Source organism: Mya arenaria, chromosome 3, assembly GCF_026914265.1.
Source record: "Mya arenaria isolate MELC-2E11 chromosome 3, ASM2691426v1".
NCBI classification, from domain to species: domain Eukaryota; kingdom Metazoa; phylum Mollusca; class Bivalvia; order Myida; family Myidae; genus Mya; species Mya arenaria.
The window spans coordinates 42,193,304-42,254,251 of NC_069124.1; the positions used below are offsets into that span (position 1 = coordinate 42,193,304).

The window sequence follows — 60,948 nt, forward strand, 5'->3', positions numbered from 1 at the left end:
CTATTTGGGTATTTCAGCGGCGGAAACCCGTAAACATTTCTGTTACTTTTAGTTACACTGTCAGGAAAGTAACCTTTTGTTCGTAGAAATAGTTCATCTGATGTCAGTTGTTTTTCGTTTTTCGATGAGGATGCGTTTTCATTCGCTCGTGCAGCACGCATGGCCGCCATCTTTCCTTTCAGGTACATCAAGTTGACACTCAGTCGTCTGCGTTCGAAATTGATCATACTCAAGTTAGAGTTGCACGTGTTTCTAAAGCCCTGCACGCGCTGATTTAGCGCATGCGCCTCCCGGATGTTGGCGGAGCGAGAAGCGCGCACGATGCTCGGCTTCTGGTTGTCGGCGGTGTATGATACCAAGCCTTTGATCACTGGCGTCTGAAATAGTTTTGCATAATAGTATATATAATGTCCTGGGCCGTTTTTACTTAAGTCATGTTTTTACTCAAGTCGATTTCTGAAGAGTTATAAAGCCATATTTAGATTAAGATAAGTATATATATATATTTGAGCTCAACAGTTTGTATATTCAAAAATATCAATGGAAATAGATATTCAGATATAATTAGGTTATTACAGAATATAATCAGTGAGATACTTAATTTAAGAACTTTACTGAATTTAGGTAATGCCTTGAGATGATTTATGAATACCGACACTGCTCAAAAACAGGAAAGTAAACAAACGTGTATGTACATACAATGTATGACCTGTCTAATCACAGTGACGATTGAACGTTCTCACTTAACATTTATTTTTCCAAATTTGTGCGAAATAAATATCTTCAGTAAACTTTTGCCTCTACCAGAAAATATGCAAGGATCTATTGAAGAGGGATTTATTTGAATGTTAGAGGTTGTGGCAAAAAGGCCCATATTTCAGACAAAAGGTCGAGGGTATGATCACAATTTGCATGTTCTCCCGAGGTGCCGTTTCAGAGATTTTTTTTTATTTAAGTCGTGAATTTAAATTATCTCAGTGCCATAGTTTCATTCATTATTTTGTTTCATATTTGTGTGCATTGATTTTTGGCTAGCATTGAAAACGAGCACGAGGTTCAGGAATGTGCTGTCAATTGTGACATCTATACAAAATAAATATAATTGAACTTATGACTGCTATCCTTTCTTGAATTGTCGACCCCTTGGCCTCATACAAAGATTTCCGTCATAACAGTTTTTATCACAGGAATTTGACCTGGGAGTGATTGGTGAAAGTCAGCTCATAGTTTTCCTTCTACTCTAGCTAATGTAAAGGGTAAAGTAGACTGTTGTTGTTGTTTCGGCCCTTTTAATAGCATACATCCGCTATGTGCCCAATACAATAAGGCATGTTTTTCCAAAATGTTGAATTCAATTCCCAATTCGAAATTCTAAAGAAAATAATGTTTGAAGAAAAGTGTTTGAAAAACTAGTCATTTAAATGGTTAAAAATGATACTAGGGTATATATTTAACTTACTTAAAGTATTCACTAAATATTCATAATGTTGTGGAAAACGTAGCAAAATTACTCCAGTTCATGGGTAAAGGTCATTTTCTCAAAATATCAAGAATAGAAAAAAACTCGTAAAGGCTAACTTAAGGTGTATTTGCTTGTATCTAAATAAATGTTCTGTTCTGTTCTATTCTGCTAACCTGAATGTTTAAAGTCGTATTTGTCCTCGATTGCTGACTGACTGGTCTGTTGAGTATTCTAGCAGTGCCCAGGTGATTTGGATTGCTCCTGACTTGTGGGCCGGTATAGCTCTCCGGCTGTGACTCGACTTCTTGAAAATATTGAAGTTTATAATTATGTATTGCAGATAAGCCCATTGAAAATCTGTTCCTAGGTCCATTTTTACGGACAGTCATAAGTCTAGACGCAGACGCAGAAAATGAAGTGTACAAATACTATATTTTTAAAAGAAATCTGTGTAAATAATAGAGAAATGATGAGTAGTGATATATATAAAGCAGTTTTGCATGGGAAGGAAAACTACAATACAATCAATATTTGCAGATTTCAAGCTTAAACTAAGACTTCGTAAACATTGACCCAGATCTGGTAGAAAAAGTGTGATAATGTTCTTACCAAATGGCAAAAATAAAGGACGAAAGTGTTCTTAATAGGACTTGATAAGTGAGAAACTCTCTCCACCCATTTTGCATCTGATTTTCATGCTTAAATACTGTTTGAAAAAACAGTTTTATATAAACAAAGATAAATAAAATTTAAACATCGGCGGTATGTATTTATATTATTATATGAGCAAGGTCGGAACTAGGATTTAACGTTAAATTGAAAAGAAGATACCATTGAAATTAGATTCCACCCCAGAATATAAATAAAGGTTTAACCGTGGGTACGGACGATAAATTTGTTTTGTCTGAACAGTTCCTTTAAATCCGTTAGTGACAAGAATAAAACCTATTGGAAAATGTGTTTTTGTGTTTATAAAATTATCATAATTACCTTCAGTTTTAGCACTAATGATATCGTTGTTGTTAACTTCAGCTTTTACATTGTTGACGTTCACCTCGTTCCCAACGTCCTGTGTGCCCTGTCTCCGCGGACTGTTTCGTTTAACAGCATCTTCAAGAAACTTCCTCATATTACGTGCCAGTTCTAGGTGACTTTTTTTCTTTGAGACACTGCATACACCGGAACCGGAACCGGAACCACTTTCCGCTTCCTTTGTGTTATTCTCTTTTACGGCATCCTGCAAAGCCTCTTTGAATGTCACGCGCTTAGCTTTGGATTTTGATGACTTCGAACTTTTAACGTGCCCTGTAGATGCTGGTCCAGCTTCCTTCAACGCAGATTTGTCGGGAAGATGGACGGTACAAGAACTTCCAGCCAACATGAGGCTCCTTCCGCCTCCACCGGAAGCAGCGTCGTGATCGCTACCCGTCTTATCATTACTTGATGTATCATTCATATTTAGCGTAACAAGAGATATACTGCTCACATCCGATCCGCCGTAAATCTCGTGTGATAATTTGTCGTCTGATTCAACAGTTTCATTTTCATCCGGAATACTTCGAAGCCAGTTTTCAACGACGCGAGATTTTGCACGTTTCTTACAAGAAACCCAATCGCTTTTGCTCATAATTATTTTTATTTCATACTTAGTTCAAACTTATCAAAGGGTATTAAACCTCTGAGTCCTTAAACTAGTAAATTACAAGATCTATGTGAAAGTGTATTTAATGTTTCTGACAACCTAATAAACGCGTTACAAACATTAGGTCTTATTACGGGCAACTCTCCTTTAAAAAGAGCTTGTTCGCGAATATTGTGGAAAGCAAATGTTTACGACACAATTTTGGCAAATTCTCTATAAACAAATGCTAACAAATCAAAACGAGTAAATGTTTTCAATACAGTTTCATTTTGCTGAAAGTTGTCTGAAAAGAAAATACCAAACATTGATTGGTAACGCGTTTACGAAAAAATCAAATCATGCACTCTTACTCCCAATCAAGATTTACCAGATTTAAAAAAAAATGTTTCAATTTCCCAAACAGGATGAATAAATGACAAAAACAATGGTTCTTATGAAAGATACCGACTTTAATTTGAAGGAAAAGTGCACAAAACACGATATTTCTACCTTATGAAACGAAAGTAGAGCAGAGTAAATCTTTTAGCATTCACCAATCATTTAATATTTTTGCGTTTTCAGCTAGTACAAATATGGTTACAATCTTGTTATCAGAAATTAATATTTTCCATAAATGCATCATTTAGTAAGTAGTTAAAGGTTTATCAGTCAAAATTTATGTTTGTAATACATGCCCATATATTGATTTTGAAAAAGAGCGTCACTTTAAATAATGTTTTTAAAATCGTTGGTTTAACTTGTATACTTTTCAATACAAATTACGGATGATTCTGTTTTCATTTTTAATATAAGATAAAATAGTTCTCTTTCTGATGTTTATTAATAGCTTAAATATGTGAAAAAGACTTGCCATGCGTTATGTTGAACTGGTTGTCCGGTTAGCTCACTCGCTATTCACAAAGGCGACCCGGGTTCAATTCCCGGCCTGGACGAAGCTGAATTTGGTTGGTGGTCACCAAGCCGTCCGGCGGGTTTTCTCCGCGTTCTCCGATTTCCCTCATAACACAAGACAATATTCGCGCAACGTCGTGCAAAAGATTGTGTCTTAGCATTTGTTAATATAACTTTTTTTTCACAATAATTGTAAGATAATCCAGTTTAAACTAATGCCTGATTCCAGTTCTTACAAGTATACCATGCAATACTATCTAGAACATTTCTTGAACAATTTAAGAATTGGGTTTTAGAACAGTTCAAGACTTTTAATGTTCAGTTCTAGCCCGTCAAGTACTAAAACCTGTGCAAAAACAACGAATTTGAACTTCGACCTCTAAATATGGTGTTAGAACCGGCCATTCTACGTTCTTACACAGTATTAATTGACGATTCAAAAAGAAGTTTTTGAACAGAATTGGGTTTGAGAACAGTTAATGAACGTGAACGTGACAGAATGGTCCCGTTCTCTGCGCCATAGCAGATGGCATTTGTTTCAGGTTTAATGATGCAATTAAACACTATTTATAACGATGTATTATGTAATAACCATTCGATTGCGTCAAATTGGGTTTCCCGCTTAGCTCAGTCGTTACTCCTAGGTCCGTCGGTCACAGAGGATTTAAGTGCAAGTGCCGGTTTGGACATGGCCTCATATGTAAAGAAATATATTAATTTCGGCACTGAAATACAATTTATTATGGTATACAGTCGAAACTCGCTATGTCAAATTCTGTTATCTCGATGTTCTGGTTATGTCGAACTTTTTTCGATTTTTGTTTCCGATTAAGTTATACATTTTAGTATTTCGACTATATCGAATGTTCGTTAGTTCGAAGTATTTTCCGAGGTCCTAATGACCTTGACATAACGAGTTTTGGCTGAAAGAGTATATGCTTATAACCTTCACGGATACGTGAACATACTTAGACATTACAAAAAATGTTGTCGAACTTTTGCCTTTTTAAGGCTTTGGAAGGATTTAAATTACACTTAGTCGGTAAATTTCGAGAATTTCACTCAAATTTTGAATAACTATTTCGTCCCGTACCAAGTTTTATCTATTAAAAGGAGCGTTCAGTAGACCTTGCAGTCAGAATCACGATTAATTTGTTCAGTCTTGAATATAACACAAGAGAAATGCCACAGCGGAGAATGCCCACTTTTTTAATTAACAAAGGATTAGTTTTGTTTGTGTTTTTTTTTACGGAGTGGCTTGATGTGAATGGCCCAATGGAGAGTATAACGTTTAAAAATGCGATCAATCCTTTATTTTATCTTACAGTTTGAGTGGTCTTAGAATGTGATAACACGTTTAGGGGCTAGGGGAGTTTCGCACTTTTGACGTATCCCAATACACCTATCCTTATAAAACATGTTTTAGGAAAAGGCAGCAATGGGAGCTCCTTTTTAGATGATTTATTGACGTATTAGCATAATGTCCGCAATGACCACCAACTTTATGCAAAAAAAATGGAAATGCCACTACCCATTACAATATGTTATGCAAGTACGTCTCTTTAGAATATCAATAATAATAATAATAATAATAATAATAATAATAATAATAATAATAATAATAATAATAATAATAATAATAATAATAAATACTTTAAAAACATTAGATGTCAACATATTTGTTTGACAAATAAGAAGGTGGTATACTTTAAAATGTACTAATAAAATATAGTTCAGTAAATCAGAAGTCAGCCGTTATTGATTTAAATCAGATGAACCGGTAGATATACTATTTGGCTGGTCTACTTTATGATTATTTCACACAGTGTTTTGTGGACCACTAAAAGGTAAAAGGTTGTTTGTTTGTTCTTATATAAAATAAATTGTTAAGCGACTTCGTCGCATTAAATCAAAAACTAAAAAGTTAAAGTTTGTTAGAATGAACTTTCACAGCCTATATATAAATGGTTATGCGACTGTGTACTCTTGTAAGTACATACTAACTACCTTTGAAGTGACACTCGTACATGTATTTGAAATCAATGCATACACATGTATAACAAACATAAATTTGGAGTGATAAACCTTTTACTACCTACAATGCCTTTATGGAAAATTTTAATTAGTGATAACAAGATTATAACCGTGTATCTGATGGCTGAAAATGAAAAAAATGACTGGTGGGTCCTAAACAAATATAGTGCTCAACTATCGTCTCATAAGGTAGAAATACCGTGTTTTCTGCACCTTTCTTTCAAATTTAACTTCGTAAGAACCATTGTTTTCGGTATTTATACATCATTTTCGGTAAATTAAAACAATGATATTAGTTGTGGTACGTCTAATTTGGGAATAAGAGCGCATCATTAACTATTACGAAATGTCGTATAGGATACAAAGAGCAATTATAACCCAGGTAGTATTGATTGTTTACCACGTGTTAATGTAGCTAATGCTATTGTCAATGCAATGTCAATTGTAACCACACACCCCCCCCCCCCCCCAGGTCCGGGGGTATACCGGGGATAGCCGGGGAAATGTGCCGTGTTTTTACCTTTCAGGTGGCCCCGCAGTGCCGGGTGAATGCGGTGGTCTTGTCTTCGCTTTAAATATAGCGGGGAATGGGCCTTACCTAGGGTCCCTGGGTTGCGGGGGCATTTGGCGGGGTTTTTACCATCTGTTCGTCCACGCAGGGCGGGGATTTTAGCCGGGATTGTATGGACCGAAAGTCAAAGTCCCCGCTATTCCCCGGACCTGGGTGGGGGGCAGTGGTTACATTTGACTGGTGCATTATCTTATTGGTTGTAATACCAGACAGTCTGTTAATGATGTCGGAATTATGATGTTGCAGTTCTTTTTGTTTTCAAAATTTTTACATTTCAGTAATGAACAATATCTATTTTCAGAAACATATATAAAATATATCGAAATATTTGACTCTCAACGTATTGAAACTCGTGTATGTACAGTAATACCATGTGCTTAATTGTAATAAATCTCGAGAAAACATTGTTATTTGAAATCAGAAAATAAAACAGGCAGAAAAACAAATATTTCAAAAGTCGAAAATGTAAATGTTGTTCTTCACATATGACTGAAGATGACTATCATTTAATGTTGTTTTGTACACTTTAAAAGATACTAAGATTAAGTTGGCTATTTAATACATCTTGTCTTTCTATTATTGCATCATAGACTTTTTTAATATCAACTTCAACGAGAGAACTGTTTAATGTAGCTAAATTATATATATATGCAATTGAATAAAGAAACTATACTTGGAAATTAACTGATTCTTTAAGGGACTCGCTCATATTATTTTTTTTGTATGACGAAAAAGTCTGGCAAATCTGTAGGAGTGTTGAAACTAAGATTCTGGCGGCTGGATCTTCATCAACTGTTGACATATGCTCAAAATATTGTCTTTGATGTCCACGATTGTGAATAAAGTTAGTAAAATAATTAATGTTTTGATGAAATAAAACAATTCAACTTAACGTTTAAATAAAAAAAATGTTAAAAAAAATCTTAACATGTTTCTGTAATACATACTCTGGATTAACAAAATTCTGTTCCAATGGGTATCTGTCAGTTGCTGTTAGGTGTTCAGAAACGTAAAAAACACGAACACCCAATTTCGAAAAAAGGTTTTATAAAATAAATCGTTTATACTATAATACAATTTGTTAACAGTCCCTTTAAAATTTCTAATAATTTATCTATTGACAATTCATTATTTTCAATACTGCAACTTCGACTTTAATAAATGTAAGTTTAATATCACAGTTTATAACACAAAATTAGAAATGTTTGTGAATAACCGAGGGACAGCCACAAATGTCATTAATATTGGCATATCGCTGTCTTAGCCCTGTGAAGCGGTTTTAGCAAGTTCTTGCCCCGATACACTATTCTCGGGCGAAAACAATTAAACCTGTTGAGACCAATTCGGTAAGTCTCGGTACAAAAAGCCAATATTATGTCAACAAATTTTAATCTACAATCATCTTTAATTGAAGCTCATTTGAAGAAGTGACTTTATTTTTGTGTGGAGACGTTTTGAAAAAAGGCAAGTTTGTATACTGTATAAATCATATGCACAGAATTTATATTGAGAGGTTTATGAAAAGTAATCATATAAAAACATACTTTTTAAGTTGTAGGATTTTAATTGTGTTTATATGCCTACATAGATACAGAAGCAAATCGGTTGTTTCTCTATTATTTTCCGTCCTTTAAGATGCTTGTGCAAACATATGCGCCGCTTAATTTTTTGCGATGAAATATTGTCATTATTTCACTAGGGCACTTAATAATAATAATAATGATAATAATAATAATAATAATAATAATAATAATAATAATAATAATAATAATAATAATAATAATGACGATGATGATGATGATGATGATGATGATGATGATGATCCTACTACTACTACTACTACTACTACTACTACTACTACTACTACAACTACAACTACTACTACTACTACTACTACTACTACTACTACTACTACTACTACAACTATGGCTATGCCACTCGTGAATTAAACCCTTTGGTACTCACTCGGAAAAATATAAAGGATAATTGGTTGTTATAATATGTTTGATGTTTGTATAATGATAATTATTTCCATTTATAGGAATCAATGGATGCTCAAGAACTTGCCTTCCCTGCGCTTACTTCCGCTATCACACCTGACGCAACGTTTATGCCAGACTTTCCAGACTTGACAGCTCGGCCCATATCGTGTAGGGATGAACAGTCCAAGGGGACAAAGCGCACCAAATCTTCCCCGAAGACAGACACTGCATTGTCGACTGATCTACTGGCTCCGATTAGCGTGATAGAGGGTGGAATATCTGGTGAGGATTTAAAACCGCCTGGTCTGTCGTATATTGCATTAATTTCAATGGCCATTCAGTCCTCGAAAAACAAGCGAATGCTTCTGTCGGATATCTATTCCTGGATTTCCGAGCGCTATCCATACTACAGGTTGAAGGACAAAAGCTGGAGAAACAGCATCCGGCATAATTTGAGCCTCAACGAGTGTTTTGTCAAGAGCGGGCGAAGCGAAAACGGGAAGGGTAACTACTGGTCAATCCACCCGGCAAATATGGAAGATTTTTCTCAAGGCGATTACCGCCGCCGACGAGCGAGGCGCCGGGTGCGAAAGTGCGACGAGGATCTCCAACGATTGTGTTCCGACGAACCAGAAACAGAAGAGATTGAGCCTCCGCTTCCGCCGCCGACCACACACGCGGAGGGCTATGTACCAATGGCGTCAACGCTCGTTCCGGCGAACTTTCTTTCAGTATTGGGCATTGAACCAATCAAATCTTTTGACTATTTGGTGCAAGGTATGTACCGTCATGGGGACGCACAGTTTCGAACGCCGTTAACGTCTGCGTACGAATGTCAGGACCCTACGTGTGTTACAACAACAAAGGACTATAATAACTACACGGACAATAACTTCCAACGGTCATATTTTCCGCATTTCACAAGGTACGGAGACGGAGTCGCCCCATTTACTCCGACGGAGTTTAATCTAAATGTGAACGTAAACGTCTGTGGAAACGGATCGCAGCAGCTGATGACACCTGGGCAAGCAAGTAGCGTCGTGACGTCGGATACGGGGACGTGGCATAGTGGAGCTGAGACTGACTGTTAATATATTTACACGAATTTATCAATTAATCAATTGATTGATTTATGCATTTATTTATTTATCGACCACGAAAGATCACATACAGTTGTTGCAATGATGTCCACTCATCTCTATTATTTATACATACATTTATCTAAACATTTTTTTTTTTTGATCTGCATACTTACTTTTACTTTTATTGCACATGTATTGCCTTACCGATTGGTGCAGAGCGGTCATATGTTCAACGAGTATGTTTCTTAATCCCTTGAGTATATTTCAATACCTTTACAAATGTATTTACCATCAAACAAGAACCATCAAACAAGAACGTCTGAACATTCCTTCAACATGTGCATTAGCGATTGGAATAAAAACAACCCATTAAAATCAGATATGTTTCGAAAAGGTTTTGAGTTTTCAAACTAGGAAGACAGATTTTGAGACGCAAACCTTATCATTTTTTTGTATTGATCAACGTTATCAAGCAGTAGGAAAAAATGATTTTAAAAAGTCCATCACAATTTGTCTCAAAAGTCAGGCTTTTTTTAACCGAAAGTAGAATTTAGGTTACAGTCAACCATTACTAATAATAAATAATGGTGAAAACGTTGCAAATTGGGATTTGTGTTGGAAAACAAAGGGTAGTTGGTGGGATATAATCGTTACACTGATATGACACCACTGAGGGAGTATATCTCATACTTTCTCAGCTACTAACAGTTAAGGTAATGATACAGGTGAAAACGTGTCGCTTATTCACTTGGATGGCATTACGGTTAACGAAACTTTGAACGTATATGTATATCAATTTGAATAAGAATGAAAAATATGCATTTTAGGGACATCTACCATAAATTATTTATCTACCAGGGCACTCATTCTCATATTGTGCAACGTTTTCCGTTCTACATGTTGAGTTTTGTTAATGTGGATGAGGAAAATTAATTTTACGTCAATAAAAAAAACTTTTATAAAAATAGGCGCACTCTTTCATTACGGAGAAAACGTCTTAAAGCCAAGTTTTTAAAAAGTCTACAGAGAAAATAGGGAATGTTCATGTTGTTGTTATTTCAGTTATTGCAATATATTCACATTCGTCAATCGGAACACCGCGGTCATTTTCCTCCGAAACAATCTCAGATGTATATGTACGATTTACATTGTCAGAATTCCGTACATTTAACTACGCTGCAAGTAGATCGCGGAGTAATTCTAATTCTAGTTGTGATATTTATAAATGCTTAAGGAATGAAATGCATGGTTGATGTCATTATCGGGGTATGAACGCAGTTGGGCTTATTAAAGGACTCCACGCGTACGTCAATCAGCCAAACTGCGTTCATATCCCCGATAATGACATCAATCACGCAATTCATATCTATATTTACCCCAATAGTTCATTTTTTCTTTCAAGAATCGACCCGACCGTTTCCGGAAACTGTTTATCATATGACGTCACAATAACGCAGGATAAATTCTATCACTACAAAATACAAAAATCTCGTAGAGTTTAACGTTAAAATGAAACGGTAATGACAACAATCCATTTAACAAACATAAATCAAGACTTTCAACATTTTTATTAAAGTGTTTCGTGGTCTACTGACACAAACAATAACAAGATAAACAATTTTCAATTCATGTTAAAACGCGATGATTCGCGGTCCGAAGATGTTGCGTTGATCGGAAAAAAATCGCAATTGACCTTGGCTGAAAGGCCGTTCATTTAAGGTGTCGCTCCACAAAAATACTCTCTTCTTTGTTATAAGTAAAATTGCTCCAGTTCACCATTTTATTACGAATTTGCAGAAAATATTTCAGCTTAATCACTATTTCCGACAAGTGATGAACACTTTGTATTTTGATTTAACACCAGAAAACCATCTCAAGATAGTTTCGTTTTTCATTTCATCATCATTTCTTTACAAACACTATCTAGAACGTGTGACACAGTCATGGTTGCATCTCTGAGTCAATTCACCTAAGATAGAGGTCCTGCAAAATTCCATTCAAAACCACATATATGTCATGTCTTCAAATCTGATATAAATCATGTGTTAACTTGAAAATACATAAAAGAATGCACTGTACACGTCATCACATGCTACCTAATTGGGGAAAAACATTGTTTTTAAGATCTACTTGACGGAATACAACGACCCGGAATCATTTCGTTGTGGGCCGAAACCTTGAGGAATGAGAGTTGAGGTGTAAATATTTGGTTATGAGATGCAGTGAGGATATATTAAGACAAGTAATAAATTCAAAGATATTGATGGTTTTCACGCTAAGTGATATAACCTAGTCGTCACATGTTTCTTCATAATTAAATCCACGTGTCCACAGAGGATTGTGTATAGTCCATAACGTTTATGGCAACATCTTCGATCTGTATCATGTTATCGTAGGCGTACTGGGTGAGTACCTAAATCGGAACAGTACGTATCCATGGATTCAGATTTAGACATAATTATTTATTAGGTAACGTAAACATATTGTTTCTTGTTACATGATAAGTTTAAGTTACATTATATATCACGTGACATAATCATTTCTAATCAATTAATTGCATATTAAGATATTTATATATGGAACACCCGTGATAAAAGCATTTTTTCCGATCGCGATCGGTTTATTTACGATTTTAATTAATAAAGACGCTTGCCTTAAATACACGTTCCAAAGAACACGATACTCTGGTAAGTATTTCAAATGTTGCTATCAGTCAAAGTTTTTCATGTTTAAATGTCAATACATGCCATGGAATGACTCCATGCTTGCCACATTCACAGCATACTGGTACAGTCTGTATTTTTTTACTTAAATCATCAAATTTTACTGACAAAAAATCCAATAAAACAAATTGGAAATAAGATATTTTTTTTAATTTACTAAAACAAAACATGTAGCAATAATTTTAAAAGGATGCATAACAATAATAAGCGAATCAAAACTGTTCCAAATATATGTAACTCGGTGGACAAAAAATAAAGGTTAATAAAGTACTTTTCATGCAGATTGGTGTTTTCTTGAAAAATACCATTTATATCAATCAACTGGTCTTGATTCCTAGTATGCTAGTTACCGTGCAAGTCTAACTAAAAATATTTCGAAAATATTACCAAAAGTGTTCCGATTTAAGTACTCACTAAGTAGGCCGCGCCTTTTTTGTTTTACGTTAAACGACTCATGATGACCGTTTTATTATGAATTTCAAGAAATAGAGGTTAATTGTTTGTTTCAGTGTAAGATCGTAATATAACTCACCAACTGAGCACCAAAAGCTATAAAAACAATATTTACTTTTGGGGTTCACGAGGTGAAATATATTGCGATCTTACTCTGAAACAAACCTTTTTTTATTTATATGTTATGCCTATAAAGGATTTTAAATGACATTTTATCGTAGTTTTTCCGGAAAGCGCGCCATATTGTAAGAAAGCCGGAATTTTCATTTCGTTATTATAAATGTTAAAATGGTTTAGTTTACACAAGTCCTTTTACAAGGCCACAAGATGTATACTAAACACTTGTCTACAATAAGGTTTTATATTGGATCACTTAAATAGTTAAAAATCATTGCCATTTAGGTATTGAATAATTATATAACATTGTGCCGGTTGTTCGGAACTTTGTTAAAGTTAACAACGTGATTAACGTCATTGTTGTTAACTTTCAATCGTGATTGTTTCATGATGTGCTCATATATTTTAATATAAACAAGCATACTTGACCAGTTGTGTTCAAAATTTACCAGTTCACAAAGTACCCAGAAAACTTTCATAGCAGTAAAGATGTCAAAGTTAACAAAACTGATGAAGCTAACAACGTTGTTAACTTTAATGAAGTTCTGAGTAATCAGCTATTATATAATTATTGATCACGTGCAGTTAGACCCGTGAACTAGATTACGAAACATAAGGCTTTATTTATAAGAAGTTTTCACACTCAGAATATAGCATCACCATCACAATGTACACTACAGGAATGGCAACATTTTCGGCCTGTATCACGCCATATTGTGTGTAAGTTATTTATATTCGCATTCGGGCCTTGCCCATTCGGCAAGAGCTCGGATAAGATTATTAGTCATTTTATGTTTTTGGAGCATAGTACACAGTCAGAATGTAACCATTGTTAGAGCTTTCCTGGTGCGTCAACGTGTATCAGTGTATAGCACTGTCACACGGGACCCCCATTTAACGTCCCTCTTGGAAGGCGATAAGTATTTGTTAAGTGCTGCGGCGAGGTATCGAACCTACGACCCCTGGTTAAGTGTGCTACCACTAAACCACGGATACGCAATCGTCAGCGCTCACGATATCATAAGTTATCATAAGTAGGTGACTCGATACGGGATATACTATTTTAAGCATTTTACTTGTTGTGTTCAAGATGATCTGCCTTTCTTTATTGACTCGTTCATGGGCATTAAAATACTTCAACCTTTTTAACAATCATGCAGAGATCTATAGAGCTCGTTTCAGATACTCATTTATTTTATTAGACAAGGACCAATGGAATTTCTAGTTCAAGTTTATAATGACCAATGAAATCATATATTTATTTATTTAATTCCTGTGATTTTCACAGGAAATCCAAATGAATTCAACAGCATACCACCGAAAAAACAAGAATCATACATTAGGCCACATCAAATTAATGTTTCATTTCTCGGATTTTTCAAAAAAAAAATGCGAGCGAGCGAAAAAAAAATAATACAATTTTGTCAGTTTTCATAAAAACCGAAGCGAGCGAAGAGCGAAGATTTTTTCTTTTCTTATTATCAATATAAATAAGAGAGACTGTTCAATAGAAATGCCTTTAAACCCATTTGAATGCACTCTTGAACTGAACCTATAAAGGACATTGGGAAAATGTCCGAATACATACAATTTATTCATCCGTGTTAAGTACACACATTATATGGATAAACCAAATTTTTAATTAAAACATACTTTAAGTATGATGATCATTTATTATAAAAAAGAACGCAGCTTTTAGGCGAAAGTTTGAAACGACTTATATAAATCTACCTGAATCACTTTAACATCATTTGCAACTGTATTTAGACATTCATAAGGATTGATTTCGGATGTTTAAAAAATGATGTTTTACACTGGCATCATCAAACATCAGACTCCATATTTCATTTAAATTTCTTGACTTTATTTCGTTTTGAATATCACAGTAAATGCAATGGCATGTGCTTATCAAAACAAAAAGAACAAGAATATGTGCAGAGTACTTTTATGGCCAATTTTATGCACCAGCCAATTGTATATGGTCCCCCTTAGTCCGGAATAGCGGGGACTTTAACTTCTGGTCCATCCAATCCCGAGTAAAATACCCGGCTTGCAGGGACAAACTGCTGGTAAAATCCCTGCCAAATGCCCCCGCACCCCAGGATACCTAGGTAACGCCCATTCCCTGCTATTTTCAGGTTTACCCCCGGACTGGGGGCTGAGGGGTGGGGTGGGATGGGTTGGGGGGGGGGGGGCAGTGGTTACAATTGACTGGTGCATTATAATCCCGGATTATGCTGCAAAAGAAAACAGAATATAAGGTGATGTACTTAGCTAACCTATGTTTTGGTCTATCCAGACAAGTGTTTAAATCGCTATTTGTGAAAATATATATGTTCAAAACTGTTGTTTTGTCAGAATTTGGTCAAAAATGAGCTTGATACATCAATTTGGACCAAACAATGACTCATGTTCCTGTTCAAGCATGCTCAATACATATTTTTTGTCAAAAATAAGATTTAATTTCCAATATTCCAGCCACATCGTTTATACGGAAGCCGCCATTTTGAATTTATTGAAACCACTGCTAAACCGATCGATATACAGTATAAAACGACCAGCATCGGTAACTTCCCTTTACAAAAACACGAAAACTACCGTATAAAAATTATAATTGATTATATTTCAATAATCAAAATGTAGGTCCGGAACGGAAACACATGACAGATAATATTATTAATACGGTATTTAAATAAATTGGATTAATTGATGTTTGGCTTTACTTTAGGGTTTGTCAAAGTGTTTGATGAAACTTATGAATCACCTTATCACACTTCGGCAATGAAAAGAAGGCGGGGCTATTTAAGCGGCAAGAACTGCCATTTGTTTTATTTAAAATGGTGTAGTAAAGGAAAAGTTATCTTTGATTTAAGTCTTTATTTTAAGCAAAATGTGGCCTTCCGACGTAGCATATATGACGTGATTTATCACGTGGTATACACACACTGAATATACGAAGCCCAATACAGCATTTACACAATCACGCTTCTATGCACATAGACAAGAAATAGAAACCCCAAATAATACCAAGAAATTAACGAAAATGGCAACATTGTAATATACTCGAAGGAAAAAATCGATTTTCTCTTAGAATGTTCATTAGCATGATTTACGAATATCACATGTCAAGCGATACTACTGGCGCATTCCAATAATTCCAAAACTGATTTCCAATGAAAATGTTAATATAATATGAAAAATATCTTGTTTTGTTTACAAACTATTTTCAATGCCCCAAAATAAATATTTAACTCTTGTCTCAAATAAGATATCAAATTGGATCACTTTAGCATATTGTTATAATTTAGTTATACTATAATATATATGATATTGTTAAACCATGCATGTATGTAAGCTTGTGCGTGCGTGCTTGCGTGCGTGTGTGTGAGGGGAGTGCATGCTATGTTTTCCATAATGTTATAAAATGAAACAAGTCCCGCATCCGGTCAAATGGGAAATGCCCATAAATGTGCAACCTAGATTCGCTGTAGTTGGGTTTTAACAAGCAGGATATACGGTTGACATAAGAATGAGTCATATTTCACAAAAGTGTTAATTTGAAAATTTTAAAAAAGACAAACGGTTCTTAGAGGGGGTGGTGAGCTTACTTAGTCATTCACAGTTTTTTAGGATTTCTTCACTCTTAGGCTATATTAATAAGTAGTTTTCACGCTCAGTATATAGCCTTACCATCACATTGTTTTATAAAGTTGTGATATTTATAAATAATTAAGGAATGAAATGCATGGTTGATGTCATTATCGGGGTATGAACGCAGTTGGGCTTATTAAAGGACTCCACGCGTACGTCAATCAGCCAAACTGCGTTCATATCCCCGATAATGACATCAATCACGCAATTCATATATATATTTACCCCAATAGTTCATTTTTTTCTTTCCAGAATCGACCCGACCGTTTCCGGAAACTGTTTATCATATGACGTCACAATAACGCAGAATAAACTTTATCACTACAAAATACGAAAATCTCGTAGAGTTTAACGTTAAAATGAAACGGTAATGACAACAATCCATTTAACAAACATAAATCAAGACTTTCAACATTTTTATTAAAGTGTTTCGTGGCCTACTGACACAAACAATAACAATATAAACAAGTTTCAATTCATGTTAAAACGCGATGATTCGCGGTCCGAAGATGTTGCGTTCATCGGAAAAAAATCGCAATTGACCTTGGCTGAAAGGCCGTTCATTTAAGGTGTCGCTCCACAAAAATACTCTCTTCTTTGTTATATGTAAAATTGCTACAGTTCACCATTTCATTATGATTTTGCAGAAAATATTTCAGCTTAATCACTATTTCCGACAAGTGTTGAACACTTTGTATTTTGATTTAACACCAGAAAACCATCTCAAGATAGTTTCGTTTTTCATTTCATCATCATTTCTTTACAAACACTATCTAGCACGTGTGACACAGTCATGGTCGCATCTCTGTGGAAATCATTGAGTCAATTCACCTAAGATAGAGGTCCTGCAAAATACCATTCAAAATCACATATATGTCATGTCTTCAAATCTGATATAAATCATGTGTTAACTTAAAAATACATAAAAGAATGCACTGTGCACGTCATCACATGCTACCTAAGTGGGGAAAAACATTGTTTTTAAGATCTACTTGACGGAATACAACGACCCGGAATCATTTCGTTGTGGGCCGACACCTTGAGGAATGAGAGTTGAGGTGTAAATATTTGGTTATGAGATGCAGTGAGGATATATTAAGACAAGTAATAAATTCAAAGGTATTGATGGTTTTAACGCTAAGTGATATAACCTAGTCGTCACATGTTTCTTCATAATTAAATTCACGTGTCCACAGAGGATTGTGTATAGTCCATAACGTTTATGGCAACATCTTCGGTCTGTATCATGTTATCGTAGGCGTACTGGGTGAGTACCTAAATCGGAACAGTACGTATCCATGGATTCAGATTCAGACATAATTATTAGGTAACGTAAACATATTGTTTCTTGTTACATGATAAGTTTAATTTACATTATATATCACGTGACATAATCATTTCTAATCAATTAATTGCATATTAAGATATTTATATATGGAACACCCGTGATAAAAGCATTTTTTCCGATCGCGATCGGTTTATTTACGATTTTAATCAATTGCCTTAGATACAAGTTCCAAAGAACACGATAATCTGATAAATGTTTTAAATGTTGCTATCAGTCAAAGTTTTTCATGTTCACATGTCAATTCATGGCATGGAATGACTTCATGCTTGTCACAATCACAGCATACTGGTACAGTCTGTATTTTTTTTACTTAAATCGTCAAAATTTACTGACTAAAATGACTAAAACAAAACATGTAGCAATAATTTTAAAAGGATACACAACAATAATAAACTAGTTAAACTGTTCCATATTTAGGTACTCAGAGGACAAAAATGGCAGTCCTTGAATGTGCGGTTAATAAAGTACTTTTCATGCAGATTGGTGTTTTCTTGAAAAAAAACCTCACAATATTTATATCAACCAATTGGTCGTTAATACTAGTATGCTGATGGAAAATTTTGTAGTTACCGTGCAAGTGTAACTAAAAATATTTCGAAAATATTACCAAAGGTATTCCGATTTAGGTACTCACCCAGTAGGCCGCGCCTTTTCTGTTTTGCGTAAAACGGCTCATGTTGACCGTTTAATTATGAATTTCAAGAAATAGAGGAGTATTGTTTGTGTTAGATCGTAATAGAACTCACCAAGGGAGCACCAAAAGCTATAAAGAAAAAACAATATTTGTTTTTGGGGTTCACGAGGTGATATATATTGCGATCTTACACTGAAACAAACAATTTTTAATTTTTATTTTATGCCTATAAAGGATTTTAAATGACATTTTATTGTAGTTTTTCAGAAAAGCGCGCCATATTGTAAGAAAGCGTAACCTCATTTCGGTATTATAAATGTTAAAATAATTTAGTTTACAAAAACTTTTGTAAGGCGTCAAGATGTATACTAAACACTTGTCTACAATGAAGTGTTTATAATATTGGATCACCTAAATAGTTAAAATCCATTGCCAGTTAGGTATTGAATAATTATATAACATTGTGCCGGTTGTTCAGAACTTTGTTAAAGTTAACAACGTGATTAACGTCATTGTTGTTAACTTTCAATCGTGATTGTTTCATGATGTGCTCATATATTTTAACATAAACCAGTATACTTGACCAGTTGTCTCAAATTGTATAAGAAATTCACCAGTTTATAATTGAATCCATAAAACTTTACATAGCAGTAAAGATTAGAAAGTTAACAATGATGGGGCTAACAAAGTTCTGAACAATCCGCTATAACTATATCTACCTATAGCCTTATCATCAAGTGCAGTTAGACACGTGAGCTAGATTGTGAAATAAAATGTGTTTATAAGGCTTTATGTATGCGAAGTTTTCATACTCAGTATATAGTTTCACCATCACAACAATTTATTTAGTGGTAAGCATTATATTTTGTTATTCGAGGGGATGGTGAGTTTATTTACCTTTCACAGTTTTTGACGTGTTCCACACTCTTTGCATAACCTAATCGTCACGTGTTTTTACATAACTTAATTCACGTGACTTATGACATAAGGATTTCATTTGGTTCATTACAGCTGAAGCAACATTTTCGGCCTGTATCACGCCATGGTTTAGTGTTAGCTTATTTATACTCGCACTCGGGCCTTGCCCATTCGGCAAGTGCTCGGATAAGATTGTTAGTCATATTATGTTTTTGAGCATAGTGCACGGACAGAATGTAACCCTTGTTAGAGCTACCCTGGTTCTTTAACGTGCACCAGTGTATATCACTGCCACACGGGACATCATTTAACGCCGCTCCCGATAGACGATTAGTATTTGTTTAGTAGTGCGGCGGGGAATCAAAGCTGCGACCCCTAGATTGGCAGTCAATATGATACCACTAGACCACGGATTCGCAATCGTCAGCGGTCACGATATTATAAGTTATGGGGAAAGTAGGTGACCCGATATGGGTCATAAGGGGCAAAGGAAACCATATGGGTTGAGAGTAAAGCTCGTATCCGAATATGGTTTCATGCGCACGGTATATCTCATATAGGATCACCTACTTACTCCGTAACGTATATATCACGTAGACAACATGTTTACCTGTTAAAATGTTTCATTATTCATAGGAATATTCATCGGAATTGAAAATTAGACGCCATTTTGGTACGATATAAATTAGATAACCCAATATTGGAAAATGGGGTCACCAAATGACATGTCCTGAACCAATGGTCTTGCGTCATTTATGTTGGAGACGAGTGGGAACTATCTTAGCAATGACGAGGAGTTCGTGCGATATTTCTAATTGTCATGAATAGTATGCTTTGACATTCGACAATTTACCATCGAAAACAACATCGCATGTAAATGGACGGTTTAAATGATCAGAAATCTTTCCATTTAATTATGCTGCAAGTTGATCGCGTAGAAAGTTCATTTTTGATAAACTTAGATATACAAAATACACGTTAACACACTACAATTATTAATACTGTTCTTTAAAATTTTACGAACTACTTCTACTGGTGTACCGGCATACATCCGAGTTTGTTTAAGTTGATGTTTTGAAAGACTGTTTAGATCGGAAATGATCGAACTTAATTTCTTACTTTATCTATATGATTAGCAGTTGGTCAGCAGTGTCCCTCTATTTCTATATCGTCAGCTTATTGGTCAGCACTTTAGCACGACCAGAAATGACGTTTTTTTGTGAAGTAGGTCTGAATGCAAGGAAGGAAAGCAGAGCAGGACCGTATTACACCAAAAACAATCAAGCTCGAAAACATTCCGTATACAATTTTAAACGTTTTGATCCGTTGTGTTTAAGATTATCAGTCTTACTTTATGAACTCGTTCGTGGGGAATTAAAATACTTCGACCGTTTAACAATCAGAGATCTAAAGAGCTTGTTTCAGATACTCCTTTATTGTATTTGACTGCATTCACAATGATTAATGGAATTTCTAGTTTAAGTTTATAATGACCAATGAAATCATAATTTTATTTAGTTAATTTCTGTGAATTCCATAGGATGTCCGCGTGAATTCAAACGGCCTTCCGCCGAAATAAAACAAGAATCATACATGATAGAAGGTTAGGATTTCTTATGTTAATTGTGATCGTAATGATCGACACAAGTAAAATTATGATAAAAGTTACGCATTAGTATACTTGTTATCGCGACAGGTGATATATTTCATTGATCAGAATATGACGTTCCGAATTCATATGAAAATTAAGCTGTGTGAAGTTAGCTAAACATACGACATTGGACATTGGACATTCAAAATCGAATGTTGTGCTGGCACGACATTGGACATTGGACATTCAAAAGTGAAAGTCGTGCTAGCACAACATTGGGCATTGGACATTCAAAATCGAATGTTGTGCTGGCACGACATTGGACATTGGACATTCAAAAGTGAAAGTCGTGCTAGCACGACATTGGACATTGGACATTCAAAATCGAATGTTGTGCTGGCACGACATTGGACATTGGACATTCAAAAGTGAAAGTCGTGCTAGCACGACATTGGACATTGGACATTCAAAATCGAATGTTGTGCTGGCACGACATTGGACATTGGACATTCAAAATCGAATGTTGTGCTGGCACGACATTGGACATTGGACATTCAAAAGTGAAAGTCATGCTAGCACGACATCGGACATTGGACATTCAAAATCGAATGTTGTGCTGGCACGACATTGGACATTGGACATTCAAAAGTGAAAGTCGTGCTAGCACGACATTGGACAATAGACATTCAAATCGAATGTTGTGCTGGCACGACATTGGACATTGGACATTCAAAAGTGAAAGTCGTGCTAGCACGACATTGGACATTGGACATTCAAAATCGAATGTTGTACTGGCACGACATTGGACATTGGACATTCAAAAGTGAAAGTCGTGCTAGCACGACATTGGACATTGGACATTCAAAATCGAATGTTGTACTGGCACGACATTGGACATTGGACATTCAAAAGTTAAAGTCGTGCTAGCACGACATTGGACATAGGACATTCAAAATCGAATGTTGTGCTGGCACGACATTGAACATTGGACATTCAAAAACGATTGTCGTTACGGCACGACATTGGACATTCATAACCGAATGTTGTGCTGGCACGACATTGGACATTGGACATTCAAAAGTGAAAGTCGTGCTAGCACGACATTGGACATTGGACATTCAAAATCGAATGTTGTGCTGGCACGACATTGGACATTGGACATTCAAAAATGAAAGTCGTGTATCAACTTGCAGGAGTCACGATGCACAGAGAGACGCACTATTGTGCAGTACTTCAATCAGAAACCTTTGGAAACGTGTGGTATGACGGGCTGGTCGGACAGCTAGGTCCATTACCACACGACCTGCACACTTGGACACCGTCTCACGCTATTTTTTGTCAAGTGTAGATGCATTCATGTTTATTTTTTTCTCAAGAATCACATTATGTAGCCTATTAGTATCTTCCATGGCCGAGAGTGTAAGATGGGTTCAGCCCAACCCGAGCGTAGGGTCTTTTGCGGAAACGAGGTTTACCTGTTTCCGCAGAACTCCCTGTGCGAGGGTTGGTATGAACCTATCTTACACGAGCGACTATGGTAGATGTTTTTCTCTCTCACCGCAGTTAAACAAAATAATTTAAAAATGTATTTTATCGCTGGAACTTTTTTGTGCGTAGTGAAAAAAATGTGCGCATAGATATATGACAATTCCTGGTTGTCATAGATATTCGCGCAGTGATTCAGGTTATGTTAATAGTCAAATCGTTCTTTAAATAGTTCTGGATGCAGCAAAGTGAAGGCAATAAAAAAGAGTTCCATACGGGTACTTGTTTATCTTTGCCCGTTGGGAAGATAAGAATTTCACGCATGGACAAATGTTTGAATCTACTATTCTGAGGTGGCAGAAATATATATATCCGAAATATTGGACTGGTGATAAGGCTGCAATTCTAATTTGTCCATTCAAATTATTGTGTTAAATAACGACATTCAACTTGGCTTTTATTTTTTAAGATATGGTTTATAATAACGTATATCTGTCTATTCATAGCGACCAAATATTATTTAGGCATCCATTGGAAGTGGTAAATATTAAGAGAAAAAATATAATGAAACGACAACCAGTATACAAATAATAATTGTTGGACATAGGTCATTTTTACTCATTAATTATCTGTCAGGAGTACCCTTTAAAATAATACCAAAATTATATGGGATCCCCATGCATCAAAATGTAGCATTATCGCCAATGGTTTATGCATTGACAAGTTTAGCTGTGTGTATGTTGCCTTAAGTCACATACATTGTTATTGAGAGTTGTATTAAAACAATCCTTTCGATTGATATACATAAATATTCCCATGTAAATGCAGACACATGCATTAATGTAATATAATTATTCTAAAGCTCTGTAGATAAACACATACTGAAGTGCACATTTGTTGGGTTTATATAATCATTTGCGCTTTGTTTCCTTTCAACCCTTTAACCATTGTCAGTTCTGCCCAAGATGCCATTTCCAATGGCTCTGTTGTCACATTTTACATGTATAAATTGTATATTCTATAAACCTATAAGACCTTATGTCGTATGTGATGAAGACGTCATTTTGAATTCTTTAATGTCGATGCGATTGATTATAAAACGCTTTGTGTAATTCTGTCGACTTATAAATATTAAAAAGGTTTATCGAACACAATTATTTCATATAAACTTCACCAAATGAAGACGACGTAGCATGTTCGACTAACTGAGTCGATAAAAAAACAAGTCGACAGGCAGGAATAGGTTACTTTATCGACTCATTGACAATATTTTTTTGTGTTTACGTAAAACCAGATAAAAAAGATGTACGGACGATTACATTTATACTTGTAGGAATCATCAATGCATGTCTATATTTTCAATATGTCATTATATACTGTGGATATAATTATCTTCACTTCCTTTATAAATGGTACTAGATGTGTAGCAGTGGTGTGTAAACAATTAAGCTTATTTAAAATATGCCATTTTGAAAGCATTATCACTGTTTGTCTACATATAATCCACGACCATTCATAAGTATATTCATTTGAATCTTTCTCTGCATATGTGACATCATATATATCTGAATCATGCTTAAGTTTCAAATATTTCGATGGAATCGTCATGACAATGCTCTCTTGGTGCTCATAAATTTTATAATGGTTCATTGCTTTGTGATCTGTGACCCTTTTCAAATAATTTCAAGACAATATCTCAAACAAACAAAAAGTCCGAATATTGCATACCATCAAAATTAATTTAAAGTCGGTAAAAAAAACATTCATTCATAAAACATGTCATACATTGATTTGAATGTGCTAACTGCTAGCACGACTTTCACTTTTGAATGTCCAATGTCCAATGTCGTGCCAGTACAACATTCGATTTTGAATGTCCAATGTCCAATGTCGTGCTAGCACGACTTTCACTTTTGAATGTCCAATGTCCAATGTCGTGCCAGTACAACATTCGATTTTGAATGTCCAATGTCCAATGTCGTGCTAGCACGACTTTCACTTTTGAATGTCCAATGTCCAATGTCGTGCCAGCACAACATTCGATTTGAATGTCTAATGTCCAATGTCGTGCTAGCACGACTTTCACTTTTGAATGTCCAATGTCCAATGTCGTGCCAGCACAACATTCAATTTTGAATGTCCAATGTCTAATGTCGTGCTAGCATGACTTTCACTTTTGAATGTCCAATGTCGTGCCAGCACAACATTCGATTTTGAATGTCCAATGTCCAATGTCGTGCCAGCACAACATTCGATTTTGAATGTCCAATGTCCAATGTCGTGCTAGCACGACTTTCACTTTTGAATGTCCAATGTCCAATGTCGTGCCAGCACAACATTCGATTTTGAATGTCCAATGTCCAATGTCGTGCTAGCACGACTTTCACTTTTGATTGTCCAATGTCCAATGTCGTGCCAGCACAACATTCGATTTTGAATGTCCAATGTCCAATGTCGTGCTAGCACGACTTTCACTTTTGAATGTCCAATGTCCAATGTCGTGCCAGCACAACATTCGATTTTGAATGTCCAATGTCCAATGTCGTGCTAGCACGACTTCCACTTTTGAATGTCCAATGTCCAATGTCGTGCCAGCACAACATTCGATTTTGAATGTCCAATGTCCAATGTCGTGCTAGCACGACTTTCACTTTTGAATGTCCAATGTCCAATGTCGTGCCAGCACAACATTCGATTTTGAATGTCCAATGTCCAATGTCGTGCTAGCACGACTTTCACTTTTGAATGTCCAATGTCCAATGTCGTGCCAGCACAACATTCGATTTTGAATGTCCAATGTCCAATGTCGTGCTAGCACGACTTTCACTTTTGAATGTCCAATGTCCAATGTCGTGCCAGCAGAACATTCACTTTTGAATGTCCAATGTCCAATGTCGTGCCAGCACAACATTCGATTATGAATGTCCAATGTCCAATGTCGTGCTAGCACAACTTTCACTTTTGAATGTCCAATGTCCAATGTCATGCCAGCACAACATTCGATTTTGAATGTCCAATGTCGTGCTAGCACGACTTTCACTTTTGAATGTCCAATGTCCAATGTCGTGCCAGCACAACATTCGATTTTGAATGTCCAATGTCCAATGTCGTGCTAGCACGACTTTCACTTTTGAATGTCCAATGTCCAATGTCGTGCCAGCACAACATTCACTTTTGAATGTCCAATGTCCAATGTCGTGCCAGCACAACATTCTATTTTGAATGTCCAATGTCCAATGTCGTGCTAGCACGACTTTCACTTTTGAATGTCCAATGTCCAATGTCGTGCCAGCACAACATTCGATTTTGAATGTCCAATGTCCAATGTCGTATGTTTAGCTAACTTCACACAGCTTGAAAATTAAGTAATGCTCTCTGTTCGAGTTATACTTCCAGTGGTGCGCGCGTACAGTACCGCAAGATAAAGAGAAATAGATGTGATAAACTTTAAGTCTTAGTTAGCTTGATGATATACTGGCAATACTCCGTCTATCCCCCTGTGTTCTTTGATAATGCATTGTAAAAATAAGCCACATTGACAATGCGCACAACCGTTTGTAGAATGGTAATCTGCATGCATAAGACATGCCAAAAAGCCCGGATGAATGTGTTTCAAATCATTTCCGTGACAATCTCAGAACTGTATGAACATCGTTTTCTGAATCTTTCCGAGCATATGATTTGGAAGAACGTAGCAGCCGAATAATCTTCATAAAAGAAACCTTTAAATGGTGTTGAATTTTAAAATGTATCCTTACATATAAATGCCAGCAGAAAAACCTCGTGAAACTCAAGTTCCGGCAAGCCTCGGAATAGACTTCGTTAATAGTCTGCAACATATACGAAAATGTAATGAGACGGCCGGCGATTAACTCAATTATCATAAAACAGATTATATATTATGAGGGAAGAATCTGGAATTTACTCTTTGGAATGACATTTGCAATACAAACAATTAAGCTTAATGTTAGATTTTAAAACTCTCTTTGTTGCTTTGCTGCTCGCGAAGGGAGATTACTGCGTATGAGATTGAGAAACATATAAGAAATTGTTAAAGTACTATGTAACCTTCATCTATTTGGGAAAAAGTTGGTATTTGAAATCAAAATTATAAAAAAATAATCTGGGCCGTTATAATTTCAGACACCGATATCAATTAAAGTATACATTTTTTATACTTTAGGAGTTTAAAAAATTTGTAAGTTAGGTATTGTTTAATTACACGATATTGTGCCGGTTGTTCAGAACTGTGTTAACAAGTTAACAACGTGATTATCGTCGTTGTTGTTAACTTTCAATCATGATCTTTTCATGATGTGCTCATATATTTAAATATAAACAATCACACTTTAACAGATGTCTCCAATTGTATAAGAAATTCACCAGTTTGTAATTGAATCCATAAAACTTTAATAGCAGTTAATATTTGAAAGTTAACAAATATGATGAGGCTAATAACGTTGTTAACCTTTATGAAGTTCTGAACAAACAACCCATTGTTTAACTTTAATTAACTATTTATAGGCTGATAATCACGTGCAGTTAAACACGTGAACTTGAGTATAAAACATCGGGCTATATTTATGAGAAGTTTTCACACTCAGAATATAATATCATCATCACAATATTTTTCTTAAGTCGTAAGCATTATATTTAGTTATTCGAGGGGATGGTGAGCTTATTTACCTATCACATTTTATGACGTTTTCCACACTCTTTGCAGAACCTAATCGTCACGTGTTTTTACATAATATAATTCACATGTTTTAAGAAGTTAAGACATAAGGATTTTATTTGGTACATTACAGGTATAGCAACATTTTCGGCCTGAATCACGACATCGTCAGCGCTCACGTGTGAGTACCATCTTTGCAACGGACGCGGAGTTTGAGCAATTTTTCTAATGATCGGACTTAAATTATATTTCCGACCCACTATTTATGTGGTTTACTGATTGTCCCAACCATAAAGTACAAAATGAAACATAAACTAACTCTTCATACTACTTGCATATCACTAGTAAGAATTTCCTTCTTTTTCTATATGGTCAGCAATTGGTCAGAAATTAGTCAGCAGTGTCTCTCTATTTCTATATCGTCAGCTATTTGGTCGGTACTTACTATTTAGCACGACCAGAAATGACACTTCTTTGTTAAGTTGGTTTCAATGCAAGGAAGGAAACCAAGCAGGATCGTATTACACCAAACACAATCAAGTCAGAAAACAAATCGTTTACTATTGTAAGCATTTCACTCGTTGTGTTCAAGACGATATTTCTTTCTTTATGAACTCGTTCATGGGAAATAAAATACTTCAACCTTTTAACAATCAGAGATTTAAAGAGCTCGTTTCACATACTCCTTTATTTTATTTGACTGATTTTACAAGGACCAATAGAATTTCTAATTCAAGTTTATAACGACCAATGAAATCTTAATTTTATTTTATTAATTTCTGTGAATTTCACAGGAAGTCCAAATGAATTCAAACGGCTTATACCGCCGAAAACCCTCCAAGAATCATACATTATAGGAGGTTAGGATTTCTTATGTTAAATGTGATCAAAATGATCGACACAAGTAAAAACATGTGTTTCAATTAATTTCAGCGATAATCTCAGAAGAATATAGACATTGTATTTTGAATATTTCCGAGCATTTATCTATGGTGAATAAGGTAGCAATACAAATATATATGTGGGTCCATCAATTGTCATCAAGCATCGACCGTTTTTTATTAAAAATAACAATGACAGAATTGAGAAAAATGATCAAATTTTATAATGATAAACTATTCTAGCCGGGCAACTTTAATACGATATTTAAATATATTGGATTAACTGTTGTTTGGATTTACCATAGGGTTAGAAAAATCAGTGTTTTTTCTCATCTTTTAACTGACAGCTGGGAATTGCTCTATGCAAGAATGGAATGAACATCTACGGAGACCATGTAGAATTTTAACATGTATATTATTTGCAAACTCTTTGCAATATCTTCACAGTCATTATAAGAAAACACAATATCGGTATGTGTATACCACGTGATTTATTGCGTCATAAAATGCTACATCGGAAGGCAATATTTCACTTCTAATGAAAACTATAAACAAAGATAACTTCACTATTTCCTCACCATTTTAAATGAAACGGAGCAACACCTTCGATCTTTTACCAGAGTTTGATTGAGGGTTTAGTTTCTTTAAATACTTCGACAAACCTTTTCACAATACGGCCGTCTGATGGAGCACTGTCAAAACACTATTTTGGAAACAGGTTTATCGAAGTGTTGATGAAACTAATCACCTTATCAAACTTCGATAATGAAAGGAAGGCGGAGCTATTTAAGAGGCATAAACTGCCCTTTGTTTTATTTAAATTGGTGTAGTAAAGGAAAAGTTATCTTTGATTTAAGTCTTTATTTGAAGCAAAAAGTGGCGTTTCGAATTAGCATATATGACGTAGTTTATCACGTGGTATACACACACTGCATATACGAAGCCCAATACAGCGTTTACTCAATCACGTGTGGCTGCACATAGACAAGAAATAGAAACCACGAATAATACCAAGAAATTAACGAAAATGTCAACATTGTAATATACTCGGAAGAAAAATTCGATGTATCACTTAGAATGTTCATTAGCATCATTTACGAATATCATATGTCAAGCGATACTACTGGCGCAATCCAATAATTCCAAAATTGATCTCCAATGAAGATGTTAATATAATATGAAAACTCTCTTCTTTAGTTTACAAACTATTTGAAAGGCCTGCAAATAAATACTTAACTCATGTCTCAAATATGGTATTAAATTGGATCACCTCAGCAAATTGTTATATTTTAGTAAAACTATAATATATATGATATTGTTTAACCATGCATGTATGTAAGCGTGTGCGTGCGTGCGTACGAACGTGCGTGCTCGCTCGCGCGCGCGCGTGGTGTGTGTGTGTATGTGGGGGCGGGGGGGGGGGGGGTCCATGTAATGTTTTCCATAATGTTATACAATGAAACTTGTCCCGCACCCTGTCACCCAGCATTTCACGAACCTAAATGGCGCGATGTATGTTCATAAACGACCCCTGGAAGAAACACTTCTGTAAAATTAAAATCTGGCCTGCATGTTCTGAGAAGAAGTTGTCTATATAGTGAAAACTAGCTCCACCCCCTTGTCGGCCAAGTGTTTAACAAACCAACATGACTTGATGGAACTTTATAAATGGTCACCTTAGGTGCATTTCTGTGAATTATTTTAGAAATCTGGCCAAACGTTTTTGAAGAGGAAATGTTGTAAGTTTTTCATATATTCATAGATTGAAATTTAGCCTCACTCCTTTCGGCAAAAAAGGATCAAAAAGGACGTATTAAAAGGACCAACATGGGTAGAAGTATTTTGATACAAGGCCACATTGTCTATGACATTCTTCGTTTTATAGTATAGTATATAAATGTTCCATATAGTCATATAAACTAACCCGCTATTAATAAGTACTAGTAAGTATTGTCCAAGAAATAACTTTGCATTAAAACATTTTCAACCTCTTTAGTCATAACGAATATTTATTTATTCATATTTCAGTCAAATTGTTTTCGGAAGAACTAAACTGTGCATTAGCTTGTATATATCTACCACTAGTTTTGCCTTGCTCTAGATGATGGTTAAGAAATAAGAGCAGCATTCTGCGACATCACGTAGCCTTTTATGATATATGGCATGAATAATTTCTCAGAAATAAGGAATAGGCATTTCTTATTCCCTTTGACAATTGCTTACTTATAAGGCCAATAAAAGAAAACACTTCGTTTTCTTGTCAGGATCTATGTCTCATACAGTTTCAATATCTGCTGGAGTCACTCAAGGTTCAATTCCTGGGTCTTTCGTCCTTCCCTGTCTATATCAATGACATAATTTGTAAAACAAAATCACCCATACCGCTTTTTGTAGATAACACTACTCTATATATCATTGTCGATGACCCTATGCTTGCTGCTCAAAGACTAAACGGTGACATGGAAAAGTTATACTTGTGGATTTTAATTGACTTGTATCATTATTTCTAGCATAAAAACGAATCTCTTTTTTATTGTTTTCGGTAAACACAAATTTAGGCTCTTACACACTAAAAATATGAAGGCTTCGCACTTAAATGGGTGGCATGAACATATTCAAGCCGTTAAAATCAAGGCCTGGCAACGCATTTACTTTATGCGATTAATTAAAAATGGCCTAGATCCTAGATCACTTAACTTTTTATATATAAACTTTTATACTGCGTTTGTTTAGGTATACAAACGTGTCCTCATAAATTGTGGACGAGAGGACGTAGAGAAAGTCCAGCATCAGGCAGCGCCAATCATCTTAGGAACAACACGATTTTTTCTTATTCAATATGTACATTGAAACAACACTGGAATCTCTTCAGTTATATAGGTAGAAACATAAGAATACGCTAGTGCATAAGTTAGTTCCGACCATCTGCATGTTGTTTTAAGTCGAACATTTGAATAACTTGGAAGCCCTTTGGTCACAATACAAGTGAATATCAAAGGTTTGTGTCTTTGATTCCTGCCAGTTCCATTGCTCTCACACCCTTGAATTGCGAATTTGAATTTCAGCCATATGTTCTTTTTATCAAGACGACGTGCAGTAACACCCTGTCTTGTGGGCACTGATATTCCCTTTATAAAGCGGAAACTAGTTATCTTTTCAAATGTTTTGTTTTAATAAAAATCAGGGAAAACTATTTAGATTACAGATAAATATGTACCGCAAACTTTGATTTGTATTTTTTGTGATATCTTGAAAAACGGCGGCCTGCGTAACGCCAACTGACCACACTCGCTCAAATAATAATTCAGACATCTCCATACTCAAATATACCTGAACAAAAATGTATACGGATACCTCGATGGACAGTTCTAGTTACCAATTGTGATAACATATACATTTAGCCACTTGCTATGTCAGTGTTTGGTTTAAAGGTCTAGTTTAAGGAATGTTTAGCATGATAATCCCCTGCTATGCATATCCTGCTAATTTCACTGGTGGCACAGTAGGGGCCAATTTTCTGTGTATTCATTTATTGGCTCAGGGCCATTTAGGGTCCATTTCTATCATAACACATCCCAAACTGCACAGCAGGATACTCAGATCGGAGAACTGATAAGACAATTAGGCAATTAGATTAAGGTCAATTAACAGAAGTTGTGTACAAACGGTTTGGGGGTTTGAGGGGGGGGGGGCGCTTGAAGAAGGCTTAAACTAGACCTTTAACAGCTGCCAATAAACGTGTTGCAACGGAAATCACCAAAGAGCATTTTAAGTCATATCCAAATGCTCATACATTTATCAAAATAGTCCATACAGCACTAACAACACATGCGTAACCTGGGCTATTGGACATAAAATGGCTTTACAAAAATATTGTTTATTGTAAAAAACAAATGCAAGTGTAATAACGTCCCCGTATTATGTAAACCTCAATCCTTCAATGTTTGAAGTTTTGACAATGTGCGTGTTGTAGTTCTGTGTTTTTGGCTTTCGTCCTGTTCCATTGGACGATGTTTATTTTTAAGCTTTCGGTAACTGGACTTGTTTCTGTAGTTTTCGATATGAATATTGATGTACATGTAATTTTTATATTCATCATATCGCTATAATACAAGGTCAAATGCCATAAGGTATTGTATCTGATGGTTTGTACACTTCTGTAAGCCAAAACTACTTGCATGTATATAGCTTCAAAGTTAATTTATGTTGAAGAATGTCTGCACAAAATGAATGCAACAATTTGATAATATGTTTACCTGATCTTTACATGACGTTTAAACTTTATTTAAACAGAGGTAGCTACTAGCTCAGCCATTTACATTGTTATTGTTATTGATTGTCTTTATAACATTCAACTGTCTAGCCAAAGGAACAGCTTAGGACTCATTTATCATAAATAAAATGGTTATGATTGTTTCTCCCCCTTTTTACCATTATGAATTTAAAGAGAAACACACATTTTGATTTAAATCGTGTTTATTTCAATGTATATCATTTTCAAATATATGAAAAAGTAACTGGAAGGAAACTACATTTTAAGGCGTGTACATTATGCATCGAACATTTAATAAAACAGTTTATTGATGTGTATTTGCAAATGAAAGAAAGTCAAATAGTGAACATCTGATCCTGGTAATGAGTCCTGATATTTAGGACACTAAACCTTGTGTAGGACAGGCCATTAACGTGCAGCCAATCACGCCATTCTCATAACAGGTGCACGTGTTACAATCTTCCATGTAACTTTCTCCGACACCGTACGTAACGCCGAGATTTTCACAAACTAAAAGAAATACGATCAAACAGTTTGATATATGCATAAGACTATTACAAATATAAAATGAATTAACGGTGACCTTACTTATTTTATATGGATTGGACTTCGAGCATGTGTCATTCAAAGAAAATCAAGTTAAACTTTCAATTATAAAACTTTTTCATAGTAAATATTTTATGACATCACCTATACTTACTAATATTATGCAGTTAAAAAACTTAAGATCGCAAAGTTTGACAACATATTTTTCCTCAATGGGTTAATGAATGGATTCCATTAGCAATACGAGGTGTTAACCAATTAAATGCAGTTACTTAAGTATGCAGTTAAATGTGATTTAAACAATTTCCCACTGATTTTAATCATGGTTTAAAACAAATAATTGGAACACGTGCCTTTCTCACATGCCATCAGAGTGCAGCTAATAACACCTGCGGAACAGGTACATCGGTTACAGCCGTCAGTCGCCAGAAAATCTGCACCATCCGCGTACTCACTACCGTTCACATCAATGCAACCTGCAAATTATTTTGTCAGTTATAATAAAAATAAGGTAAGCGGAGTTTATTACAGGTTAAACAAAGATCAAATTAATGTTTTGTTCGTCTATTTTTTGCCGAGAAATGTTGAGGCGAACAAAAAACAACAACATATTTCCAGTTGGTTTGGATATAGAGCGGGCGAAACGATAAAATTGATTGTTTTGATACAAAGTAAGTGGGTTCAGAAATATGTAACAAATACCGAAATTTAACAGTAAATAAGTGTTTCTTGAACTTGCAAGAGCAAAGTTCTGTTTGAAAAGTATTTAATTGTCAGTCTGCCTATCCGCATAACTGTCGTACAGATAACTTTTGCTAGGTAGGTTTGACGACAGAATCTGGAGCTAACAGGAAACAGACGTTCGAAAACATATGTTGAAAAATGTTTACTAGCTCAACACAAAAGCCTTAGAATTGTCAGTTTTTCAACAATTTAGAAAATATAAACACATTTCACATTATGTGAACATCCTACATCATTATACAACAACATTATATTTTGGCTTTATAAGGACCAATACTAGAAAAGAACCGTAGTTTTGTTTAAACCTGAATAGCCAATCACGTCTTGTGTTTGTACGTTTACCTTGCACAGCGCCTTTAACGACCACTGCTACAACCAGTACAACAGCCAAACAGAGAATGCTCTTCATCGTCGGGAGTTCTGATCTAGGTACAAAACGTGTTATATTATACTTGTTGATAAGATTTGATTTGATTACATATATTTCCTGAATAATCATATAACATGTTCGTATAAGGCTGAAACATGGTTTGTATTTGTATGATTTATATATTTCACATAGTTATGAATGTAATGTAGAACACTATAGAAATGAGTTACAAGCAAAATACCATTGTTTTCTTACTTTCATTTCGGTTTACATTAAAATACTCGTACACATCAGGTTTTAAATAATTCGATTTTGCAAAGAAATCAATATATTAGATGTGAATTTAACATAATAACGATATAACTAAATCAATATTTTGATTTTTAGATACTATTCTATTGTCTGTATAAAAGAAGCAATAAATCTTCAAATAAACTAAAACTGTACTATTTAAGTAAAAAAATAAATAATAAAAAACATTAACAAACACAAAATTGTACCTTTCAAATGTCGATGTTCGGAATACAGAACCTAATGGCCAGTTTACGGCTTTATATAGCAAGAAACATATGCATTTCGGCCTATTTTGACACTCCGTGCTGGTTTTGGGATCTGGTCGACAGGTTGTACTGACAACAGCATGACAGGTCGCTCGCTTTTTACCAAAATGATGAATTAATGCGATCACACAATACATACCCTGCGTCAGTAATGCAGAACATTATATAATAAACATGATTAGCCTATATATGTCTAATCATACGGTCCGCCAATCTGGACAATAACAGCTGGGCCATATTGGCCATGGGTCGTATCGTCCAATAACCCCTCTCATTAAAGCAGAGAAAAAGTTGTGACATGTTTATGAAAACAACATGTTGATATATTAACGGTTTTGAGTGATGGACGCAAAAAAAGTGAAGTAAACATAGCATAATATGAATATGGAACTTTTAATTTCCGAAATATGTTTTTATTGAACACAGTATAGTCACATCTTAAACGCTTTGAAGGTGTGTTTATATATATATATGTCAAATAAAATATACGTCAAATCCTACTTAATTGTCTTCATAACCGTGATACAGAAAGGGGAAAGTATATCTCTCATAGTGTCGAATCCGGTAAAACTACCCTGGAGACCGACGGAAACCTTACCCCAAATATAAGACCAGTCAATTTGAGAAATGTGTCTGACAACTAAACACATCAGCGACATCAGAATTAAATTATGTCAGTGTGTGTATACCACGTGATCAATTGCGTCATAAATGCTACGTCGGAAGGCAACATTTTGCTTCGAATGAAGACTTTACTATTTCTTCAACAGTTAAAAGAAACATAGCGCAGTCTACGCCGCTTATGGAGCCCCGCCTTCGGTCTTTTACTAGAGTTTGATTGAGAGTTTAGTTTCTTAAAACACTTCGACAAACCTTTTCACAATACGGCCGTCTGACGGAGCACTGTCAAAATATTATTTTGGAGACAGGTTTGTCGAAGTGTTTTGGGAAACTAATCACCTAATCAAACTCCGGTAATGAAACGAAGGCGGTGCTCTGCAAGCGGCATAGACTGTCCTTTGTTTTATTTAAAATGGTGTAGTAAAAGAAAAGTTATCTTTGATTTAAGTCTTCATTTTAAGCAAAATATTGCCTTCCGACTTAGCATATATGACGTAATTTATCACGTGGTATACACACACTGTATGTTATATACCCCTAGACACATATGCTTTAGTTTCATTTTACATTCAATATGGTCAAAATGGGATCTCAGATGCCACAGTCAGCACCAAAATTCATTATCCCCCCATGCTTATCTGATTATATAACTTACTGCGGGGGTCATTTAGGGAGGACATGTAGGAACAATCACAAGGTTGAACGCGACCCTTAGCGAATTTCCGAGTTTTTGTCCGAACATTGGTATACTAGCATTGTACAAACAATTTTTAAATTTTGGCAAACGTTTTACGAAATTATCAGGAAAAATATGCTTCTTTAGACTGTACAGTGCAATCAGCTTTATTCACATTAGTGTGCAATGTAACAATAAAGGATGCATGTCAAAATCAGCAAAGTCCCGTCGATAGATAAGCTGAATCCATGATTGAAAAAGGGATATAAGCTTCAATAATAACTTAAGGTAAGGTACTAGAATGGTCTAACCAAAACGTCGTTGCATACGTAATTATTAATTAATAAAATACTCATTAATTATGTGATTTCATATTAACCGAGTTATTTTTTTCGGTAAGCAGGATTGGACTTCGCTGTTCGGTCTTAGGGCAATACAGCAGATCTCGGACAAAAACTGGGTCAATATGAAATCACCTAATTATCAACATTATAATCTAATCCCTAGACCTGTTTCTTATATATTTATTCTAATTAAACGAGATCAGCCGCTTCATACTACGCAACAACGTAGTAAATTCAGCTTGTGGCATACATTTTACCAACAAAATATTACTTATTATCCAAAAAATGGTAATCTACTGTTATCTGTACCGCAGAAGCAAAAGCGTACCGCACAACTCCGCCCCGCCATCTTAAATCGTCAATGAAACACTTTTTATTTCAATATCGAGAGAGGAGATAAAAGGCAATAAACTACCCTAAATATGCACTACTTCGGCCTTGAAATTGTAGATATTTTTGTGAGGGAGTAAACCTACCCTCCCCCTGCCAACATGTAAAGCTATTTTAATTTAAGGCTTTGGGGAGGGGCGAACGTCAAAAAGATGTGCCCATAATATACGCCCCCTTTTCCGTCAATTCCTGGAGCCGCCCCTGATAAGTTCCTTGCCTGCGACTATACAGGTCAATACGGAAATCTTTTGATGTAGCCAATAGGTTATCATAGTATAAAAAAGAACATATACAAATAATGAATTCAATTAAGTATAACCGTATTGACATAGTTTGATATTCAATATAACCTTTGATCTAATTACAACGACGGTCATTTTTACGCAACGAAGGGTATTAATAATCGGTCGGGGTCTGTTCTAAACGTTAAAAATTGATCCCCCTTGCATTGAACAGAAAAAAAGTATTCTGGGGTTCATATTCATCGGGATCAAAATTGATTATTACACCGGTGTTGACATGAAAACACAAAACTTTTAAGCTTTGCGCACGCACAATAACATAAAATAAATATTTCAAATGGTTTAGATCATGAAATTCAAGATGATGTTAATAGTGCGGTAAAATACTGTTTAATTCTGTTGATCAACGCATTAATTGTTGCCGCACTTACCTTGTTATTATGTTTTCCAGACCTTATCTCCCACCCAAAGTCTCTGATGTGCATACAAGCATTTTCATGAAACATCATTTAGTGATACATTCAATGCCAGTGGTATAGAAGCCATCATAGCAATATAATCCCGAACCCAAAGTCTATGCTGTGCGTACAAGGGTGCTTGCGTGTGTGTGTGTGTGTGTGAACAAGTGCGTATGCGTGTACATGCGTGTGTACGTGTGCGTGAGTGTGAGAGCATGATGTGTGTGCGTGCGTGAGTGCATGCGTGCGTGCGCGAGTGCGTGCGTGGGTGTGTGTGTGTGTGGGCGTGTGTGTGTGTGCGTGCGTTCGTGCGTGCCAGCGTCCGTCCGTCCTTGCGTTTTTGGTGGAGGTACGTGCGCGTGTGTGTGCCTGCGTGTGCACATGTGCATGCGAGCTTTCATGTGTGTGTGTGTATGTGTGTGCGTGTTTGTGTGTGCGTTTGCGTGTGCATTTATAATACGTTTGTTTTTCTTAGCAATACATATACAATAGATTCATGTTTTAGGACAATATTGATTTCGTATTACTTGAGTCATTACACGTTATAATAACCTGCATTGAAACATGTGACATGTTTCAATTTATTTTTTCATTAATGCTTTACATTAAAACGGATCTAATTTTTATTTGAAGAGGCATACTTACCATCTTGAAAATTGTTGTTCTGCAAATGGTCATACAACTGTACATGTTTAAACCCTGTGGTATACATGATGTTAACTTATAGTTTTGCAAGTGGAACTTATATGTACTGCTCCCAAATAGCGCTCTACCATTGCCACTCCTACTTGACACCTTGGGCACTATTTCCATGCTGTATACTCTCTGGTTTCAGACCAGAAAGGTGTTTATGTAATAGTAAGATGAAATGAAGTAATAATATAATGATTAAGATTTAGCTGAATGAGCGTAGCGAACGGGCCTTTCTCAATCATTAATATGTTACTTCAGGTCATCTAACTGATTTAGAATGCATCCTCATTGGCTGACACATTGTCTATGACGCAGGGAGTGTGCATCGGTTGAGTGACATTAGGCCGACCTTTAAACACCCGCAGAAGTTGAAATTCTTAATAATTATGCCTAATACTTAGTGATTTCCTATGGATAATGGTTCACGCGAATTGGTAATCCATTATATTCTCGTAGTTTAAAATCTGCCACTACCTTTCAACTTGCAGGATTCTACGCATATTTCAATGTTCAGTTACCTAGACGACGTATCGAGCAAAAAGTAGTCAACACGTAATCGTACCCGTATAAATAATGGTTCGCAACCTCTAAAGATCACTGTAGATCGCAGTGTGTACGTGTAAGCTTCCTGATATTAACCATAACTGTTCCCGATTGATTGTGACCTTGACCTTCGACCTGCAGACAGGGGTCTTGCATGCGACACATGTCGTCTTCTCAGGACTTATGGGTCAACAACCCTTGTATTTAAGATTGGTCAGGCTGTAACTTGTTCATGCATTTTGTGATTTAAAAAATCACAACACATTAACAGTTGAACTGCAGCATACAAGATCCATTTCCGTAGATCTTAGGTCAAGGTCACACTGAATGGTTGGTTGTTTGTTAACATTCAATGTAACTATTTTAACTCATCTGGGATGAAACTTGGCTAAGCCTTTGGGGAATTTTGAAATAACCATTTACGGTCGACGTGCAGCGTGCAAAATCATTTTTCTAGGTCAGAGGTATAGGTCATACTAAAAGGTTATTGGTAAACATTCATTGGATTTTTTTCTGGTCCGGATTGAGACTTGACTATGCATTAGGGGATTTTAAATGCACGAATGATAAACATGAGAGGACGGTGTGTACTCGCACGCAAAACACCAGTCGAATATTAAGGTAACAATCCTTAGAATAAAAGACACAGTATCCCTTGTGTTTTCGTTTTTCCTCACTTTTACCATCAACATGCATTGGTATGTTTTATAGCAATTTAGCATCAATATACACAGTGAGAAGAACGCGTTTCGAGTGCAAGACCCACACCGGTAGGTAAAAAGTCAAAGTCTCACTCAAGGGTTTTCTTGGTCCAAATGTCTTGTACTTTGCCTTTTCAGGTCTGTTGAAAATGAACTAGTTTATTCTAACACAATTGACTACAAATACTGAGCTAAGTAACTCTGCCTTATTCGGGCAAGACCCACCCGGGGGTCAAAGGTTGCTGGTCACATTTTGCTTGTTTGCCGTATCCGTTATAGATAGCCATCAAGTTTCCAACAATTACATTTAATGTCAAAGACCAAAACATATATTAAAACAACATGAATTTCAAATATTAAAATAATAAATGAAAAGCACATATATTTAGCAACCTTTCTTGAAATTGGTTCATGATTTGATATTCACCAGTCGCGGGCTCGACATTACAGTTTGCACTTGCTGCCGGAATTTTAGTATTCGCTATTGGTACTGCATTGACTGCTACTGTCATGTCCATCCCTTTGAGAAACGGCTATAAATAAACGTCGGCGTGGGGGCGAATAAGTAAATTGGTTCAAACTTTGCTAAAATTATTGAAAAACATCCCACTACTGGCAAACAACCAGTGACGTTATATGGCCCCCTTGACGATTCTAGACAAACATTTTCTGCAATATCTATTTCCATTCTTGTTTGCATACGTGTTGGCGAAAACAAGTGGTTGAGTTGCGAGAATGTTCGCGTGATTGATGACATCATAAAAGGTAGGAGGGGGCGGGATCGGTCAGCGATGAAGCTTACTTACATAGCTAAGTATATACATAGCTAGGAAACCGTCTTAATAACAAAAATAAGTTTGCAAATAAACCGGATTTTGAAAAACTAAAACCGGTTGCTGTTTGTTAAGACCTCCCTATTATGTTTATAATTATATATTAAGCATGTTTAACAATTATGATAAAAACAAATGAATAATACAAGTAGTTAAACATATAAAATACCAAACCATGTATTAATTGAATAAGTTAACACAGCTATTATAACTATTTTTGCAAGAATTTTGTTATTATAAACATTTGAAGAAATTTTAAGATAGTGGGTACTTTGCCTTTTTGATTGTGTTCCGTGTCTTTAAAGTTGTGTTTTGTCTCAAGTAACAAGTGTACAAAACCTGTTTATGGTACACTACCAACCACGGGTTCATGGCTGAGCACCTTCAAGGTACTCGCTCATGTTTTTGGACCAAAAATACGTTTTTCCTGTGATGTATCTGAAAACACTTATTTAATCATTATTTTACTCTATGATATCGAAATTGCACAACTTAGTACAATTATAGAATGAAATAGTAGTCTGGTTTTTGTGGGGTGTATACCCACGCCGGTAAAGTCAACGATAATAAGAAAGCCGAAGCCTTCACCAGGACTATACAAATGCGATGACTATTTTTACCTTTTAACTATACATTGATAACACAATGTGATAATGTTAATAAAACAGTCGCGCAACAGTAAAGCCGTTATAAAGTGACCATTGTGGTTATTAATGCTAAGCAAAATTGTGGTCTTCCAGCATTTGGTACCTTAGTTTTAGCACTCCTTATCATTGGCACACTTTATTTCGTCATACAAAAAATATATCAGTATACCAATGATATAAGATTGCTGACCAAAAATCAGATCGTAACTTTTCATTTTTCCGTTCGAAAATGGATGTTTTATGGCTTAAACCGTTACCAACGGTTTAAGAAAAATGCATAAAACATAATTTTTTGAACTTAATTATAAAAATCTGCGATCTTTTTTTGTCAGAGGTCTTATATAATTGGTTTCCATGCATTTTTGCATAAATTAGCTCGTTCTAAGACAAAAAATAAAAAAAAGTTGTCAAAACGTTCAATCTGTGAGAGTGCAGCTTTAAGCATAAAAAACTAGTTTTTTACTGCGTCAGCGAAAGGACAAAACAAAATAAAGGAGGTAATCATGTATACTTACCATAAAGGAATGCAGTCAATCATATAACTTAATAATATAGAGTCAAACAGAACAGAATGTAATTTAACTTTACCGTAGCACGTCATAATAAACCCATTACAAATACATGTACAACTATTGCATTACAGACAAAAAATGAAAACAAATGCAATGTATTATTTACAAACACGTAATCATAATCGTAAAAATGTAATGATGATTTTACAGTACAGAATGTAAATATGTCTTTTGGTGTGATTTTATACATTAAATTTTCAAATTATAATCTTAAAGTCGTTGGTACAGAAAAAAAGCTTATCGAATTAACAAAGATTTACTCTCAGAATTTAGTTAGTTATACTATAAATTTTATCAGACTCGGATTTCTTGCATAACATCTTCGGATATATATACTGTATGTGTTTGTGATATTTCTAATAAACGATCATAAGTGGTTCATAGGTTTAGCGGCTAAATTGGTTGTGTTTTTAAATTCTTAATCCCCAAAACTATATTTATTGATGCGTGATAAACACATTACACAAATAAATAAGATAAAAAAAGTGAAATAAAAAGAAATAAAACGCAATGGATGCCAATATGGATACATGTTTAATGTCAATATATTTATTACTTGTTTTTACCGAAACAAAATCGACTCTTAATAGAAATCTGCGCCAAACAAAGGCAAACGAAACCAAACACTTTTGTAGGACAATCCGCCATTTGACAGTATCATAATTTGTTTGGGTTCTATGCCGGGGTATCTAGACGTACAATGATTGTCGCAAATTGGGTAGTGACATCTTAGGTAATGGCCGTTGACTATTTTTCACAGTTGACATGATAATGAAACTAATATCTAACTTTAACTCAATTCATCTGGGCGGCAATAATTTCCTGACCGAACGAGGTGTTGCGTATTCGCTGATTATATGACATGTTTCAAAAAAAGATTTAATCAATTTCATGTGAATATTTTTCTATCAAAGCCTATCTAAATTGATGCATAACGCTTGTAGCTTTGACATCCTCATGATATTTAACTAACATCTAAAAGATTCGCGTTTTGTTTAACTACAGAACCTTTTTAAAGTCGCACAATATAGGTTTATGCACATTTTTGTTATTATTGATTTCAATGCATTATTGATTTTATCGCATTTGTCTTTATTTTTTTCCAAAAAAAAAGCATTTGATTTGTGTAAATAAAAAAAATATTAGTGATATTTTGGCGGTTTATTTAACTGGGAATTCGTGGCCACGTAGCTATCAATTAATTACCCACATTTATAAAGGCTCATATTTTATTTGTACCTAAATCATATGCTTTTTTGTTTTTTATCATTAAAGAAAAATGAACAAAACATGAAAATGCATTTAAAAGAACTGTTTACATCAACCTATTTTTTGCGTCTTTAAGATACCGAATATTATAATAGGATATTGAATACTTTTACCTCCATAACTACATGTACTCGCTAATGAACCTTACTACAAGATGCTGATATGAAAATATTGGTATGTCTGTAAATATGTTATAATACTTATAATGGCCGTTTTGTTAAAGGTAAAGTACCCCTATTTTTTATAAAAAAAAGATGAAAAATAATAAAACATTTTTGTTGGTTTGTCCACTGCAGTAGGAGCTTGAATCCTGACAGTTGATCCAGTGGTTGAAATTAGCACAAGCCAGCAAGCCCTGCACTGGTAAAATGTCTTCCGGACTTGCTCAAATTCAAAAATGTAATGCCAAGCAGTAGTATATGAATTCGGGCTTGTTCGTCTAAAGACTCATCCATAAATGACTCTTGACATTTGTTATCAGCTATTTCGTGTATATGATTGTCTTGCTATGAACTATAAATTTAAGCTTAAGGCATGGTACAGTATGCAATCGCACGAATTAACTCACATGAACTATTTAAATGAGATTTAACTGAGATTTCATAAAAATTGACTTCTATGTTTTGGAATAACTCAACGTTTGAAGCAAGTAATTTAGCAAAATGAAACTTAAACATGTCGCGATTGAGATATTTTGAGAATAGGGGGTAGGGGTGGGCACTTATTTTTCTTCCTGGAAGCTTATATAGCCTGAATATAAGAACACACAACACAAGTTGGTTTCAAGACATTTCTGCCTAACATTATGTAATCAAAATTAACATACATAGTCACGCTTGCAACGCATGGTATTGGGATAATGGAAAACCCACACCCGACTACGCCTTTCTTAGAAAGGCGCGAAGCGTGTATGTGTGCGTGACCAAAACATAAGTATTTCTTATATCAAGGATGCTGATGTCTTTTATATTAATTTGGTGGTCTAGAATACGAGAATATTTTTTTATGCATTTGTACGACTTTTATAACTGTTCGAAAACATTATATAAACAAAAATCCCTAACCGGTTGTCTTGAATTCAATCTTGAATTTAATATTAAAAACGAAAAACGACAACCGGTCACCCCTTTTACGGGAGAAAAGTTGTGTTAATATGTCTAAGCAATTGGTAAAGAAGTCTTATATAAAGCACTCCTATAAAGTAAATATAGTAATACACGTGCCGCAGTTTTTTTTTCTTTCTGAACAGTCACCAATGTTTTAACGATATTGAATATAAGCACTTTTAATCACTCCTTAAAGGGGTCCATATAGTAGCGCACGTGACGCTGTCCCTCTCAATAAACAATGGTGAAATTATAGTTCTTATATCAAAACAATAACTCAAAGGACTCGCCAACATCTGCATACATGTTAAATGTTAAATATATATTATATTTACGTGGACAACACGGATATGACAAATATCCAAATCCTTGATGGCTAGGAAGGACAGGATTCAACTTCCTTTACAGGGTGTGTACTTCTTCAGGTTTCCGTAATGATATACAACGACAAAAATATTATTAAAATCAATTATTTTTCTACAAAACTAAATCTAAATGCAAAATCAGAAAATCATTTGCAAAAACCCTCACCAAACATCTCATTTTTATTATTAAAAAATCAGTCAAGAACACAAAATAAATGAAAATCTGTTATATATTTATTTAATAATTTGTTAAATCAAGAGTTCTTTAGACTGTTTCTTCAATTTACAACAACAAATATTTTTTTTATCAAATGTATATATTTTTCGGTAATTTTCTGCTGGCGCCCTGAAAGTTAAAATTGTCAAACAAATCATCGTCATTGATTATTTCATTAAAATCATATCTTGTCAAATTAAAGTGAATGGTGTTAGACTAAAACTTCTATTCAAGAATTCCAATGTTTTCCGTATGTCTATTGCCAGTGATATTCTTTCAACGCCGTTTGACATTTCGCGTGAACGCCCGAAAATTAGCGGATATGCCAAGCGCCGCAAACGTGTGAACAACATGGCCGCCTGAGCGATCACCGTCCTTCGATCGCCGTGCACATATATACCGGCGAGAAATGGTCCCTGGTATCAAACATCTGAAAGACTTTGCAGTGTTCACATCTAAGAAGGAAAAAAATAATATTACGAACAATATAAGCTTTTATTAAGAAAGAGTTGACTTTTAAGGATTATTTGCCGGTTGAAATTTAATATTTGTTATTTATACACAGAAATTTGCGATCATGAGTTCGTTTTCAATTGATTACCTTACAAAGACCGCTGCTGCATACCAATGCGGCGGCTATGAAGGCGAACAAAAAAGGATCTACAGCGGGGCCGTTGACCAAATCTCCGAGGATGGCTACAGTAGCGCCAATGGCTCTTCCGTCGTGACGGATCGGCATACGTCCTCCCCGACGGACAGCGGCATGGAATCTGACCGGTCACCGGGCCTGTCTGAATCGGCGGAACGGGAAGAACGAGATGTAGCTGAGGTAATTAATTGATTAATATTAGTTATGTCTTTTTTCGTTAGGCGAACGATGATTTTTGAAACGTTCAAATGATATTAATAATTTTTCTTAAATAATCATAAATATATCTCAACCAAAACGAGTATCGAATATAATAATTATGGTGCAATTCAATAAAATTGCAAAGGCAAAAGAATTGCAATTCTTATAATTCTAGCCATATATTTTTTGGAAATTTTATGCTTTTTTATTTTTTAAAGATTTCTTTCGTTTCTTTTTGAATGTCATCAATATTGTATTTTAAGATACCTAGATAAAACAGATCGCAAGTTATGAAATTAGTACTCATCGCTCAGTAATAATTATCAAATCAAACTTTATTTTTGATAATCAAATATACCAGCAAATTAAAAAAAAAACCATGTAGTTGACCACCTTTCTATTGCTTTTTAACTAGACATCACGTTTAGTGATTACGATACGATAGAAACTGGCTGCTTTTTCAATTAACATGGACATTTTTTTCAGTGAAAGCGAATGAAATCAATGTAATAATTAACAGTGCTGCAAATGTGCTAAACTGGTAACATGTCTTAAGATTTCCAATCTCCATTCACAGGTACTTGCCGATCTCGAGAAAAAGGCATCGCGTGCGAAAAGTGCAGAAGCAGACGACAAACCTAGCCATTCATATATTGCTCTGATCTCCATGGCGATCCTGAGCACATCTGACCAGAAGATGCTGCTGAGCGACATCTACCAGTACATCATGGACAACTTCGAGTTCTATAACAACGAGGAGAAGCCATGGAGAAACAGCATTCGTCATAACCTGAGTCTCAACGAATGCTTTATAAAGGCGGGGAGATCCGATAATGGTAGGTTTGACTTATGATTTTAATCTTTTAACGTATTCATACAATAACATGTACATGTGCATGTACAAATGTCTTGACTCAAGAAGAACACTTAGCTATTTTGTCTGGTAACATATAAATTAATTTCTCTGCGAGAAACCAGTAGGCCACTGAAAACATTCCGTTTCATGGATTTTTAGCCAGTTTTAAAATAACACGCACCTTTAATCATTATAATGTATGTTATAAACCAGATGTTTTAAACGAGTATTTTTGTTTCTAGGAAAGGGCAACTACTGGACTATCCACCCAGCGTGTCTAGAGGATTTCTCAAAGGGTGACTTCCGGCGGCGCCAGGCTAGACGTCGCGCCAGGAAGTCAACAAAGGACGTTAGTAGCAGCATTGCCGCCAGGTCACAGTACGGTTACAATGGCGGATACGTCCCTATGACGTCATCGCACGTTGCTTACCACCCATACAGTCACCCAGCGGCGATGTACTATCCTATGTCGTCATCGACTCAATCATCAATTCCTCCACCCACGTTATACAACGCCCAAGACAACTACCATCCTGCCAACTATCTCTCTGATATTTCCGCATCTCAGTATTCAACAGCCCAGCGATGCTTTGCGGATCAGACAACTTCAACTTCCGGTCAACAAATGTCAGTAGCTGCTCAACGATTGCTGGCGGAGCACTCAACTGGTGCCGCTCTTACCATGCAGGCGCTCGCTCAGCAACAAGCTGCCCTTGCCTCCTCACTGCATTTCCAGAACTGGTAGCAGTCAACAATCATGAGCGATTTTGCAAATTGCTTTCAATGTATTTCACTCATTTGTGCTATAGCATTATCATCTGTGTTAAATGTTCATATCATTTTCATGAATATAATCATGTATTGCAAAAGTGTATATAATTTATTTGTTCTCATTAATAACGTTATTCTTAATTGAAATAAATATATAATAACATAATGCTTAGTTTTATAATGCTTATTCACGAAAAAATAACTCTATAAATCTACTCTAAATAAACTCTATAAACTACTATGGTCCTAATGCACCAGTCAACTGCAACAGCGCCCCCAGTCCCCGCTATTCTCCGGAACTGGGGGCCGTGGGTACATTTGACTGGCGTATAAGGACTTCATTCTGTGTTGATACTACCAACCCAGCAGGGAAAAAAACAAAAAGTGCCTTGAACAGTTTTTTAGACAATAACTGCGAGGCAGATATAACAATGAATATTTTATGATTAGGCCATCTTTACTATGATAACTGTGTCCTTTACAGTTAACACTTCCATTTCCCTGTCATTTTTTTATTTTTAATGTTTCAACTGACTAGTGACCCCAGGCGCACAATAAATGTGCGACAATTATATTAATATATATATATATATATATATATATATATATATATATAATATATATATATATATATATATATATATGTATACTAGCGATACTTTGGCGCCTTTTTAACAGGCCAATTTGTGGCCACGTAGCTATGTAAAAACACATACTAAAGGCTAATGTGTTTTATCTATACACTTATCGGTGTTTTTAATTATTTAAGTCAATTAAGTTCAACATGGTAATGTATTGATTTATTTATTTGTGCAACAACCTTTGTTGTGCTCCTTTAATGAAAGGACTTGCTCGGAGTGTAGCCGTGCACGTGCCCGCTAGCGGATCCCGGGGGTTGGGGGATCGTCCTAGTCCGTACTTTTTATTTCCATAAACGAAAACCAAAGTAATAAAAAACACCTAAAATGCACCATCTCGGACTAGTATATATTAAAGTCTTCTTGGTGGAGCATCTACATCTCCCTGCCAACCTTTTAAATGAAATATCTATCGGTTCTGAAGGAGGGGCACACGTCAAGAGCCTACGCCACTAAGTTACACACCACCCTCTAGCGTCAAATCCTGGATCCGCCACTTGTGCCCTAGCTTGAACCTCTTATTGCTAAATGTTTATTTGTCGGTCAAAACGCCTAATGACGAATTCACAAAGTTATATGACTCAATGGAATGGCCTATAATAGTTACGGTTTGATTACCTGGAGCAGTAAATCTTGTTCATGTCGTTCAGAACAGAACCATGCGAAACACTTTACAGTGAATTTAAACAGTGCGCTTTATATATACATGTATAGGGATTAGAAATAAGTAAAAATACAGGCAGTAGTATGTCCATACGTACAGAAGCAGTAAAACATGGAGTTTTATAGTTCTTTAAAATCTCATCAATACAATGTATATACATTTCATGATAAAATAACAATATAATGTATTGCCACTCAAAGTATTACTTATAGGTGTCCGCCTCTCGCCCAAAGGGATTGTGGGTAAGATCCAACCAGGGGGAGAGTGGTCTAGTGGTAAAGGGGTCCAAGAGGTTGTGGGTTCAATCCAATCAGGGTGAGAGTGATCTAAAGGCATAGGTGTCCGCCTCTCACCCAAAGGGATTGTGGGTAAGATCCAACCAGGGGGAGAGTGATCTAAAGGCATAGGTGTCCGCCTCTCACCCAAAGGGATTGTGGGTAAGATCCAACCAGGGGGAGAGTGATCTAAAGGCATAGGTGTCCGCCTCTCACCCAAAGGGATTGTGGGTAAGATTCAACCAGGGGGAGAGTGCTCTAAAGGCATAGGTGTCCGCCTCTCACCCAAAGGGATTGTGGGTAAGATCCAACCAGGGGGAGAGTGATCTAAAGGCATAGGTGTCCGCCTCTCACCCAAAGGGATTGTGGGTAAGATCCAACCAGGGGGAGAGTGATCTAAAGGCATAGGTGTCCGCCTCTCACCCAAAGGGATTGTGGGTAAGATCCAACCAGGGGGAGAGTGATCTAAAGGCATAGGTGTCCGCTTCTCACCCAAAGGGGTTGTGGGTAAGATCCAACCAGGGTGAGAGTGATCTAAAGGCATAGGTGTCCGCCTCTCACCCAAAGGGATTGTGGGTAAGATCCAACCAGGGGGAGAGTGGTCGAGTGGTAAAGGGGTCCAAGAGGTTGTGGGTTCAATCCAACCAGGGTGAGAGTGATCTAAAGGCATAGGTGTCCGCCTCTCACCCAAAGGGGTTGTGGGTTCGGTCCAACCAGGGTGAGAGTGGTAAAGGGGTCCAAGAGGTTGTGGGTTCGGTCAAACCAGGGTGAGAGTGATCTAGTGGCATAGGTGTCCGCCTCTCACCCAAAGGGGTTGTGGGTTCGGTCCAACCAGGGTGAGAGTGGTAAAGGGGTCCAAGACGTTGTGGGTTCGGTCAAACCAGGGTGAGAGTGATTTAAAGGTATAGGTGTCCGCCTCTCACCCAAAGGGGTTGTGGGTTCGGTCCAACCAGGGTGAGAGTGGTAAAGGGGTCCAAGAGGTTGTAGGTTCGGTCAAACCAGGGTGAGAGTGGTCTAGTGGTATAGGTATCCGCCTCTCACCCAAAGGGGTTGTGGGTTCGGTCAAACCAGGGTAAGAGTGGTCTAGTGGTATAGGTGTCCGCCTCTAACCCAAAGGGGTCGTAGGTTCGGTCAAACCAAGGTGAGAGTGATCTAGTGGCACACGTGTCCGCCTCTCACCCAAAGGGGTTGTGGGTTCGGTCCAACCAGGGTGAGAGTGATCTAGTGGCATAGGTGTCCGCCTCTCACCCAAAGGGGTTGTGGGTTCGGTCCAACCAGAGTGAGAGTGGTAAAGGGGTCCAAGAGGTTGTGGGTTCGGTCAAACCAGGGTGAGAGTGGTCTAGTGGTATAGGTGTCCGCCTCTCACCCAAAGGGGTTGTGGGTTCGGTCCAACCAGGGTGAGAGTGGTAAAGGGGTCCAAGAGGATGTGAGTTCGGTCAAATCAGGATGAGAGTGGTACAGTGGTATAGGTGTCAACTTCTCATCCAAGACGTTGTGGGTTCGGTCCACCCATAGTGAGAGTGTTCTAGTGATATAGGTGTCCGCTTCTCATCTAAGAGGATGTGGGTTCCATATCCACCAGGGCGTGAGTAGTATAGTGGTATTGGTGTCCACCCCAGAGGTTGTGGTATCGATCTCCACCAGTGTGAGAATAGTCCAGCGGTATAGGTGTCCGCCTCATACCCAAGAGGTTGTGGGTTCAATCTCCACCAGTGTGAGAATGGAGTCGTGGTATAGGTGTCCGCCTCACACCCCAGAGGTTGTGGGTTCAATCTCCTTCAGTGTGAGAATGGTCCACCGTAAAGGTGTTCGCCTCACACCCAAGAGGTTGTGGGTTCAATCTCCACACGTGTGAGAATGGTCCACCGTAAAGGTGTTTGCTTCACACCCAAGAGGTTGTGTGTTCAATCTCCACCAGTGTGAGAATGGTCCACCGTAAAGGTGTTCGTCTCACACCCAAGAGGTTGTGGGTTCAATCTCCACCAGTATGAGAATAGTCCAACACAAAGGTGTTCGCCTCACACCCAAGAGGTTTTGGGTTCGAACCCCTACATGGATACATTCCGACGGCTTTTCAAAATTGACACGAGAACTGGTTTCTACCGAGAAAACGGACTTGAGAGTGAGCTAAACGAAATTAGTATAAACTAATACTCGACAGAGTCACGTACTCTTCTATATTTCCGCGTTAAGGCATGACTAGGTGTGGTTATATTCATTGTTTTAAAATAGGAATTATGCGTTTGTCATTATTTACGAAGACAAACAGAGTCACGTTTATTATAATATATATAATATATTATAATATATATATATATATATTACCACTTTAAGGCAGCACTAGGTGTGGTTATATTCATTGTTTTAAAATAGGAATTATGCGTTTGTCACTATTTACGAAGACAAACAGAGTCACGTTTATTCTATATATTATAATTTATAATGCTATTAATTAGGTGATTTCATTTTAAAATTACCTAATTAATCAGTATTTTATTAATTAACTATTACCATTTTGGTTAAAAAAAACTTATAACTTACCTTTAGTTCACATTGAAGCCGTATTTATCCCTTAATAATTCATGGTGTCTGCTTTTCTAGACTTGACTTTGCTGATTTTGACATGCATCCTTAAAGTGCACATACTTATGAATAAAACACTCCCCATTGTAAGGAAGCATGTCTTTTCGTCTTAATTTCGTAAATCGTTTGCCAAAACGTCATATGTTCCATCTTCGTCGTCCATTTTGTCGGTGTACAAAATCATAATAGTCTTACAATCCAACAACGGGTTAAATACAACTGTTATATCAAGCCGTACAAAGTGGTTCAATTATTCAATAGGTTCAAGTATTCCAAATAGGTTTATACGAAGCACAACATTTTCAAAACAGTCGGAAAACGGAAAACAAAATGTCTACTTTTAAAAATAATTTCCAGCATATTTCTCATATTAGGCGAGTTTCGACAGCCAATGAAAATGGCCCATTTCTCAAATCTTATATAAGGCGAGTTTTGGAGCCAATCAAAACGGAGGAAACTCATATTAGCCGAGTTTTGTTGATTTTGGCCGAGTTTGGTCGATATTGAGCTCTGGCATATATTGTCTTCAATTGTCTGGTATTGGTACCGCAATTGTCTCTGTATCTCGTCAAATACGTAATAGATGATTAATAAATATATTTATAACCACTTTAAGGCGTGGCTAGGTGTGCTTATATTCATTGTTCTAATATAAACATTATGTTTGGGTCGCTATTCACGAAAAAACAGTGTCACTTTCACTACTGCATTTTCACTTTAACGCGTGAATTGGTGTGTTTATTTTCTTATATCGTAAGATCAAGACGTTTAGTTAAATATCTAAGAAGAGGAACAAATATTGTTATAAGTTGAGGTTGCACAATACAATAAACGTTCGTAATAGATGTTACTACAACTCAGACTTATGAATTCGACAAAGTGGTCGTAAGATATGTGCATTAAAGGCCTAGTTTAAGGAACGTTTGGCATGACTGTCCCCTGCTGTGCATCTCCTGCTAATTGCACTGGTGTCACAGTAGGGGCCAATTTCCTGTGTATTTGTTTATTCGCTCAGGGCCATTTATGGTCCATTTCTATAATAAATCTCCAAAACTGCACAGCAGGATACTCAGATCGGAGATCTGATAAGACGGCACCATGCAATTAGATTACGATCAATATACAGAGGTTGTGTACTATACACCGAATTGGGGGGGGGGGTCATTTATATAAGGCTTAAACTAGGCCTTTAATATGATGTCCCCTAAATAAGTGTCACTTTCAGATAGGCGTTATTGTTTTTTTTTTTTTATTATCCTAATACGATCCAAATGAAAAAACATTGTTAACATGACCATATATGTTTATCTGAGTATAACACGTTTCATAAAAAATGTCTTATTACGAGTTTATTTCTGATATTCTTTACGTTTTACACTATTTGTTATTTTTCGTCAGATGATTATTGATTCTTTTATTGATTGTTATTTTTTTTAATCAAGTTTCAGGCAAAGGATCGTTTCCCCGAGACATTTTTTTAAAACATAATAATATACTGAATACAGTTTAACCCCGTTGGGTCGAACTCCCAGGTACAGTCGGAAATACCTCGAATCTCGGGAATTCGAGCCCAGCGGGAATGCTTACCTTCAGTTTAGGGAAATCGGATTTTTAAATCCAGTTCGAGCCAACAGAGAAATCGAAGTAAGCCAACGGGGTTCGAATGATATAGGGAGATATTTGATCTTACTTCATGTTTGAGCTGTATTTCTTTGTTTCTTTAATAATAACCAAACAAACACCCGTACGTTCACAACAGCCTAGTCATGTTCTATTGCCCAATTATAATCATATGAACGACTTCAAACTCGTAAATGATTTCATCACAGAAAAACTACGCCTTGTGAAACGTTTAGTGCCACTGATAGCAATACCGGTTATTGGCGCCTTCAAGGGGTGGTAAGGGGTGTTTAATGCATAGTCATGATATAAGAACCAACCTCTTTTTACTGTTTACAAGAGTCACGTACACTACTGCATTTTCCCCGTTAAAGCTGCACTCTCACAGATTGAACGTTTTGACAACTTTTTTTCTCTTGGAACGAGCCATTTTTTGCGAAAATCCATGGAAACCAGTTAAATTTATATAAGACTGCTGACAAAATATTAGATCGCAGATTTTTATATTTAAGTTTAAAAAATGATGTTTTATGCATTTTTCTTAAACCGTTAAGCCATAAAACATTAAATTTCGAACGTAAATATCAACATCTACGATCTGAATTTTTGTCAGCAATCTTAAATCATTGGTTTGCAGATATTTATGCAAAAATTTACCCTTTCCAAGACAAAAAATAAAAAAAGTTGTGAAATTGGTATATCTGTGAGAGTGCAGCTTTAAGGCGTGACTAGGTGTTCTTATTTTCCAATTTCGTAAGATCAGGAAGCTCAGTTAAATATTTAATAAGAGTCAAAAATCGTGTTAAAAATTTAACTTGCACAATACAATAAACGTTCGTAATAGATGTTATTACAACTCAGTCTTGTGCATTCAACAAAGTGATCGTAATATATGTGCCTAAATAAGTGTTCCTTTCAGAAAGGCGTAGTCTGATGTGTTTTTATTATCCCAATACGATACAATATAAGAAAGCATGGTTAACGTTATCATATATGTTTATCTTAGTATTACATGTTACATAAAATTTTACGAAATTGTCTTATTAAAAGTTCGTGTCTTTTATATTCTTTACGTTCTTATACTATTTGTTAATATTTCGTCAAATGAACATTGATTCTTCTATTGATTTCTTTATTAATAATTGAACCTTTAAATCAAATTGCAGAGAAAGGATCGTATCCTCGAGACATTTTTTTAATCATTATATAATTTAATAAAAAAGATCAGCATGATGATTTTTGTTTAAATTGAACAAATTTTAAATGATAAATATAAGGAATTCAATTTGAAAGAAAATATATAAACGACATGATATTAAACACTACGGATTCAAATCACTGGACATTTGATCTAACTTTATGTACGGGTTGTGCTTTTCTTGTTATTTAACTAATAACCAAACAAACATCTGTACTTTCACTACAGTCTGAGGAGTCTCCATTGCCCCATTATAAGACGATCATATTAACGACTTCAATCTCGTGAATTATTTCATCGCCTGTTGGCGGAAAATTACGCCTTATGACACGCTTTGGCGCACCTGGTGGCAATACCGGCGCATGTGAGTTTGGTTAGTGGTCACCAAGCCGAACAAGTGGGTTTTCTCCGGGTACTCCGGTTTCCCCAACAACACAAGACCACACTCTCGCGCAACATCACGCCAACGAGAGTGACTTAGTATAAGCTATCATAGCTTTCTTCACAATCGTTGTAAAATATATGTTTAAACTAATACCGGTTATTGGCGCCTTCAAGGCGTGGTTAGGGGTGTGTTTATGCATTGCCCAAATAAAAGAACTATGCTTAGGTCACAATTTACACAGAGGTACAGAGTCACGTACACTACTGTACTTTTCCCTTTAAGGCGTTACTAGGTGCGCTTATTTTCTAATTTCGTAAGATCAAGAAGTTCAGTTATATATCGAATAAGAGGCACAACTCTTGTCAAAAGTTTTACTTGCACAATTCAATAAACGTTCGTTATAAATGTTATTACAACTCAGACTTATGAATTCGACAATGTGGTCGTAAGATATATGCCTTAATATGCTGTCTCCTAAATAAGTGTGCCTTTCGGGAAAGCGTAACCGGGTGTGTTTTTATTATCCCAGTACGATATAATATAAGAAAGCATTGTTAACGTGATCATATATGTTTATCTTAGTTTTATACGTTACATAAAATTTAACAAAATGTTCATATTACCAGTTCGTGTGTGTTTTTTTCTGATATTCTTTTCGTTATTATACAATACGTTTTTTATCAGATGGATATTAATTCTTTGATTGATTATTGATAGTCTTTTATTGAGTATTGAAACATAAAACTAAGTTTGCAGGGAAATGGTCGTATCCACGAGACATTTATTATTTAATTCATAAAACATGCCAAAATTAAAAAAAATGCACATTTCGAAAACAAAAGCCCTTTAAATTAATACTTTTTTTAGACTTCGACTTTAAGGAAATGTTCAATAAAATGGAAAATATATACATTATCTTATATTAAACGTTTAAAGGAGTCATGTCACTGGACATCTTCACCAAACAAACACCCGCACGTTCACTACAGCCTGGCGAGGCTTCATCGCTCCACAAAAAGGTGATCAAATTAACGACTTCATACTCGTAAATGATTTCTTAACGTGTTGGTGGAAAACTACGCCTAATGACACGTGTTGGTTCGCCCATATCAATAACGGTTATTGGCGACTTCATTAGGAGGTTGGGAGTGCTTTTATACACTGCCTTAATATTAGAACTATGCTTTAGTTATGCTTTGCGTTAATAAAATGGCCCCTTATAAGTAAGAGTCCTTTCAAGAATATGGCTATATGGTACGGAAAACCTTGTCCTACTACAATTTTACGTGTTTTTTCTGATGATCAGACTACTTGCGGGGAAGAAATAAATATGGCCCCAATTTCTCAGAATATCTTAAGCGTTAAAGGTTTAAGTTTCATATTTCATTTAGCCAATTTACTTGCTTCAAGTTGATTTCATAAACAGAACCATTGCTCATCATAATCAACCATTTACACTCATAATTTAAATTCCGTTTCTTTAAAAGTCTCAAAACTTTTGAATAGGGGAAACATTACACAAATTAGTACTTAGCTAAATCCTGCTATGCGCGACTTTAAGTATTTCTATATATGTATTGTTTGAATCAGGGCAAAATGCACTTGAACACTCCTTTGTTCTGTTTGAGCGTAGTCTGGTGTGGTTTCTTGTCCTTGTATCAAGCGATCATATTAACGACTTTATTTGGGCGTATCTGTTTGACTGACTATCTGCGCAGTCCTTCTATTTTGGGGTTTCGGGACTCCCTGTTTGCAAAACATCAGGTACAATTGAATAATTCATGGAATTCAAGAGTGCTCTTGGAAGCACTTAATAAACCAAGCACAAGGATTGAAAATACTGGTTTCTTAAGGCTGATCATTGACATTTTTGTGAGTGCGACACTGTCAGTGTCCTCTATCCGTTCCTTGCATCGGCGAAAGTTCTCAATTTAAAAACTCACATTTAGATGTCATAAAGTGTTCAATACGTTTCATAGTGTTGTTTACATCTTTTATTCACCGTCTACCAATATGCATACAAACTCACGGACACGACCGTTCATATTAGAAAATAAGAATTTAAAAAAAGCAGATCGCAGATGGAATAAACCAGAAATAATCCTAAGAAATGAACCAAATTGTCAACGTTGTAATACACTCGAAGACGAGTTCAATTTTCTCATTGAATGCCAATTAAACGATAATATAGATTTAAAACATTCCGAAATTTATCGAACTTATCACGAATGCAAATTTAATATAAAAACTATTTTGCTGTTTTATTACCAACAATTGAAAATGCCTTAAAATATGTACATGTTTTACCTCATATGTAACTCCTCAGCTGAACGCCCTAAAATTAGCGGATATTCCATGCGTCACAAAGGTGTGGACATCATGGCCGCCCCGAGCCTATATATACCACAGAGAAATGGTCTTTGCTATAAAATATCATTGTCTTTGTGGTGTTTACATCTAGGAAGAAAAATAATATTACGAAACATTTTAGAAATTGTTAAGAACTAGTTAGTTTTGAAGCATTCGGATTATTTGCCATTTGCTATTACTTGCCAAGATTTGATAGACATAATTTGATAATGAGTTTGTTTTCAAATGACTACCTCACGACTGCTTCCGCTTACCAATCTAGCGGCTACCAATGCATACAGGGAGGAATGTACTACGGCGCCGCCAGTCCGCTCTCTGAGGACGGCTACTGTAGCGCCAATGGCTCTTCCGTTGTGACCGAGCGGCAGACGTCTTCACCAGCGGACAGCGGCATGGAATCGGACCGGTCGCCGGGAAATACGAAAACGGCGGAACGGGAGGATCGGGATTTGGCTGAGGTAATTAGTTGAAGTATAAGCTATTTCCGTGTTTGAAAAAAGATGCCATGGTTTCTATACTATTCACATTACAGTAAACAACTTATGTTAAGTTTATTTAATAATTTCTAACCCTTTGTTGTTTGTAAACGGCCGCCGAAAGGTAACCTAATTGCACTAATTGCAAGTATTTTCACCTCAATCAAGCTTCTGGCATTTTATTCAAATTAATATAAATAATGAAGAAAAACATTCAAAACGCATTGTAATTTATCATTATACTTTTTTTTACTTTGTTTTAATAAAATAACATATAGTAATCATTAGTTATTTCGTAATGTCTCGTGCGATAATTTTTAAAAATACTTTCGTGTAAAGCCTTAAAATAGATTTTTTGCTTTCTCAAGCGCCTTGGCGTAATAGGCGCTTATTTAATATCGTTGAAATTCCGTTTGAGCAGACGTTAAGCGTTTCATAGATGTGACTGGTGTAAACAGACCTGCCATTTTTTAAATGTTGATTAAAACTTTCAATTACATTACTAAATAAAAGTTTAGTAAATAAAAAAATAACTATTTTTTAATCCAAATACCGAATATGCGTTCTTTGATAAAGAGGAATCTTTCCTTAGTTATCAAAGCGTCAATCATATTTCGTAATTTTGATTGTAAGCATGCATGCTAGTAATGCCTTTAACACGTGAAGGTCACATGCGAAGAATGTGCTAAGTGCGCTGAATGTGATAACAATATTTTCCATAAGGCTCAATATTTTTATATTCAAGGCACTTGTTATGTGGTCGTATCTCAATGGATAAATAAAGCCATTTGCAACATCAAATATAGCCACAGAGGAAGCAGTTATGCGTAAAAAAACTTTATAAAACAAAATCAATAAAGTATTCTTTCAGTGTAAGATCGTAATGTATTTCACCGAGCGAGCACCAAAAGTTTTATTTCACGAGTGGCGTATAAAATAACAACTAATTGCAGTTTTTCTGAAAAGCGCCCAAAATTGTATGCGAACGAATACACATACTTTATGGTCAAGACGTCCTTGGTATTGTGCATCAGCCCTGTGCCGCTGGGGTTTGATTGGATTTAAACAGATTAGAATTTAACTTTATAATGGAATGAGTTAAATGACATATCTTAAGATCCAAATTTTAACTCACAGGTTTTGGCTGACCTCGAGAAGAAAACCTCGCACGTGGCACGCGGAGAAGCAGACTTCAAACCTAACCATTCATACATTGCTCTGATCTCCATGGCAATAATGAGCACATCTGACCAGAAGATGCTGCTGAGCGACATCTACCAGTATATCATGGACAACTTCGAGTTCTATAACAACGAGGAGAAGCCATGGAGAAACAGCATTCGTCATAACCTGAGTCTCAACGAATGCTTTATAAAGGCGGGGAGATCCGATAATGGTAGGTTTGACTTATTAACATTTTCATATCATTATAATAAATACCTTTGCAAAAAAACACACTTATTAACACGTATTGGCATGCTTATATTAATGCAATTCTACAAGACCAAACATGTTTCGACCCAATAAGTCAACACAGTTATTTTGTCTGTTTATGAATGCAGTTATTTCAGAGCCAACTAAAAAAACCTGGTTGTGCCGCTGCAAGGATGCTTAATTTGATAAAGAAACATCATGTAACGTACAATCATTGTAATATGTTGACATATTTTTTAAAATGATTGTCCTCTTCTTACAGGAAAGGGCAACTACTGGATGATTCACCCAGCGTGTGTAGAGGATTTCGCAAAAGGTGACTTCCGGCGGCGCCAAGCCAGACGTCGCGCCCGGAAGTCAACAAAGGACGTTAACGAAAGTGTCGCTGCTAGGTCACCGTATGATTACAACGGCGGGTACCTCCATATGGCGTCGTCATACAACGCCTACCACCCATACAGTCACCAAGCATCGATGTATTATCCTATGACATCATCAATTTCTAATTCGACGTCACAAAACGACCACGATAACTACCTCGCTGCAAACTATCTTTCTGACATTTCCGGATCTAACAATTCAACTACTCAGCAATTCTATGCGGAACAGACAATGTTAACTTCCGGTCAACACATGTCGGTAGCTGATAACCAACACCTGGCGGAACACTCAGCTGGTGCCGCTGTAACCGTACAGGCGCTCGCTCAACAACAAGCGGCCATTGCCTCCACGCTACAGTTTCAGAACTGGTTGCAGTCATCAATCACGAGAAATTCACAATAATTTTTCAAATTGTTTTATATGCAGTGCACTTTTTTGTACTTGAAAATGTGAAATGTTGATACCATTTTTAAAAGGATCGTTATAGTGTAAATAGTTTATTATTTTTGTTTTTTTAGAATGTTATGTTTAAATGAAATAAATTTAACCATATCAAATGAGGTTTTATTTTAATTGCGGAATGATTTTAAGTCCCTATATGACGCATTTAGGCACTCAATTTTTGGTTGCTGCACATTTTTTTTGTTTCTAATTACTTTAATACATTATCATGTTTAACTCATTATATATATAAAATCAAAACAATAATAAATACTTATGATCTCCTCTCCCCCGCCCCCTCTCTCTCTCTCTCTCTCTGGCTCTCTTATTTCACACATGTAGAAGCAGAAAACAACAAGTATTTTATAGGCTAAAACATATTTTCATAATTATCTTTTCTATCAAAAAAGTTATTTAAAAAATTAAAGTCACTTACTTTTGTGTTTACATCGGTATGGTCCGTGGCGACCCATGTAAGAATCCCTTTGAAGTCACGTGATTCCCCACTCTGATTATGTCAAATCTTGCTGAGACGGGATCTATTTTCTGCGCACCACGAGTCAAATCTTATTTGAATCCAATCTATCTAAGGGAGACAACTTTAACAAGATCAGACATCTAAAAATGGCATGTTTAAACTCTTCAATACATTGTTATTCCAAAAAGGCCAAAGAGTAGACATTGGTACGATATCTATATATTTTAAACATATCAAATCAATCTTTTGTCACATGTAATAACAGTAATAACATAATTCACTTATAATCTATAAATACCTGTTGTGTTCACAATGATATATTGATCAAATTGTCCAGGTTGGGAGTGTCTAAATTGATACTATGTTATGGAATGAGAAGTTAACTAATATTGATTTAAACCATCGGCAGATTCAAGTTGTGGCTGAGCTAGCTCATATCTACATATGATGCATGTGTGTTTTAATGCATTGATCGATCGTTGCCTCGGATTTCTTTAGCATGCCGGGTTGATTAATTAGGCAATTAGATTAAGAGCAATTCACAGAGGTTGTGTACTAAACACGATTTTTTTTTTTTTTTTTTTTTTTTTTTTTTTTTTGGGGGGGGGGGGATAACTATAGAAGGATTAAACTATGCCTTTAAGCCTGATAGGCCTAGTTTAATCCTCCTATACTCCCCTCCCCCCCCCAAAAAAAAATACAAAAAAATACAACAAAACAAAACAACAAAAAACAAAACAAAAAAAAAGACAACGAACGTGTAATGTATTGATATTAATCCAATTGCCTAATTGTCTTATCAGATCTCTGATCTGAGTATCCAGATTTAGAGGTTTTATTATAGAAGTGGATCCTAAATGGCCCTGAGCCAATTAACAAATAAACAGGGAATTGGCCCCTTCTGTGACATCAAGGCAAATAGCAGGAGATGCACAGCAGGGGATTATCATGCCAAACATTCCACAAACTAGGCCCTTAAAGATTTAGAAAAGATGTAGACATACACAGAGGGTCCCTTTCCAGATAGTGAGCTTCATTTTAGTTTATCATGATGAGATTTTTTTGAAAAAAAATCCTCCAAAAGTCAGCAAATTCTGAAATGGGATAAAATAAAACAGTGTATACCCAATAAAAATAATGAGCTGAGCATTATCCTGAAAGGCCGTAAACATGAGGCAAGATAAACACATAGTATTACACTAAGGGTCCTTTTCATGA

The 60,948-nt window shown here is 35.9% G+C and overlaps 3 protein-coding genes across 3 annotated transcripts; all 3 read left to right on the forward strand.

Moving 5' to 3' along the window:
- Positions 1-8,647: 8,647 nt before the first annotated feature.
- LOC128226027 (forkhead box protein B1-like) lies at positions 8,648-9,673 on the forward strand. Its single transcript, XM_052935926.1, has one exon. The coding sequence runs from the start codon at positions 8,648-8,650 to the stop codon at positions 9,671-9,673; it is 1,026 nt and encodes a 341-aa protein (XP_052791886.1).
- A 35,214-nt stretch (positions 9,674-44,887) lies between these two features.
- LOC128226028 (forkhead box protein fkh-2-like) lies at positions 44,888-46,761 on the forward strand. Its single transcript, XM_052935927.1, has 3 exons — positions 44,888-45,139; positions 45,738-45,996; positions 46,259-46,761. The coding sequence occupies exons 1-3, from the start codon at positions 44,888-44,890 to the stop codon at positions 46,759-46,761; spliced, it is 1,014 nt and encodes a 337-aa protein (XP_052791887.1).
- Positions 46,762-56,729: 9,968 nt separating this feature from the next.
- Positions 56,730-59,213, forward strand: LOC128226029 (forkhead box protein B1-like). The gene is made up of 3 exons (XM_052935928.1): positions 56,730-56,978; positions 58,134-58,392; positions 58,693-59,213. Exons 1-3 carry the CDS (start codon positions 56,730-56,732, stop codon positions 59,211-59,213), a joined length of 1,029 nt encoding a protein of 342 aa, XP_052791888.1.
- Positions 59,214-60,948: the final 1,735 nt, after the last annotated feature.

Excerpts from the sequence above, each read along its gene's own strand:
- LOC128226027 (XM_052935926.1), top strand. The coding sequence starts at position 8,648 with ATGGATGCTCAAGAACTTGCCTTCCCTGCGCTTACTTCCGCTATCACA.
- LOC128226028 (XM_052935927.1), top strand. The coding sequence starts at position 44,888 with ATGAGTTCGTTTTCAATTGATTACCTTACAAAGACCGCTGCTGCATAC. Across the intron at positions 45,140-45,737 it reads AAGAACGAGATGTAGCTGAG|GTACTTGCCGATCTCGAGAA; the intron begins GTAATTAATTGA and ends CTCCATTCACAG. Across the intron at positions 45,997-46,258 it reads GGCGGGGAGATCCGATAATG|GAAAGGGCAACTACTGGACT; the intron begins GTAGGTTTGACT and ends TTTTGTTTCTAG.
- LOC128226029 (XM_052935928.1), top strand. The coding sequence starts at position 56,730 with ATGAGTTTGTTTTCAAATGACTACCTCACGACTGCTTCCGCTTACCAA. Across the intron at positions 56,979-58,133 it reads AGGATCGGGATTTGGCTGAG|GTTTTGGCTGACCTCGAGAA; the intron begins GTAATTAGTTGA and ends TTTAACTCACAG. Across the intron at positions 58,393-58,692 it reads GGCGGGGAGATCCGATAATG|GAAAGGGCAACTACTGGATG; the intron begins GTAGGTTTGACT and ends CTCTTCTTACAG.